Consider the following 72,089-nt stretch of genomic DNA (forward strand, 5'->3'; position numbering starts at 1 on the left):
TGCAGTAACCCACTGTCATGCTCCATTTTATATTTAAATATGATTCATGCATTGATGGTTGTTTACTATCAGATTTCTTACCTCTTTAGCTTTTAGTACAATTTTTACGCCTGTATTCTACTTTATCTTATCTTGTTTTAATGATTATTTTCTCCCACAATATCTTTCTGGTGTATTCTTTAAGATCAGATGACTGCAGTGTTCAACAGATTTTCAGCTTGGGCATGTTTTTGCCTCCAGTTTAACCTGACAAGGCTTTTAAAGATATGTGTTTTTTTTGTGTTTTTTTTTTCAATTTTCCAATTTTTCTCCCAATTTTGGAATGTCCAATTATTATTCAACCTGGCTCTGCAACCCCGGGAGCCATCGAAACGAGTGCTGTCAGCTGTCCGCTTTTTTTTTTTGCTCTGCAAGCCCTCGCAGTTCTGAATTGTGTACAGGCCAGCCACAGGGGTCGCTGGTGTGCGGTGAGCCAAGGACTCCCTAGCCGACCTAACCTCTACCCTGCCTGGACAGCGTTTGGCCAATTGTGCGCCGTCCACAGTCTGCAATGGCATAGACTGAATTCGAACCGGTGATCTCCAAGCTATAGAACGCATCCTGCACTGCGGGCGGCGTGCCTTTACCGGATGCGCCACTCTGTAGCTCTGTTGATTTCTGCTGCACTTACTATCTGCAATGTCTTTTCACTTTATTTATTCATACATGTGAAGGTGATGGCTGGAAGACTCGTGGAAATTAGTTTGTATTACACAACTCAATGATTGTAGTCCCCCTGGCTCAAGGAAGGGTGCAGCTAAAACATGTGAGCTTCAATTCCACTGGACTGACCAAGCTTAAATACACAAGACTTTTTAAGAGACATACATGATTTCAAAAAGACCAAATCTACCTGTAATGTTTATTATCATTGTGGTGCCACCCCTGACCCGCCACCCACAAAAAAAAAATAACAACAGGGACAAAAGATTATTTATCACTTTATTTTAAAACAGTAAGACAGAAGGCATTGTATATACAACAGCAGTTTTTTGGTATGATACAAGTTTGTGGTACATATTTTAATTTTCTTGGAAAAATAAAATAATAAAAGTCAATTTTTATTTGCAGACATTAAAAGCAAGAGTTCCCAAGATGAAAGAACAGCTAAGGCACACATTTCTTCTCACCTCGGCTAACAGAAGGGGGGCAGACGAGTTCGGAGAAGTTAGTGCAAAAAAAAAAAAAAAATAAGAATTTCAAGCGATAGGAACAGCAGTTTGACGTTAGATTCTCAGAATGGCAGATAATCATCCCTATAACAATTATTACCTTGTAAAATGAATCATAAAATATTTATTTACTTTTTACTTTTAAATAAATTACAAAATATCTACATCCTTTAATGTGCCAAGTTCTGTGCTGGGAATTTATCTTTATTTTGCCTTGTACTGTATTTACAATATTCATTTTTTTTAGACTTTAGATTACAAAATACTTCTGTACATTTCTTATGTATAACATTTATAACAAAATAGTTGTTTTTCTTTAATTCATCATAACATACAGTGACATTAGATTATAATTTCTTTATTTTTACAATGAAAGGGTGGTTAGTACTAGCTCGTTTTGTACATGTTTTCTTATTCTAAACAGCAGAAATTAAAACTAAAAGGTGGTGAACTGCATTTCAACAGAATAGAAACCGGGTACTGTGAACCTGAATTGTTCCACAGCTCGGGTGTTGCTGAGAAAGGCATATCTGGAGTAGCTGCCTGTACATGTTCACTTTGCCCCAATACTGCCCCACAGTTGTCAGGGCTGTAGTTGAAAGAGTATTTGTTTGATTAGGTGAGGTCAGAACTGGGCTTGAGTGCTGCTCATAGTTTTAGGTTTTTCTTTTTAAAAGGGTGCTAAAAACAGACAGTACTGCTGGTTTAATACCAGACATGAAACAGCAAATATTCACAGCTGGTAGGCGTCAGGTAATCTGGAGTTAGTATGCTATGTAACGAAATCTGTCAGGCTACAGTTCATTGATTATATTTATTTTTTAATATAAAGTAAACTTTTTTTTTTTTTTTTTTTAAGACATGGCCAAACAAAAACTGGATTGGAATTGCCGTTATCTGCCATGAAGTTTAGCAGCCCTTCTTTTTTGTATTTAAAAGCTGCATATAATAAACCATGTTGTCTCAGAACTTTGTGTTTCTTAAATCATAACATAACAAATAGCTGTAAGGGACATAGCTTGGCTTTGACGAAATCCGTACTCAGATCGCCTTGTTTAGCTCATCCTTCATATATCCGTCATCCTTCATTCCCTACCTACTAAATCACGCTGCCCCACCCACCGTCCCTTAACTCAACCTACTAGATCACGCAGCAGGCCTTCCTCCCAGTCCTTCAGCTTTAACCACTGGACCACACTGCCTCCCTCCCTTCAGCTCCAGATCCTTGGACCGCTTGTGCACTATCTGTGAAATCTGGTGGCGATTGCCATGTGCGGAGCAGCTAATCACCTCTATCAATCAGTCCCTGATCTGTGTTTACTGGCAGCTGTTATTGATGGACTGGTACAGCATGTTCACCAATAGTCTGCCTTACTGTTCGAACACGTTTGTTTATACAGTATCATACATAAAAAAATATGACACCAAAATGTTCCTATGAAGAATAGAATCTCTCATTACTGTTAAAACAGCTCCTAGACCGTACAGCACTCAGAATGAACGAATACGATCTCACTGCAACACCATTTGCACTCTAGTTTAGCACTACAACACATACGCATGTGGATCTGAATACTGTTTGGTATTTCAATTACAGTTCCATTATTTAAGGATTACCTGCTCACACAGTATCTGCTGAGGCAGAGTTACCAGCTTCTTCACGCAGAAGTAATGCCTGCCTGAGGGCAAAGCAGCAACATACATAAAATGGCAACCATGGACCAGATTCCATAGCTTGTAAAAAAACAAAAACATTATAATTATTGTGCCTTACACACTGGAAAATGGCATGAAATATAGATTATTTTACATGTATGGGCCAATAGAAGCACTCAATACTAGAATGTACTGTCATTTCCCCAGTATCCCTTCAGTACTGCATGCATGAGCACCTTCCTGTGACATGGCATGCCAAAACCATGGCCAGTCCAGACAAAGACTGGGAGGGGATGGAATGCTGTAAGTCAGGGTGAGGGCCTTTGTAAATAAAGGCAGCTTGTTAAAGATTGAAATATTCACCAAGCTGCAAATGCAGCATGTAGTCATTAGTCATTGACTAAAAATATATATTTATAAATAAATAGCTAAAACGTTACTCTCTCTCTGTGCTTCCATTTGTTTTCCCCTAAAAAAAAAAAAAAAAAAAAGCCTTAGGATATTTTCTCCCGGAATGCCAGCGCAGCTGACATCCCATAATTCAAGTTTCAGGCAGCCTGCAGTATCCAAATAAAAAATAAAAAACAAACAAAACAACAAAAGCCTGAACATTAAAAAAAAAAAATACCAGCTGTAACATCTGCAGCTGCACTGTTCAGCTTCCTGATGTGCTGACTTTACATTTTTTAGGCTTACTATTATAATTTTTTTTATTACATTTTGGGAAGCCCGCTATACTTCCTTAACAACCTATGTCACGTACCCAACCACAGTGCCGTCAACTAATGGTACAGTTATAGGTTGCCTGGTTGCCAGCCATGAACTTAAAATAAGCTTCCCCTTTCTGTGTGCTTCCATGTTTTAAATAAGGTAATGCAGAGTAGACGAAAGAGTACATCAAAATTAACAGAAAGGCAATGTTTGCACAAATTGGCACCCTAAAACATCTTTGTGTCCCCATTGTGAGGTCACTGTGTGAATACAGTGACTGGCACAATAAGAAAGTGTATATCGGTATCCCCTTGGGTCAGGATGACTACAATGTAGCTACTAGTGTGCATGTCCAGTAATACAAAATAGAAACTTAGAAAATAGTTTTGAAAGGAAGGCTTTGTCAGAGTCACAGTCGCACAATTGGGAAGGCTTCGAATTTAGGATTGAGAAACTAAGTTTAAAATAACACAAGGTAGGTACTGTATTTGACCTAAATGGCTCAAAATAGTTTGCTTCTTAAATCACAGTCTAGACTTCCCTTCCATAATAAAATCAAAAGCTGCCTGACCGAAGGCAATACCGTTACTAATATATAATATTAGCAGCCTTCACTTGTTTAAGAAGCAGTAACGCTTGAATAAAAACGGTTGCAATAAAAAATAAATAGCAAGTGAGCCTCCCGTCCAGCAGTGGGCGCTACCTGAGATGACCGTCTGCTCTGATTGGCCCAAGCTCGGCTTTGGGGTCGGGGCTGAGCGCGCTCCACGTGGTCTGGCTGCAGGCCTGCATGACCGGACAGCCGCTAGGCCCCACGGAGCACACGTCCAGTGCAGACCAGTGTGCTCCCACCAGCTCGTCCACCCAGCGCTCCAGCTCGCTGCCGGTCAGCCCTGCATTGCGCTTGGCCGCCTCCACCTGCCCCAGGTGTACCGGGATGTTCAGCACCGGATTGAGCCCGTGGAAGCTCTGCTCCATGTAGCTGTTCTTGGCCGGTCCGTTGTGCAGCCTCAAAGCATCATCTGGAAGAGGAAGAACAAACAACCAATACGGTTTAGCAGCTGAGACACGGTGAGACTGGGAAACAAGTTAGTGCAGAGGAGAGCTGGCTTCCCGTTGTCTCAGGAACAAGGTTGTGTGCAAAAAAAACCCAAAAAACAAAAAAGAATCAAATTTAAAAGAATCTGCAATTGTAGCATGAGGCCATCGTTTGTAATTCTTTGCTATGCAATGACAAAAATGTGTGTATGCATATATGTGTATGGATAGATAGATATATACATCGATCTTGGAAAACCATTGTCAAATTTGATTATTTTCAGTACTATTGTAGAATAAGGAAAGCCTTAAAACTCACAAGACAGGGTGCACTATAGGACCTGGCTGCTGACCCACGGACCTTGCAGTTGAACTGAAGTTGGATTTAGTGCCTCTGAGTCAAGGGGCCGACAGCACTGAAGACGGAAGCACTCTGTGCTTACAGAGCAGGTATAGCAGAAAGATTTAGCGCTTCAGCATTTAAATGTAAAAATTCCACCTCGCACTTAACACCTAGTTTCTAATTGTGTTGCTCACGACGGTGGTTTCATTTCCCCCAGTCTCTCTCACACACAGAACACCTGCTTCTCATTTCTGGCCAGCATCAGGTTTTTTTTTTTTCTGCTTCAGTAACCAGTAGGAAAAGTCACGCATTGCTCAGAGTGAAAGGGCACCTCACCTTGTCTGATGGGCTGGCCGTTGTGGAAGGCGAGCGGGGTGATGAGGAAGCGCGTCTCTGCGACCGGGCTCCAGTGGTGCAGCACCTTGACAGTCCAGGTGCCGGGCCGCAGCGGCAGGTTGAGCGGTGGCCGGTAGTGTGTGAACTCGGCGCTCGCCTCGATCAGGATGTCGTAGGTGGCTGCGATCACGTTGGTGGGATCCACCCAGACCACGGTCACAGTCACGTTGGCCCCCTTCCCCCACTTCTGCATCCCCACTGGCTCGTCCGTCGGGCCCATCAGCCCCCCGAAATTCCGGAAAATGCGCTCCTTGGCATCCCACTCTGTGCCAATCTGGTAATTAAATAAGCAAAATTCAGAACAACGTATGCCAGTAATCTACATAGATAGTAAAATAACACAATGCAAACACCACATTCACATCAAGTAGGTTCCCATCACCTAGACTCTAATGCCCTATGCAAGAGAAGAAATGTCCCAAATTGGTTGAACTGGGATAGACATGGCAGGCCTGGCCATTCCAGTCTAGGTGCAAACTAATTCAGAATGACAGATACTGTTAACAGGCCTCCACTCTACTGATTTTTAAAATGAATTTTTTCCATCAGTTTAACATTGTGGCTCTGGTCAGGTCTGCTTTAAAACCTCGAGTGTGTGAGAATGCGCTTCTTTTAGAGCTGGTACGGTAGATAAACAACATCAGTGCGTTGCTAGGATACATAATTTAGGCCTCTACATTCGTGCTGGATCAAATTTGTTGCTTCACTGGTGAGTATGCTTTTTTTTGCACTAAATAGTGACAAGGGTACAGCATATAGCTTTTATGTTATGCGTAATAACTTCAAAAGAATGCCAATATTGAATATACTGATTACCTTCTTTTACCTAAATTAGTCAGGATTTGTGAGATTAATTCAAATGTTTTGCTTTGGACATAAAATGTTAACAGTAATGAACAACCATAGTTGAGATAGAAATGATTTCTGTTAAAATATAGTATTTTTTATTATTATTACAATGTTAAAGGGACATCTGATGCGGACGCACGCATATTCTGTTCAGTTGTTAAACTCAAGTGCTTTGTATTTATTTTTTTATACTCGGAAGTGTTCTAATTTGAATATAAATTGTACTAATGGACAACAGTGATTTTAGTTCTTGGATCTTCTGTTAAATAATGTTTGTTCTTTATTTTGAAAAATAAAGCGTCAGTGCATCGATTTACTTATGATAAATACCTATACGATAATCGAATAAGAAATTAGGTTGCTAATTGCATCACTTCTCAATTTACAATGACAATTGTAGGTTTAGTTTAGTTCTGACACTTTTAGTTTTACCAATGCTAAATGCAAAGTATGATAACTCTGACAGCTCTGTTTCTGAATGAGCTGCAGAGTATTTTTAGGCAGCCAGCAAACACTCCCAATAGACTGGCTGCCTCCAATCAATCTGGATTGATCGTCCTGTTAGACACTACCCAGAACCTTGGGACTTCAAGGGCAGGGCTTAGGCTGCTTTGTATATTCCCAAAAAAGATCTCTTAAAAAAAAAAAAAAAAAAATGAAATCAAAATAATAAAATCATTGTCATGCACATCTGCGCTCTGGGGAAACCACTCTCAGGAGAATACCTGCTCCAGTTTTTGGTTACATCTGAATGAGAACTAGTATTTATCAGCTGGACAGCAAGAATGGCCAAGAAACAGCTTGTTCTCATTGCCCTTACCTGGCCCTAAGCGTGTGTCACTCCATGGAAAGAGGAAGGGTAAATGGCAAGCCAACAACTGTGCAAAGCATGTTATTTGTATCTAGATTATTTATGAAATATTTGCTGGTGCTCGGTGCTATTAGTACTAGAGAGAATCTGATGTGATGTTACCTGAGGTTTACATTCTAAGGTTGTTTAGAATTCTCCACCTTGGAATTTATCTAGCTCAATGTACCCTACTCCCCAGTATGAATTTAAAGATGACTAGCTGACTGACTTAATCAGTTTCAATTAAGCGGATACCAAATATCATGAATGGATGGATCACTGCAGGCAAGATTTGTTTGTGTGTGTATTGGTTATTGGAGACAGAGAAGGGAAACGGTACAGAGCTTCGCTAAGTGGTGGAAAACGATGACTTTTTAATAACAGAACTTTTGGAAGCAAGAGCAGAGAAGATGTGAGAGAAAGAGTAGATATAAGAGCCAGCTGGGAAAAAGAGGAGGTGGTTGGATCTGGTGTGATCATCATTACAGTAGCTGATTAAGTAAATACCAAGATCAATTTCTGCTTGTAAGTGTATCTATATTAAGCTGCAGAGACACGAGAGGAGTGCTATATAAATAGACAAGCAATTCCAATAAATCCAGACCAACTTGAACCTACTGATTTTTGCAAAGCCTGGGCTGGAGGCCAGAGCCTTGGCCTTCATTCCTCTACGTGGCACGGTAGCCTCCTAGCCCAGATGGCAATGCAGGGACAGAGACTCATTTAATCATTAATTCACTTGTTGGCTCCAGCCACATTCCTACGTGTTTTGACAGGGAGAAATTTAACCCCCTCCCTGTCAACCTAATATTTTCCACTTTTCACCCTGCTACGCTCTAGAATTCATGGACCATTTTAACACTAAAGTTTTACCAAAATCAAGCAACTGTCACAGCCAACTTCCATTGCTTATTAAAAAGTCTTCACAAAGACATTTATTGAAGCAAACAAATCCCAAATATCGGTCTATAATAATGTTTGCTTCTGAGGGTGTTTCTCGCTTCTATTAATCTAATAAACCTCCTGAAGAAATTAAATTCTTATTGTTCAGCATGACTGCTAAACTGATTAGCTGAGATTCCAAAGACTGCAATTATTATTTGAAAGGAACTGATGGCAAATTAAATGTAGGTGGCAATAAAACCAGTGCACAATTTCCAAACCCAATAAATACAATCCACCTGTTCAAATACTGCTACTGGATTCTGAGATTCTGACCAAGTAATATTAAAAACCACATATATACAATATGAGTGGTTTGAATACTGGAGGGTAGGTGATAGCACATTTGAATTATATTTGCTGTGTCAGACAGCATGCAGCATCTTTATGCTCTCAGCGTTTGTTTGACATTTGTCTGATCCAGCAAATATCTCTGTAAGAAATGAAAATCTCTTTCGTTAAGTATACGGAAAACTCCAAAGCGGTGTGTAATTCAATATGTTAACGTAATATTATTCAGCAGGTTTCATTCAACCTTATGAAGAAAAATTAGTTGATTCTTTAGAATGATGCAAAGCCTGCCATAGCTATATATGCCTACAACAGAGTTTTTTCAAACTTGTTTTGCACAAGTGATTGGTTACCTCTGCAAATTGGAGCCTCTCAAAGTTTTTGGGCGGGTTGGCGATCTTGAACACCTTCTTGGGCATCACCCAGGTCTCCAGCGTCTCCAGTTTGCTGGTCGCCAGGTTGGTGGCATGGTGCCTCACCAGGTAACCTTGGAAACGGTCTGACAGGAAGTACAGGTGGACTGACACAGGGTGTCCCATTGGGAAATACCTGAGAGAAACAAACAGACTTTAGTCCGATTCCCAGCCAAAATCAAGAGGAAGTTTCCCAATATATTGAAATGTATTTCAGTTTTATAGATTTAGCTTTAATCTTATTTTTCAAATAAGCAACACAACAAATTATTAAATTGAAAATTAATAAACATGAGTCCATTAGTATTGGCACGCTTATACTTTTCTCTCAGTTTTTGTACATATCATTTCATTTTATTTTATTTTATTTGGGAGACATGCGCATATTCACGCACAGATAGAGTATCTCTCGAAACTTGTACAGACGGAGCACAAACCAGTCTAACAAAGAATGACTTGCTCCTGCTGAACAGTAAACAGCCATACTGTCAGCCAAAGCAAGCAATGGCCTCATCTGTATACTGTCAGCACTTGGATCTGCTCCATCCCATCCCAGTGGTACCACCATGACAAGCAGTGCAGCAAATATTTACACCCTGGCCTCTGATCCAGCATAACCCAACAACTCCCCTCCCTCCCTCCCAGCTCGGTCCCTGGCGGGCTCCCCCGGGCACTGGTGTGCATACGGTAGAGAACAGAGGTGCCATTGTGGGCTTCCATGATGTCTACTCTCCAGAGTTGCAGAAGGCTGTTAAGGATAGAAATTCACACTTGCTGCCAAACGTTTCCTTGTGCTAGTTAGAACTCGTGACTGAGAAATGTTTGTTTCCAATTCACTGGAAAAACTCTCTTTTACTAGATTATAAGGCTCTTCATGGGCTAGCTCCGACTTATCTGTCAGATCTTTTATCTTTTTACACTCCCACTCGCAACCTCCGCTCTGCTGATCTCAGAATGCTGTGTGTCCTGTCTGTTCGCCTGCGCTCTATGGGCGACAGGGCCTTCTGTTGTTATGCCCCCAAATTATGGAACTCAATTCCACTAGAGATCAGGGACTCGGCTTCTTTGAGTGTTTTAAAAGCTAATTTAAAGACTTACTTTTTTAGAAAGGCGTTTTTATGATTGTTTTATTTCCTTGTGCTTTTTTATGTATAATCTTTTTATTTTATTTCTGTACTATTAATTGAAGCGCTCTGAGATGATTGCTTTTAAGGGCGCTATACAAAATAAAGTTTATTATTATTATTATTATTATTATTATTATTATTATTATTATTATTATTATCTACAGCAGTGGTACTCAACTCTGGCCCTCGAGAGCTATTCCAGTGCTGGTCTTTATTCCAACCAGGTTCTAAATGAGTTAATTGCCTTTTAACAACTTCAATTAACTACATTAGAACATGCTTGGAGTAAAAACCTGGACTGGATTGGATCTCGAGCACCAGAGTTGAGTAGCACTGATCTACAGGATACTTCATTTCTCCTCCATTTTGTCCTCACTCAACTCAACAGCAACGCCCGCAGGACACTTAATAACCACCAGGCTTGTCTTTCCCTTTATAAATGTTCCCCGTAGTAAAAACATAGCAAGGTGTATTAAAGCACAGTGAAAGCATGGTAAAGCGCAGGTAACCATTGTAAACAATAGCAAGGTATGGTAAAAATCTGCTGGGAAAACATGGGGAAATTGCAGAAATACTATGGTAAACTTTTATAAGGGCCAGACCTTATCAGTACTGGACCCCAGTGCTGTCCTCCCGTCTCTCAACTCAGACCACTAACCCACACGGTTTCCATCCAACTCCCTCAGCTCTCTCCACTAGTATCTCACAAGCGCTACTCACCAGTGACCACAATTTAGAAAACACACGGTATGAAGCCTTTTTTATGTTCAGAAGGCAATGTAAAGTAGTCTTTAGCGGCTTTAACACAAGCCGTGTGTGTGTGTGTGTGTGAGAGACACACTAACTAACCTGCAGCTGCTGTCGTTGGGGTCGCCCTGCAAGGAGTTGGTGGCTCTCTGCAGCCCCATCCGTGCAAAGGCGTGGTAGTAGGTGAGCTGGGAGTCGGAGAGGCTATGCGCCCCGTCCGGCTCGTCAAAGACATTCTCCCAGTATGCCTTGAGACCAGGGGTGCCGGAGGGCAGGCTGCCGAACAGTAACCCATCCAGCTGAGTCACGATCTCCTGGTTCACACTTGCCTCGAACTTCCGGGCGAAGAACGTGGGCCGAGCGGTTTGCTGTGGAGAACAGAGAGAGAGAGCGTGAGGTTCCTGTGACTAGAAGCAGAGTGAGGCAGGTGTCCATAAACAGACAGTGTGTATGTGAGAAGATTAGCAAGACTAGGGCAACTTTGAGCCATGATTCCAGTGGATAGACCTAAGGGCTTTAATATATATGCGATTAATGTCTGTGTCATAACAGCAGGACATTTTAAAACAGAGGTACTGGTATTTATATTGGAGTGAGAGCTACAGAAGTTATGTGGCAAAGAAAGCTGTAATAAATGTAACAATCTCGGTTCCCCATTGGTTAACAGCTCCCCTCACTCGAATATTTCTGCTCTCTCCACTCACTGCTGACTGAAACAAAACATAGACAGAGCCCCCCCCCCCCCCCCCCCCCCAGAGCCTGTAGGCTCCCATTCTCACTCATGATGCTGATGTGGGCTAGTGTGGCCCAGTACCTACATCAGGGGTGTCTACTCACGGTCCTGAAGGGCCAATCAACTTCAGGTTTAACAGGCAAAATTATGTAATGAACTACTCCAGGGTCTGGATGGAGGTTTAATTGGTTCAATTCAACAATTTAGAACAGGGTTGGAACAAAGACCAGGAGTAGATGGACCAACTTTGGACACCCCTGACCTACATAAAGTAACTTTTAATTATTTCTCACTATTCTGCAGTGTATATATTCGTTTCTAAACAAAATATTACATTTACACAATTAAAACAATTAAATAATGCAATTTGAACAGGAAGTTGCATCAGTCTAAACAGATTTTTAAGTTGCTAAACTAAAATATCCCTTATTATCTTTTATAGGGACACATTTCCCTTTTTGTGGCCTATTGTTTCCTCTTCGCTGCCCAACAACTTCCCACACAGAGATGTGCTGGTAAGCCTGTCTACACTGGGGAGTTTCTTGTGGACAGCACAATTTTTTAAACAAGGATCCCGAGGCAGGCAGACCTAACAAAAAAAAAAATGTTAAGATTAAGCTCTGGCGTACAGACAAGAGTTTTCTTGTTTTTTGAAAATGCCAGTCCAAGTAACAATTTACTGTGAATGATCCTCCGGCCAAGACGTTCAATACATTCTTTATTGCAGGAATAAGAAGGACCGGTCCCTGCGGTCTAGACTGGCAGCCTCCTGCAGACACCACGCTGTCTGGACATGCAGCACAGTGGAATCTCTAGGATGTACAATGACACTACAGTGTACATAAACAGCTGCATGGACACATGATGGGTAAGAGCCCAAGCCCCCTGTGCATTCTGGAAGCCCTACAGCATTAGGCTATATTGAAAGGGAGTGTACAGGTGTGGCAATTTCTTAAGAAGTTCGGTTGTCTTGTCAATAACACCTTGGTAACAGAACCAAAAGAGACGTGGTCAACTGTATAATATAGCCTGCACACGATTCTCAAGATACAGAGACTAGCACGACTATAGGTTCACCGTAAACTCCAGGAAGTTAGTGATTTTATTGCAACATCAGATTCCAATACTTGAATTCAAGGAGACACTTGTTGCCAACAGTTATGAATGGAAAGTAGCAGCTATGTTTAATGACAACAGTGAACCACATACACATTTTGTATATTAACATAAACTATAATGACTTACTGTACAAGGCACAAGGCTCCAGTAATCCAATCAAAGGGGTTTGGATAAAGTTTGCAATCCATTTCTCAATCTCTGGCCTTCGAAATTGGAAACCTTTGATTGAACTGCTGCCTTCCCTTGGATGGCCAAACCATCTCTTATAATATCTGCAGTTTCCAATGCATTCCTGCGCTAAGGGCTTGTTTGGAATCTCTTCCAGTGTGCTTCCCTGTCTTACTGTACCTCACCCTGTACTGAACTGGTAAATTGGGAGATGTGACTGCTAGACGGAGGCATTTCCTCCCAGGACAGGGCAGCAAATTGTTCTAAATCCTGCCGTCACAAACCCCAGCCTGCCAGCGGAGCAAGAACTGAGGTTATAAGAATCATATCGTCAAGTCCCGCTCGGCCAATCGGATTACTCTATTCATGAACATTCCTATGCCTTCACTGCAAATGTGTGATCAAAAGAGACCATGGCTCATTGAGAGATTTTCATAGGGATGCTGATAGGAATGCAGTGTTTTTAATTCTTCTCCGTGATTTTTTTTTTTTTTTTTTTTTTAATTACAAAGATGACGGATTGAAAATAAGTTAATATAAGCAGATTGGTTCCAGTCACAGCAAGTTCATAGATATTCACAGAGGTTTCCTCTAGGAACTGGTCCAGTGATCTTTGAACCACCCTGTATGTATAACAAAATAAAATAATTTGTGAGCTCTTGAGAACATACAAGAGCCGCTGTGGTAAAACACAGCAGCCACGGTTTGTTTTGACAGTCACAAGTAGGTTTGATCGAACAACTTAAGTTTTCGTCTAGTTTTGAACATCCCAATAGAATGAGATGGATGGATATACTCCAGCATTTTCTAACATATTTCTCTGCCACTCAAAGTTTGCTTGAGAACTGCTGCAACAAGATTATCTAGCATATAGATACTGAAGCTGCTGGGCAGATGTCTGTGGACCAGGCAGATGCTTCTTGTGCCACAAACAGTAAACCTTTTTTTTTCTTTTCAGTTTGCTTTCTAGTGCACTGCAAAGCTGATTTAATGCATTCCATTTTTCTGGCTACATTAACACTTAAGACTGGGCTGGAATATAAAGCTGTAGGTGTGTAGCACTCTGGATGCCTGTGTATCCACCTCTCTCTTGCAGGAGCTGCCTCCCGGCCTCACTCACCTGGAAGCGGTGGAAGTCCGCGGGCTTGAAGTCGTTGGGAGAGCAGCCGCACCAGTCCACGATGTGCTTGTACTGGCACTTGCAGCCCAGCTTGCGGTTCCAGTTGGTGACTCGCAGGTTGTTGTCCACCATGCTCTCGCAGTGAGGACTGTTCTCCAGAACAGTGTGGAAGAAGGACTGGAGGGAGGAAGGGAGATCGAGAGTGTGATCACTGTTAAACCAAAAGTGAAATACCGTTCTGAAATGCCAACACCTGCTGCAGATCCACTTGGTCTACAGAAGATGATCTTTGTATATAGATTGCATGTGCCGTGTTTGTACTGTGTATGGATTAAGATGTGCAGAAGATTTGACAATGCTGAAATTCCCTTTGAAGATAATGATGTATTATGTTTCACCACCAGGTGTCACCAATTCATTAGAACAACAGCTGGAAGCAGAGCTGATTTGAGGCACACGACTTTCTTTCATATCCATAATGGATAATGTTACATTGCCGGGCTATATACAAGAAGTGGCAGGAATTTACATGTAATTCCCAATATTCTTTCCAATTGCATTCCAACGAAGTAATCCTCAAATACACTTCCCTAATTAATTTACTAACTTGAACCCGTAGACCATTTCAACACTTTTATTTCAGCTGAAACTCATTAAATGATTGTTTATCCTTTCTACTGAAAATTTAAGAAATTGTATTACACCTTGACCGACTTTTAGTAGAACACAGCCGTGGAACAATTTTTAAATTGCAGTTCCTCTTTTCAATGCAAGTTTGAATCAATGAGCTGACAGGTGACGCAGCTCGTACCTCAGCGGGGAGCAGCGTGTAGGAATAGAAGCGCTTCATGTTGGTCACCAGGTCATCCTGGGAGTTGATGACGTAGTTCACAAACTTCCTGTTTAACAGGAACCAGTCCGAGCCGCCGTCCACGGTGATGCCCTCCGGAATCTTGCGATCCCCGAGACGCCACATGTGGGTGTCACACTCGAAGAAAAGCCTGTCCAGCCCCTGCTTCCGGATAAACCTGAGAGACAGAGGGAGACAGCACATTGAGAAAAGAAACAGTCCCAACATTTGTCTACCTGATTTGGGGGCTACATTCTCAAGCCCTTTACGCTCAAGCTACTGTAGGAAAAACAGTCATCAGAACTTTTATCGTCTGGTTTCACAGACCCCGATTAGCACTTAATTTAGGTAAGATGACTAGTGTTAATCTGGGTGTGTGAAACAAGCCGGAAATCGATATCTTTGTTTTTATTCATAAAGGAATTTCTCTGTAGGCGATCGCATGATAAATAATCTGTTTTCAGTACGGAAGTCAGCCAAAACTTATTTTGTTGATCAAATTATAGTTTGAAGCCCCACAAGTAAAAACAGACTGGTGCCAGCACGCCTTGTTTATCAAATTATTAATTTGCACATTTGCTAACCTGGAAAATTAATTTACAGCAATTTCCTGGACACAACAGCACCAGGCATACATCAGCCCAAACAAGGTCATCTCATTAAATCTAACCGATTCATGGTATAATTAAGAGAATACAAGTCCTTGTATTAATTAATTCAAGAATAAACGCTATGATAAAGTGAAGTAAGCTAATGGATAAATTGCCTCCTGCCTCTTTCCCAGTGTGAGGAGGCGAGAGTGTAAGTGAGGACCAAGCATGTCGCCCCACACCTAAGTTACTGGAAGGTTAATTAGCGTTGCAGTAGCAATTGGATTAAAGCTCAGAGACTCATTAAGCTAAATAAAGAATCATTATAAAACTGCCTGGTACAGAATGGAAAAATGTGCAGTGAAAAGCAATGTCATTTAGTGGTTAAAGTGGAGGGACTGGGAGGCAGTGAGGTCTAGTGGTTACAGCGGAGGGACTGGGAGGCAGTGAGGTCTAGTGGTTACAGCGGAGGGACTGGGAGGCAGTGAGGTCTAGTAGTTAGAGCGGAGGTACTGGGAGACAGTGAGGTCTAGTGGTTAAAGTGGAGGGACTGGGAGGCAGTGAGGTCTAGTGGTTAGAGCTGATGGAATGAGATGCGGTTTCTTACCTAGCGTTGTCTCTGCCATGTGACTTGAGGAAGTTCATGTCCCTGTACTTGGAAAGGAAGGTCACCAGCTGATCATTTGTCCTGCAATGGATGAGGAAGAGGAGGCACGAAAGAATAATGTGAGTCTGGTTTTGAAGCAAACTGTACTCATGACACAAGGGCGATTCAGTATTTAAGTCACCCAGTGGATTATTAAACAGACTAGATTCATTCAGACCTGCAGTCTCCACATTCAATCATGGTTTGCTGCTACAAAGACTACACAATATATAAACTATTGATTTCATTTTAGATATTCATAGGGAGCTCCCGTTCTCATGTAAAAACAGCAAGGAATTAGAGCAAGGGCTCCATTTACTCTTATTATTATTATTATTATTATTATTATTATTATTATTATTATTATTATTATATTCCTTTTTAAAAATGTAGCTTCAGCATTGGTCCCTTGTGTTTTAAAGGTATCCCACCCAAGTACTGACCAAGCCAAGCTCTCCTTAGTTTTTGAAGTCTGAGCTAAATAAAGTCTCGAGCTCCTGCAATACATTTCAGACAGTAGTTTTTGTTTTACTGTTGAGCACGTGTCAAGTTTAAATCCCTATCAAGAAAACTGCAGTCACAACATTATCCCACCAGTGACACTGTGTGCTATGAACAAAATAAAACCTCTTAGAGAGAAACATAACAAATAGGAGATCCAATATAATCATGTGGATGTATCCGATTTGAAAATATTTAAACAAAATACCAAACAGGGGCCCCTGTATAGCAAAGTATGAGCGTCCAGTAATGAGGTAGCAGGAGTCGCATCTCTTGGCAGAGGGGGCTTTAGAGGAAATCGACATGCCGTACTGCAGCCTCTGTGTCCACTGGCAGTCTGGCTTTTCAGTACCGTCTGTAAAAGCAGCTACTTTTAAAAAGGGGTGGAGGAATAGCAAGACTCAAAGCTGCCAAGAGTCTCCTCTTCATTGACAGAGCGAGTGTGTAACCAATCCACTGGCCAGTGGCTGCCTCCGACCCCCTGCTGTGCTGGGCCGGCCTGCACTGCTTTCAGAGCAATCCATGCAGAAGCGCAGATATTATCTGGGAATTAGAGGGGAAATAATGGATACTGCACGGAGACTGCAGGTGCCCCCCTCCCTCCGGCAGGGAGACAGGGGGAAACATCACAGCAGAATTAATAACCAAGTACACGCGAGGGGGACCACACAGACTCTCCGACGAAGGTCCGGTTCATGTGTCTCTCACTGGCTGAGAGGTACAGGCTGTGTGGTTGCTCACTCACTGAGACAAAGCTTACACACACACACACACACACACACACAAGCACGCAGTCCTACTGTAAATGACATATATTTGGATCGACTCATCTCATCCCACGCAAATGTACTATTCTAAACTCTATATAGTAATGGATCATCACAACCAGAAAAGTCTGCCGAATTACATCTGCATTAAAAAGTATTTATTACTGGAACAGTTATTTCAAATGTGTTTATATAATCAAGATATACATCTTATTTACAAGGGGGTCCTTTCCAATCATAATTTTCATGTCGTACTGGTGACTTCAGTCTATGCAGATACTATACACTTTACAATATGCCTCATTTTTACACTGGAGGGGGGACTCTTCCCCCCCCCCCCCATCCTGAAATGTACTTCTTTCTGTTTGGCCAGTCCTTCCTCATTCCTTTTCTCTCTCAGCAGTGTAAAATGTCTGCTGTCAGCCATTTCTCACAATATGCCACAAATGCACATTTTCTGGAATAAAGAGGACGATAGTTTGGTCTTAATGCTTTTAAGTTCCCTCCCTCTTTCTAAATACTTTCCACTCACTCATCAATTTCTGTCTGAGCTACTCTTAGGAGTGAGAACAGAAACTGTACTCTGCTTTGGCCCTGTGTCCCACACACGCACACCTACATATATATAGAGAGCTGATTGCAGATACAGTTTTTTTTTTTTTACAATTTAATCGTGGAGAAATTTTATTTTTGTATATAAAATGATAAAATAGAACCAACCAATAGAAGATAAGCATTTTCTCCACGGCAGTCCAATCAAAAGTGAGTGTAGGCGGGACAGAAATATGCTAGGCCGTAAACATTGTGAAAATAGCTGAATTCTGCTCGATATTGTTTATTATAGAGCGTTATTGAGAATTATATTGAGAACTTCAAAGAAATATTTCGATTTATTTTTTACAAAAAAAAAAAAAAATGTCATCAGACAACGGGGGCATCGTAATCGATTTGGCCACGGGTCAGTTTTCAAGAAGAACTTTCTCAGGAAGAAATGTAGAGTGTTAAAAGTGAGGTATACACCACAAATACTCCAACCAACACAGAAAGGGAAGGGATATACTCGCCACTTCCAAAATGTAAATTAGGAAAGGTATCCATGGCTTACCGGTACAGGAAAGGCGATACGGCGATATGTAGCACTGGCTACAGCAATCTAGGATGTCTAACAAAGTCAGCATAAAAACAGGAGTGCGAGTCGCTGTAACACTCAAAACTTTTGTACAAACCCGGATTGATGTTCAACTGTTTGAGCAAAAGCATAGGGATACATCACAATGAGCAAGTAAGAAAAAACGTGAGGTTCTTAAACGCTTGATTTATTCTGTTGTTTACGTTGGCAAGCAAGAACTGGCATTCAGAGGGCACCATGAAGGCACCAATTCCTCAAATAGAGGTAATTATGTGGAATTACTTTCTCTGATACTTTATTCGATAGCATGTTAAGCAATCACGTGTCAATAGCCACAGTATTCTCGGGTGCATGAAGCCAAGTACGTAGCTGTAATGGTAAACACAGCCCACATATATATATAAAGGTAATGGAACATTGAGCTCAACTGTTAGCCTGGCACATTATAATTCACTGACTTCAAATGCCCCACATGATGCCTACTCCCCAGTACAACCCCTTCCTCTTCTATGAAGTCCTAATTCCAGACCCCATGTCTCCCCTCACCTAATGGGATAGTCGGCCGCACTCAGGTTGATGAAGAAGTCCCAGTTCCAGTCGCTCATGTCCAGCAGGTCCTTCATGCTCTGCAGGTACATGGTCAGCAGGCTGGCTCCTCCCCAGATGGTGGACATGCGCCAGGGAGTGACCCGCACGTTGGGGTAGTGACTGGCCATCGCCACTACCTGTCTGTGGAGATAGTTTGAGCGCTGCAGGGGAGTGAGAAAGAGAGAGACGGGCTGATTAAGGCTGCACAGGCCCCCGCAGTTCATGGTACTGCTTATTCCAGCTACTAGACTCCCTTTGTTTAAACCGTGGGCTTAAAAGGCTAAGCAGACCTCATGGTGCCTCTATTAGTTTATCTGATGAGCTGCAGTGAGAAAGGAGGATCTCTGTGTTCTTCTCTGAATATCTTATGCCATGTACTTGTTAAACTAGATGACAAGACAGTATTACACCTGTGTGCAATACATCGACTCAATGTGATACATATTGAGTTCAAGTGCAATATATTGTATCACTGAGATTAGATTTAAAAAAAAAAAATGTATTCAGTTGAAGCAGTTCGGGAAGCCTAGCACCCCAGTGCTGGCGGCTGAGTCTGTACCTGGTCCACGTGGATATAATAGTAGTGGTCAGCGTGGTAGATGGCCTTGAACAACCTCTGCAACTGGCGGGAGGCCCGGCCATGCACCACCAGGACAAAAGCAATCCGCACCGGGTTTGGGGGCAGGGCCTCCACTGAGTCCTCGTCCCACTGCAGGTTCACATTTGCCTTACCTGGGGAACGAGAGAGTGAGGGGCTAAGACATGGGGTGTCAGATAGAGACAAGGTAGATGCATTGAGGTGAGACACAGAGGAGTATTGAGGGGCGAAAGTAGATAAGGGTAGTGGTTAGGAGTGGGAGTGAGACAGTGTGAAGATGAGAGGAGGAATAAAGTACAGCTAGGACTACTGTACATTACATTTCAAAACACAGTAGGGAGACTGGACATCAGAAAAGCAGAATAACTGAAAAATGATGAGCTGTGCATCATGTGTGTGCTCGTACAGTAATGACATCATTCAGCGTTTTCCCCATGAAAGACGAGCTGTACATTTGCTGCTTGTGCCAGATAATTAATGTAATCTGTTTTTTTATTTATTTTTTATTTATTTATTTATTTATTTTTAAGAATACCTTCTGAAAAGGCTGGTGGGATGTTATCTTTACTGTGCCCTAAGGGGGAAGCCAAACAAATTAGCCACACTGGGACTTCCTCGATGTGTTTAAATATAGAAGCCATAGCCCTATCTGTCTGCATCTTAAATCTGCAGGCAGACAGTTTTAGAATGAAGAAAATCTGCAGCAATTACTGTGATAATAGAGTGCTATTTCCCACCTAAATGTCGTTATTTATAGCCTAAAGTAAAGGGCAGTCTCTTACAATGACTTGCACACTCAAGAAAACCCTGTATTGGAAGCTGCCCCACTGTATTTGGTAAAGCTATCAATTTCATAACCCAGCCCAGCCCTGCACAGTCACAGTTACTGCTCCCAGGCCCCCCTTCTCATTAGAACCAGTTTGGTTCCTTGAAAGAGAGCTATTTCTGGAACATCATTGAACGCTTGGATAACCAGCATTCATTTCTTGATCAGATTCCACAAATGTCATCAGACCTCCAAATCCTGTATCAAAGGGAGGTTATTTCAAATGTCAATGACAATGCTAATGTTCCTAATATGAAGTTCATTAACATATATGCACATTACTTATGCATTATGAAAAGCGTTTAACAGCACTATTCCCATAACAGATGCTACAATAGTTTTGGACCATAATATTTATCCTATGACTATACTGATTGGTTTCCTTGTACAGTATGTTGCAGATATATTTGCTGTTCTAATATAGCTGTCTGCCATAACTTAACATGGAGGAACTGGAGTCTCCTACTCAAGTATTCTGTGCAACAGTCTTCAACACACCTTGGACGGTGCATGGTGGGGAAAAAAGAAATCCACGGGATCAATGCACAGCGGTAGAACAAGATGACACTGAAATCCGCAGGTTCAGAATAGGATGACACGACACCCCCAACAAAGCTGGTCTCGCAAGCATTTCTCCTGAAATAAGGTCACATTTACCCACAAAAAGGAAGCTCTGTGAAACACAGATCTCTTGCTGGCTGTCTCTGTATTCTCACTTTCTGAAAAGCCTTGGCTATAATTATAAGGAGACATCTTCAACAGCAAATATGTCCCAGAGAATGCAATTAAAACTGGTGAGGTTGACAGCTTTGTAAAGATTATCAATGGCGTGCATAAGATTAGTCGCTCGGGGGCCAGGCAGAATTGTTTGTGAGTGTATGTATGTGCATGTCAATGACATTTATATTTTATATTGGGTGAGCACAAACACACGCAGCCTTTATGAAAACACACACCAACACGCAGGAACACACACACGCAGCAGAGCCGCTATTCTGTTAAATCTGTCTGTATTTACAGATTACTTTCTTCTAATTAATAGTTTATGGTCCTTTTAAGTGTAATAGCCTAGATTAGCTCAGCTGCTTCTTCCTGCAGCTGACCTAGCATCTTCATTATTGAATATATCATTGTGAATTCTTTACAATTCCCTGCAGCTCAGAAAGAGGTCGTGGATTTGTTCAGGAACTTTGCCAATGGACCTTAGGACAGCTGTCAATCGAGTCCTTAGTCCTCTGGTAGAAATCTGGTTGTTCTCTCCGACCCTGAGCACTCATGACAAGCACATTGTGTCTGTCACTGAGGCTGCAGGAATTACCTTTCCCCGCAGCATCTCCAGGGTACGACCAGGCTTAGAGCAGAATCCAGTGTAGCACAGGATCATGTCTCTTTTCTCCTGAATTAATTACAGCAGTTTTTTGCCTGCAGGCATTCCTAAATCCTCTATTTCTAAATGACAGCATGTATACTTTAGCAGTGATACCATATCAAAGGGATAGCAGGGTTGATGGTTTGATCATTTGCTTTTTAATGTAAAGGAAAACTTTTACTTGCATGTAAGCCTAATTGCAGATGTAGAAAATGGATACGAGAATCGGATTTGTTAAACAAAGGATTCATTGATCCAGTGACTTCTGCTCAACTCTGTGTTCTTTTTCTCATCTTACTAAGGTTTGGACAGGAAGGGGTTGTCTGAGAGCTCTTTTCTATTAGGTAGCTGAGTAGTAGCACTATGCCAAGACAATCAGAACAACAACGCTATGCTGGGACTCCACAGCAGCACCAACACCAGTCTGCCTCCTGACTCATTGCTCTTTGCTAAGGGCACAACTGTGACTTGAAGTCAATGCGACTCCTCCACACACATTAAAAATGCATGAGCCTCAGCGTTAATCATTCAGCTCTGTGTTAGACACCTTGAAATGGCGTGAATTTGCTGATATATATTAGAGGGTTAGTACAGCCTGTTAGAGGTGTTACATTAATATATCTTTTTTTTCTGCCTAATTCAGCACAAATTTACAGGAAATGAATCGACACACTTGAAAACCTAAATGGAAGCACATTAACAAATTCAGAATGTTTATACTAATCATTAAAACGTTCTGTTCTCTGATCAACAGCACAGCACTGCTTTAATCCCGAAAAGAAGTGTCTGAAAACCTAAAGCCGCAAACACTCACCTTCTAAAGGACAGAAGCGGGTGACTTTCTCAGGCATGAGGAGCCTTTCTTTGTGCTGGCAGTAAACCTCTGCGATACGCTGGCGGCATTCCTTGGTCTTGGCTCGGGACAGGGCGGAGATGGCTTCCTTGCCGGTGATCTCACACTTGGGCGGCTGGTCGTATTTGATTTGGGGTGAGGCGATGGCTCCGGCCGTTCCCTTCTTGCCATGAAGCTGCTGGTGATGCGGGCGAGTGATGTGACTGGGGCTTGGCTGCAGCTTGGCTGTCCTGTGGCCCGTCTGGACCCCGGGGTTAGTCTTGCTATGGTTCCGAACCGGCGGGGTCACTGCCGCTCTGGCCTCCCTGTATTGGATCACCTCGTTGGAGTTCTTACCCAGGATCAGGGCGTTCTCTTTCCAGCGCTCCTTCGCCTGTGATTTCTCTTGAAGCGGCTCCTTGTGTTTGTTCAGCGCCTGCTTCTGCGGCTGGGAGCGCGCCCCAAAGTTGCTGTTATCAATGTTCTCAAAGTCCTTGGGTACCGAGTTTTCGTTGTTGCTGTCCACTCGCACTTTCTCCTTGGGCCGGTGAGAGTAATAGCCGTCCTGAAGAGAGAGAGAAAATAAATGAATTTAATACCGGATCACTGAATGAACAATCTCAAATTAGTGCGCTTGTTTCTGTAGATATCAGTGCTTATTAAAAAGGGACAACAGCACTGACAGCTGCCATTACAAGCTTACAGCTTCTCCCCTCACAGTGCTGCAAGAACTACCTTTGGAGAATGCTAATAAACGAGATCCTTGCATAACGGTTATTGTGAAGTTATCAGTAATCCTGTAGCTACAATGACAGACATCTGGTTTAATTCATAGTCCAAAACGAGCACTTAATTGGGTTTTACAGTCCATACTGGGTGTTCGCAGGCAGGTATTCTTTACAGTACTTTGTTAGTGCACTTTAAACAGTGCACCATAGATGCGTCAACAAGAGTGCCTAGAAATATGTTAAAACTTAAAAGGGACCCAGAAGGTCCCGCATATTGAAGAAGTTAATTACCAATAGAAGCAGTCAGGTCACACAGTTACACAGCAGTGAGATGAAAGAGGAGCTTAAAGATTTAACACACACTGAACAAGCTTCTTTCTAATAAAGTACTGTGCACAGAAGGGTGAACAATAGAAATGGGTTCTAATACAGACAACAAAGAATTACATGTAAGTGTGAGATTGAATATGATCGCAGGACACGTCCATACAATCCAGATTACGTATAGCAAACCCCACGGTCCAATAATGAACACTTTCAATGAGCTGAAGACGATCTGGTCTATGTCAGACACGGACTGGCAATGGTTGGGTTGCAGGTTTAAATATTGAAAATTTTTAACCATGATTAATAAGCGAAAAGGGGTTAGAGAGAAAGAAAAAAAAATCTTACAGAAAATGTTTTAATTTTCTAACTTTGAGCCCTAGCAGCTCTTTAATCTCCTGTCTGTTCTGTGCTCTGCAGAGAGAGAAAAGTGGCTTTTAAGAGGAAATTAGTACGCCTCTTGTTGGTGAGACTAGCCTCACTGGGAGGGGGGGGGGGGGGGGGTGTCCTCCAGTTTACCTTTTTATTTTCACATGCTCCTCCAAACCCCCCTCGTTCCCACCACCACAAGGTTGAAGCTGCGATACGGAGTCTCATTTTCAATAAGGTCCTTCAGGGCAAGCTATGATAAATTGCTCAGCTTTTGAAACATTTTTACAAAAAAAACACATTTAAAAAGGTTTAAAAAAAAGTATTGCATTGTACTGAAAATCCAATAGGTTAAAAAAAAATCTGGTTGAGTCATTGTTTGCTGTGTAATAAATATATAAAATCAAACAGAGGAAGGACTGGGAGGTAAGCAGCGCAGAATACAAATCAGGCAACCAAAGCCTAGAGATTCTGGTTTAAATCCTAGTTCAAACCCAGTCCCTTGTCAGACAGCAGGGTCTGTGCTGTGAGAAGAAAGACCCATTCACTACCTCCTGCCCCCTCAAGGGGGGGGGGCAGTTTACTTTGGCCCATTTCCCAGGATTCCATTTGCTGTCATCCTGTCTACCTCACTTGTTTAGTGTACTTGAAGCTGATTTGAAGATTATTTCAGGTCAACAGGACCACTAATCTAAGTGTTTTTTTTTTTTTTAAAACATTTAGCCTTAATATTATTTCCCCCCCCGAGAAGAAACGTATTGTAGTTCTCTCGAACAATCATCCAGATTCAAGAACTACATTCCCCAGCCAACCCTATAGTTTCTGAACAAGGATGGTGGTTTCACGAAAATTTCCTGACAAAAACCGTAAGCCGAGCTGCATTCGAAACGAGGATCACTATGTAGCTATAGTGCTGTTGTGCATAACAATGAGCGCCAATTAAAACACCCTCTCAGCTTCTCTGCATCTTTATATTGAGCACTAAGACAGTCAGGGTTCAAGTGCATTTACTAGCGTTATTATCTGTGATCGGCAATTCCAAAGGTACTGCAGCAATCCTAAAGGTTTTTAAAAAATAAATTATATACAGTAAAAAGCCTGGTGAGTTTCTTTCACTCACGGCACATTAAAAGCTGCTTGGCAGAGCCTGTAGAGAAGCGCAGCCAAAACAAACAGATGCACACAGGAGAACAGATGGGAAAGCTGTTTGGATCTCCCATATGCCTCTTCTCACTTGCTTTCTATGAGTATATATATATATATATATATATATATATATATATATATATATATATATATAAATATATATATTTTTTTTTTTAAATGCACACTAAAGGCAAGTTTACAAGTTTAGTTCCTTGTAGGCAGTTAACCATACTGTACAGTACCTCCTGCTGCTAATTGGACTTGGACTGCAGTACCTGTGAAGTATCAAGAGGTAAAGTATCCAGTCTAACACAACTACTGTACTTGTTTGTGAGTGCATGGATGTGTCAGTATAATTTTGTACTGACGTGTGTTTTCTCCATAAAAACTAAACTATATACAAATAAATGTCCTTACAGTGTGATGTTCCACTGTTTTGTTTTCCGTTTCTTTTTCTGGGAATGAGAATGTGTCTAGATGATACAGTAAAAGCAGCAGTAACTGGGGATTAGGTTGGGTTCGTGTTTCTGGTTACGATGCTCTGTGTGTTCATGGGTGTGTGTTTGTCAGCTCCCAGACATGCAGGCCCACCTTTCAGGAAGCCAAAAACTGAGGCATATAAATGAAATCCCAATGGACTCCATCAGTACAGCGCCAACAATACGCCTTTATGGGCAATGGAAATATGCAGTCACAAGTCAACTAAAAAAAAACAATATTGTTGTATGGTTTGCCTGTCCGCCCCAGAATGTGGCAATATATTCCCATGCAGTAACGGGCACCTGTTTAAAGCACCACTTCAGCTCCTATATTTTGACACCTTGTAAGAAGAAAATCTGACAAATTGACTTGTTTTCTTCCCGTAAGCTTTGCTGAATAAAATTGAGCATTGAAACACACACACTGTCATTGTGTTGGTTTTTCTGCCATGATGGCAGTGCTCAATGCCAAGGCAACGTTACCCCTGACTGACTCAATCACTACGATCTAGAACACGATAATCACATTGTCACCAGAAGTGGGTGCCGCTTGAGAATCAAAGAGTCAGTAAGGGGGCGCGACTATGACTAAAGGGGCAGTTCTGGAATTTTATTTATTTATTTATTTACTTTTTTTAAGGATTGAACATAAATTTATACCTAGATAACAGCTAATTAGTCCAAGTTTTTACCATTCAAAATGAGCCAAAGACGATCACTCTAGGACTTGTAGAACTGGATAAATGATGCTTGAAGTGGCGAGTGTCAGTGAAACTACAGTGAACAGAGCCAAAATGGCGGCTTCCATGTATGGTGTGCCAAGTATACAGAAAAGCACTAATATTTTAATATTTGACCAGGTATTTTTTTCCTGGATTTAATTTAAATTGCAAATGTGTTCTAGATTTAACCAAAAAAACAAAACAAAACATCTTAAACACATTCTTAAAAGTTTTGAAATGCGTACATTGTTTTTGGCATTGTATGTAGAGGAGGTGGGGAAGCGGAGACTGGCTCTCGGGTAAGGGCAGCTCTGTAGCATACAATGCCAAATTAAATGCTTCAATGGAAGGGGGCTCATTTGCATGTTAGCTTCTGATTTAGCTGACAAAATAAATATTAATCTTTTATGAAAACCCCAATTTATTTTTTCAGATTTAATTGCTGAACGATGATTTTCAGATTTATCTGTTATGAAATCAGTAAGTGTAACAAAATATTTAAGTTACATGTATTTTTTCACAGATTTATTTGTTAGTTGACTCGCCAAATGTAAAAAAAAAAAAAAAAAAAAAATTATTTAAATTCACAGATTTATTTGTTAAAAACCCAGATTTAACGTGTCAGGTAAATACGGACTCTCCAAAGATTTATAGATTTATAGATTTTAAATGTGTTATATGCATTTTAAACAATCTGGACTTTTTGTGGTTAAATCTTGGGAAAAAAAAGCAATTGTCATTAAATCTGGAAAAAAAAAACTGTTAAAATCGAAAGTTAGGATCTAACGTTTTAATGTGAGTGTCGGGGGGAGTGGGGGCACAGCTGTATGCTAAGAAAAGTTTGTGCACCACTGACCTGAGACAGACGAACCACAAGAGCTGCACAAACACAAGCAAAAATACTCAAATTAGACTCCCCACCACCACATTACTCCCCTCCCTCCCCACCTGCCTCCCAGCCTTTAACCTAACTATTGTGCACAAACATACACAAAATACATTTCCAGCTCTCCACAGGCTGCATTTGTTTACTGTGCTAATGTAGTTCTCTATAAACGGGCTGTACAGCAGCTACCCCTTTCCTATCAGTTTGTTCTCTGTGTCACAATTTGGTTACCAATACCAATACTGAATGTTCTACACCTCAATTTCTATTCTCAGCTCCTTTCTACTATCAAATATATCAAAAGACATATCAAACACAGTTTGAACTGAGGGCAAAGTTTAAAGGAGTATAATGCATGTCATAAATGTATCATTCCGCTAGGCTACACTGCCACCCAGTCCATGCATGAGCAGCTTCAACCATTAGACCACACTTTCCAGTCCCTATTCTTTAACATCTACTCCACACTGCATCCCTGCCCCTCAGCTCTATTCAGAAGGAAAGGAGGCAGTAGTGGGCATTAATATAATATGCAAGTCACACTCAGGCTTCAGTATGTGGAGTTTGTCTGAGAAAAACAAGGTGTTTCTGGCGGCGGTGAATGGACAGCCTCGTTAGGTATGCAAGACAGACTCTCTCGGCTTGGTTTCTCGCTGCTCCAGTGAAAGGGAGCTGTCTGTCAGCGAGCCCCTGCTCCCCTGCTCTCCCACAAACCTCTCCACTCCAGCTCAGCCCAGCTCAAGAATGACACTCCCAACCAGGGCAACACAAGAACTCTCTGGGAGGACAACTTTGAGATGAAGTCATCTGGACAGGGAGGGAAGTCAGATTTTCATTTTAGACTGTTGCTGTGGTCTTGATTACATATTTAGTTTTTTTTTTTTTCTCCAGCAATAAAATACAGCAATTAAAAATACTAAGATTACATGCATTTGTGTACCCCCCAAATCTCAGAAATGTCATATTTAGTTTTTCTCGTTCATAATAAGAAATTTTTGTTTAGAAACCTCACGAAGACACAGCAGCTATACAAGTGATACCTTCCACACAATGTACAACTAAGATCGAGAAAGCGCAGTACACACTTAGGTACTGACAACGTTAAGCCTGTTTTTATACAAGCTTGCGATAGGATTTAATTACTTTATGTAAACACTGTATAAAAAGTACAACAAAAAGATTCCCACAATGCTATAGTTAATCTTACAATACATTTACAGCAAGTAAATCGGGATGCACATGCTTTGCAAAGTAAAACCAAAACAAATCTTTAAAAAAACAGTACTTACTGTACCAAACACTACCCTTTTTCCATAGTAAAAGCTTAGCAATGTGTAATAAAGCACAGTGAAAGCATGGTAAAGCACAGGGAGGTATGGTAAAGCACATTAAAAAAACATGGTAAACTATAGTAAATATGGTGCAAAAATACATAAATAAGATTACTAGGAGAATACTGGATTTGAGACTTAAAATAATGAATACTATAAAGTTAAACCAACACAAATCATTACATAAAAACCTTTCTGGATGTGTAACACACTCACACACACATATACAATGTCATGTGTATATTCAGTACCTTGTGCAGGAAACAGACTTCCTGGACCTTTATGTTACAAATATGCTGTACTGCACTGTAGCATATTTTGAGGTACACTTAATAGTAATACAGAGATAAAATATTCAAACAAGCAGAACAGCGTTTCAGCTTATATTTCATCTGTATAAATGCTTATCATGGTATTTACCACACTTTATCCTGGTTTGCCATGTTTATTAATATGCTTTACCATACCTCGCTGTTCTTTACAATGCATATCTATGCTTTACCATGCTTTCATTGTGCATTATTATACTTTGCTATGCTTTTACTGTGAGAAACTTTCATAAGGGATAACATTTGCCGGAAACGGTTTGTCTATTTTACCTCAAGAATGTATGATTGGATGCTAATATTAATATAGCATGGGTTAACTAGAAATAACACACTTCCAGTAAACAGTCATGTGAAAATGGTTTCATTAGGGAAGTTGCAAGAACAAAAACAAAGTATTGTGTAATGTACCTTATTTAAATACCAAGTACTTATACAAAATGTGCTTGTTTATTTTTAATAACCAATATATCCAATCATTACAGTACAGTGGTTCAGAAGAGTCTTTCATGTGCCATTAAATATTCAGGTACTGTTCAATGTTTAATGTATACTACAGATAGAGAATGTTGAAGTTCATTTAAAATAAAATAATTTAAGGTTTGAGAAACATTTCTCAAGTGTTTGATACAGAACGGTATTTGTCAGTGCATTAAAAAACCCATTACAAAAAAGTTTGTCTTTGTAATGGTGGATCGGCATTGACATATTAAAATAGCAAGGGCCATATTTTCAAAGTGTTAAAACCAGTCTTTAACTTCCATTAAACGCCTGTTCATTTTACAAAACCAGAACCAAACACCTCTCTGGGGGCTTTTCATTTGGTCACATTAGCATGAATCAAGTATATGAATTCATTAAAGAATGGAGTAAACCCTTTGTAAATATGGCCCTAAATATCTCATTGAGCATACAGAAGATGTTCACAAAAGAGGCATTTAATACAAGTCTACACTTTTACTGTGTGTGGGTGGGTGTATCCGTCGGGGTATAGTAATTAGGTGTACAGAGAACACACTGTATGCTTTTCTACTCTGATTTTTCCAGGATTCATCTAAGAATCCATTCATATGCCTTGATCACAGGGGCGCCTTGTTGACAAGATACAGTGGAGGTTTCAATAACACAAACAGACAACATGACAATCACACATTAAAACAGCAGTTTAAGGGCGTAGAGACAAGTGAACTTGGGTTCATAAGAGTCCTTTTAACCCTTGGTAAGCTGGGTTTAATGATCTTGTCACAGGAGTGTTGGAGCTGACAGTTTATAATGAATCTTGCAGCAGGTTTCATTCCCACACATGTTTACTATATTGGTAACAGCCAGGAGAGAGAAGGAAGGGGGGTATGCAGGGATGGAAAGAAGACTCCCGTTGCATAACAGTGAGGCATATGAGTTTAATAAGACACACCTGAGTTTGTTACCAATACACTGTGGCTAATCAAGCTTGTATTAAAACCTGGCATGGGTGAAACTGCTATGTAATAGAAGTCTTGTTTTCAGCCGTGGTATGGATAATATACAGCCAAATCTGTATTAAAGACCCACTTGTCTATTAGATGGTCTGTATAGAGTGGACATTATCATCCAGCTTCACATAAATAATTTAGCCTTGTTCTTTACAGATTCCCTTTGTTGCATTTAGTATTTATTTATTTAAGTATTTATTTGCTGTTGCTGGGGAGGGATCTGTTTACAAATTCATTGTGTGTTTTGGTTTGTTAAATGCAATGGGCTATGTGGCTGGATTTCTCTTTCTTTGGAAATGGTTTGGTGTTGTTTTGCTTGCTGGTGTGGATTATTTATTATTTCTGGTCTGGATTATTTAACGTAGTCGGATTTTATGTTGCTGTACTCCGTTGTATTATTGGGCTGTGTAACTGGGTGTATTACATCCACAACCAGATCCGTGTAAATATAGGTTGTTCATCATGTAATCGGTAATCGTCACTTTAATGCATACTGTACAAAAAACAGGACTGTGGTCTTTGTTAAAACATTAATACTGAATTGTGACTGCTTTTTCTCCTCCATTTATTTATTTCAATATTTCAGTGAAAATCAAAGCCAGTTGAAGGCATTTTTGACATGGAAGTGGATGCGTTTCCTTTATAAGTTTTATAATTGCCTTGCCACATTCTCTTTCACATTCTTTCAAAGGCTTAAAAAGGGAAGGGAATTGTAGAACAGGACCAAGAGGAGATTTGGTCGTTAGATTTCATTATTGTCAGCCTTTGACACACATTCAGTAAAGTGCTCACTCTTCCAGTAAGTGTGGCAAACATATTGATGGAATTCCTGGACTTGAGGCTCAGAGCCTGACCTCAGGTGGACATGGACAGAGGTCACAACAACGATGTGAATTAACACCATTCCGATAGGCTGACCTGGGATCGACTGTAATTCTGTGTTTCTGGAGGTTAAACTGAGGAGTTTAACCTTTTATCAATATAAACTGTCCAGGGTATCATTTTTAAATAACTGTTGTTGTGTTGGACTCATCCAGTATGCTAAGTCTTTTGCTTTCCTGTGTTTTGTAAATTGTATTGTAGTACACAGGCTGGCATAAAGTATACCTGTGTGGCAGGGTTGGGTCCCCCCAAATGTAAATAATGGGTCTTGGCTGATTAATTGGCAGTCAAATCAAGCCCCAGCCACATAATATAAAAAGGGAGCAAGATCCTTTGTTTGGGGCAGGATGGTTCAGTGAAGGCCAGTGCCCAGCCTGAACAGTGGGAGAAAGGTACAGGTTAATCGATACACTGCGACAGCTGAAGCTTGTGGGTTTGATTTATATGGTGTTAGTAATGTTTTATTTGTTCCTGCGTTTTGTTTTGTTTGTTAATTTGTCATAAAAGCGCGCAACAGCGCTAAAACTGCAGCTTTCTGTCTCTGGGTCTACTTCCTGCCGGTAACCAGCCTTGGCCGTGACGATATCCTTTCACAGTCTGGTACTAGGAAAGTTGTTCCTGCCATAAAGATTAAACCTTATATACCTGACAGAAGTCTATTGGTTAAGTGACAAGTTTGTGGACTTTTGAACAGAAGGGCCAAGTAACAGTATGATAAGCAGTGTGTGGATTCATAGATAAACAAACCAATGTCATAGATCATTAGAAGTTTAGGCACTGGTTGATTGAATCCCCCTACCACCACCACACACACAAAGCACAAAGTACATTTCCCAGATTACCACCAGAACGACAAAGCAGAAGGACTTCTATAAATAACAAAACAGGCAGGAGTTTGTCAACATCAATTCCAGTCAACGGTCGAATCCAATGACATCTGTTTGTGCCACAGAAACATGCCCTGATAAACCATCCTGAAGCCATGAAGACAAGCACATCCGAATCAAGTGCGTCCTTCCCTCACACCTCCACCTCCTCTTAAGTAGAAGCTTGGATTTCGCCCAGGAATTATTGATACTCCCTTTGCAGTTGAATGATTCTCTAATACTTATGAATAGCACATCTGCAATGTGGCTGCATTGTTTAGGTACTACAATAAGCAGAACGAGTAGAATCCTATGGCTCTTTACAGACTCGTAATTACAGCAGTCTTTCAGAACAGGTGATTTAACAAGAGACCTACAGTACACACAGTATTGTTTACACAGGGATTCAATGATTTTCAAGAGACCAGCCTGTCAGAAGCATGCAATAAATTATGTAGGATGATACACTGAAGATATTGAAATGACCTTTTCAGAAGTAGTAATGCAAGTAATTAGTATAATGTGATTAAGCAGATCTTGCAAGAAGTGCAAATCTGAACTCAGTCTCTCGTCTGATGGGACTTGCTCAATAGTCTGACACAGATTTTCTCAGTGCTGGGATACGTGCGCACAGCAATGCTGAACGGCATGGCACTACAAGGCTGTATGCAAAATGCTAAGCTTTTGATGAATTTAACATTTTTAAAAAGAAAAATGACAAGTGAAATTACAGAACGTGTGATTACGCCATCAAATAAACTAAGGCAAGCATTCAGTGACAGAAAAAATAGGTAATGACTTTTAAAAAGAATTCAGCAACTTCCTATTCAAGACAGCACTAATGGTTTAAGGCTATAATATATATATATATATTGTAATACTTTAAAATGAACTGTTGGTAACCAACATCTGGTTTATGGCCAGCCAGCACCCAATACAGAGTGGATCAGATTTCTCTGCGATTACACGTCCCATGAAATACAAGCACTCTTTCAATGTATTAAATCACAGCTGTCAGGAACACTGTCACAGGTGGAGCTGGAAGATTGTCTGGCTTATTTGAATCATCTGCAGGCTTTTGCGCACAATGGGGAGCAGATGTTTGAGTAGGAAATCTGACTCTTGTAAACACAAACATCACTCAACCTTCCCTACCTACTCTGCCAGCAGCAGTGTAGATACACGGCAGCCACAGTCAAGCTGCCATTTGGGATCAACGTTCCAATGACAGGTATACTGCAATCTAATACACTCCATTGCAATTGATACAGATTTGGGCTGCGGTGTAGCGGAATTGGTAAGGTTGCTTAGTGGTTCGAGTGCCTGGCTGCATTTTATATTAAAACTACCAGGTGCTCTAAAGTAAGACAGAATAAAGCTGAAGCACAGTGTATAATATGATCAGGAGATAAAGGAGTATTATTACCCCAAGTCTCCAGCTGGCAGTACTGGAGGACAGACATCGAGAGGTTAACCTTGACCTGCCCAACAGAAAGGTAATCTCTTGGCTCAGACTGTGCTTCAGCACATACATAATGATGGATTTTCATGCTGACCAAGTGTCTTCTTGATAAAGCAAAGCTCTTATGAGTTAGTAGATTTTCCCAAGAAACCACAGAAAAAGTGGATTCCAGCAATGTCACCTACTAACTCCCCCCCACCCCCAATCCTCCAAAGTCACGCGAATGCTCGTGGATTAATTCCAGTCCTGCTCTTTGCTGGTCTCTGTAATCCTGGCCAGCACAGCTTGTACAGGCAGCCGGGATCGTGCTTGCTGACCTGCACTATCATCCATCTGATCCTCCACTCCCAACCAACAGCCAACCAAGAGCTACCAAACATCTGGGGACAGAGTTTGTAGTATGTACAGAGATGTCTTTTTATTGACTTTTTCTACATTTCATTTTAACCCCATCCACATGGGTCTTAGAAGATCGATAAACTCTACTCAGAAAGGCTTATATCTTAAGAAGGATGTCAATGGACCAAAAGGTCAAATCTGGTCTGCGATTCTTCATCGACTCAAGTATGGCTTTATTCCATCTTCACTTGAAGGCTACCCTAAAATAATCTTTTCAACTCTGTGTCGGGCCAATCTAAGGATTCCAGCACAGCTCAATCTGGGTGGTGTCACTAACTGCAGGTTTGTTTCAATGTGGGTGCGCTCAGTAAAAATAAACCAGGTTTCAAATTGAGTACTAATTTCCTATGTGGCCGATAACAACAAGATAGGACCTGGGAGCAACCCTGTCAGATCCCTTTCTTCAGGAATCTTGCCCTGTAATTTCTTTTTAACAAGCTGTGAATGGGTGACAGCAGAACATTTCAGCAACTTCAAAAGTAGCTCAGTTTACTGTGTACTGTAATTAGCAGCTTTCTGTCAATGAGAAAGTCAGTGATTTTCAAGACCCTGGGTACACGGCACACCCCTTAACAGAAACGGCAATGCACTATTCTCCCTGCCACAAAAAAAAAGCTGCAGCTGCAGATCCCACAAAATTTGGCATGGCTTGCATAGCCACACTGACAGACTGATGTGCACTATTTGGCAGAAACAAACACTCACTCACTGCTCTCCACATGAGAGAAATGGTTCTGCCTTTAATATAACAAGTTCCTATATAATAATTATTATTATTTTTTTTTAAATGTACCACCACCTGGAAAGTTTATGTTTGTTTATTGATTTACGGGATGGTTCCAGTGAGATTATTCTTTTTTTTTTATCTCCACCATATAGTGACAGAAGATACATGGATGGCATTGGAGACTGAAACCTTCCATTTCTCTCAGTCTTTACTCCAGCACTCCCCTAAGGGATTGTGAGAAAGAGACTATTTCTTCAACTCATTTCCAGACATCCTCAAGCTCAATCTCTACAACATTCAAGAAGTGAGCATGACCATCACAGACAGGGAGAGTCTCCAAGGAGCACAGAATATACCTTTCAACCCAGACCGAAGATCACACTGCCTGTCACTCCTCAGATCAGTCGCTGACAGCCCATTACAGGACAGCGACTGGCAGTTAAAAAGAACAGAGCAGCATGACTGAAGTCTAAGAACTTCATTAAGTTTACTGCACTCAACCGGTAATTCTCAGGTAAAAACACCAGATGCTGTAGTACATGTAGGGCTGTGGTAGCACTAAGTACTGACCAACGCCAGTGCAGCGGTCACTGTACTGTTGGAGGTCCGTCCTTTAAATTCAAGCTTAAACACTTAGTTTGGGTTGAAATCAAATGTTCTACAGTGCTTCATTGAGTGAGGGGGATGTCTTGTCCTTTGACTTGGTTGTTTATTCATGCAGGATGGAATTCTCTCATATACTTCATCTAATTATTGCACACGCAGGAACTGGAAATCACAAGTTGTGGACAGTTTCATTCAAAAGCAAACTTTTAATTCCCCTTAAACTAGATGTTCGCTCTCAGCATTTCATTTAGTTCACAGCTTGTCTTTTCTCAAGTTGAAATAGCCTTGTCTCCGATTTAAATCCCGGTAGATCCAGTCTTCTCGCCTGCCACCGAGTGCTGCTGTATTATTTATCCATCTAGATTTATTCATGCACAGTTGTGCATCTATTTCTCTTAAAACACACCCACAGTCCTGAGTGTTGCAGATTAAAAGCAACTCTGCTGCACACTGAAGCCTCGAGTGATGGAAGCAAATTGCAGTGTTTTGGTTGAATCAATACAGAAAAACAGGAGTCTTTAGCCACAAATAAATCAATGTTGTACCCAGCACTGCTGCACAGGAATCTGTGCCTGGGAGCTAGGAGGTGTTGGGGGCTCAGTCAGTAAACACAACTTTTAATTCCAGATTTCTGGGGTAGTCAGCCTGTATTAAATAAAAGGATACTTGAATTAGGTTGTACTGCCAAGACCCCCATTCCTTCCATTAGCCAATCACATCCCTCAGGTAGTAGGGTAGCCCAAAACGCCTAATGGTTCACCTGAACTGTCCTCTTGGTTATTTTTGCTCATATGCTGCACTCCATGTTCATTACTTACTGCACCAAAGTAAAACACCCAATCAGATACACAAACTGAAGCAGAGAAAAACTCCCCATTGGTAAGCAACTTAAATATGCCTAGCAACACATGTTAGAAATGTGGAGGAGAAGACCCACTTGTTTGTTTAAAAAAAAAAAAACTAAGAAAACCAAATGGGCTATAAAAATACTGAAACTAAGTGAAAGCTATAAAATATTAAAAGGAAAAAAATAATTACTTCACAAAATGTGCTGGCATGATGCGTAACTGGCAGTAAGTCAATGCACTGGAGAGCTGGCCTACATGGGGTAAGTGGCAGTAACTGACTGCCACACACAGTACTATTTATACAACTTTTACACAGAAGCTATTTTTAAAAAGGACAGTACAGCATTTTCAACATAATGGAAAGCAAATGCATTGTTTAAACATCATGAACTGATCAATACGTTTCACTAATTCGCCATTTTCAAAAGTTGGATCAATACAGGCATTTAATTGGAAATAATGATCTGATACTGGCTCTCACAGAGGTTTTAAAAATGAGCAGAACCTTTGACCTCTAGACCTTCAGAGACTCTCCAAAATGAAGACATGAAACTGTATTACAAATGAGAAGTTGGGCTGCACAACAATGTGGGGAAAATGTTACTGAAAGTAATAAAGGGTAGAAAAAAAAACATTTTAGTCATTCAGGAACTGGATTGGCATTAAGCAGGTAATGTTGGCTACTGAATATGTATTAACAGTTTACAAAAATGATATTGGTTGATACTGTATTACAGTTTGTATTTGGATCGGAGATTAGCTGAAGGGGATCCCCTCTAAAACTAGCACACACATGTCCAGGACTGAGAAATAAATTGTTCTTTTATACAGTAAGCATTACTGTACAAATCCACGCAGTTTTATGGGTGTAGGGAGACTGTGGTTTGCTTGCTAGGAATGGAAACAGAGCAGAAAAAAATGAAACTGGAGACGTAAGTTTCAGTAGCAATTCAACTGGAAAAATCCAGGCACTAATCTATACAATACGACGTAAACTATCACTGGTATTTTAATGTATATAATGTACATGTGGCTTGAGACAAGAGACTGACTTATGTGTAAACCAGAGACTGTTTGTGGATGTACTGGTTAGTGGCCTCTTCTACAGCATGCAATCAAAAGACCCATTCAAACAATTTCTTAAAACAGTTTTTTACAGTCAAGGGAACCGTTGCAGCATTGCGCCGGCTTTTCCTGTATTAGAACCGCACACGCCGAACAGGAAAGCAATATGATCCGACTTCCTTTCCAGCAGAAAAAAAACAGGTCTGTTTTATTTCTTTATTGTCAAAAAGCAGTGGCTTGCTACCAGGTACCTTTCTACACTGGTTCCCAGTGCACTGTGTTACTGAAATCCACTACATTCTACACTGCAGCCCAGCACTAACCACTGAACTACTGAAAAGCCACTACCTCCATACTGCAGCCCAGCAGTCAATTGAGCTACTTGAATCCACTAACCCACCAAAGTCCTCCATTATGATTATTGGCTCCAGATCTCCTTCCCCCTGCAGTGTGGTCTCAGACAGGGAGTGGAATTTCTCAGTCTGTTTCACACCATTCTCTCTGCCTTGGTCCAGAGTTACCACTGAATATACAGGATACCATTTCTTCTCAACAAAGCAACAAATCATAATGATATCCCAGAATACCCCACTCCTACAGAAGCAGCAGCCACTCTGTTTCCCAGCTGTGTAAATGCTGTGTTCATCTGCGCTGGTATATGCAAAGAGATCAAGCTGTTTTCTTTCTGGGTTTAATTATAGAATGTGCACACATTTACCCTAAATATCCAGGCAGAGGCCTGTCCATCTATACACCCAGTCCCTCAGCTTTACCCACTAAGCCACAGTGCCTCCCAGTTTCTCAGCTACAACCATGTGGCCATAATTTCAGTGCTCACTGTGAAGACAAGCCTTAATCACAGCTAACAATAACAAAAAGTAATTAAAGCCATCTCAGACACGGAAAACCAGGAGCAGCAAGAGGTGTAGATTCAGCTATCAGCGTTGAAACACCCATTTAACAGGAAGTCGAGTGACTTAATTATATCTGAAACAAGATATGGATAGTTCAATTTCCATTTTTTTTTAATATATTATTAAACAATTCCAAACTGGTCTGTGGTGGGTGATTAACCAGGCATCCCAGATATTAATGAAAAGCTACTCTTGGGTAATGCCAGAACACACATCAATACATTTCTCACACCCAGGGAGAGGGGTCTGGACTGAAATAAAGAGCTGACGAATAGCTGTGGAAAAACTAAATTAGACTTCAGCCAAGACAAACCCCAGCACCCCCTCCCCGATCGTCAATGAGCCAATGGAACACTGACAACTTGGCAGAGCCATGCGGTCAGGAGTGTTCCTCCAGCTCCTGAGTCATTCATGAAATTATATAAAACAAGAGGCTGTGGGGTGGTGAAGAACATCCTTCCGGCAAAAATAAATAGATAGATTATTTTTAAAAAAGAAATACCATCACAGGGATTCGAGTCTCTAGCTCTAACAACATTAACCAGATTTGCTCCATGTCCCTCAGGTGCTATCCTCAGGGCTACATTCTCACTTGGTGGTTTAAAACTAAGAAATATATGTAGAGAACTGAGAGCTACAAAAAATGCTATAATAGAAGAAGTTGAGAATATACAGTAGACACACAATTATCCCAATGCACTTGTCGTCATTTGCTGTGTTTTGTTCTGATTAGTGAGCATTTCACATAATTAAAGCGTCATGGAAAATATAGAAGCACTATGTAGAATGTAGCAACATGATCACAGGGCTATAAGTGTTGGTTCACTTTGCATGTAGTGATTTTTTTCGATTTGATTACAACTTGAAACTGAAAGGGACACACACAAGCGACTGAAAAAGCCCCCTTTACTTTCAAAATGAACAGGGTAGAGATGAGGGAAATTAAAGTCATTTCTTTGTCTTCTCTGAAAATGGGAAGAAGTAACCACAGCTGTTTCGGTCCTCAACTGCTCAACACATGATCCGTAAAAGAAATTCCGATTTCAGGTCTGAGTTGTCAGGACTTGCTGCATAGGTTGTGTGGGCTGTGCTTGTGCAATAGTGCAATGAAACTTGGCAGGCAGAAAATGGGGTGGCCCTGTGCGTATTTTGTGTTTTATGTTGTATGTTATAAGTGATTTAAAATATATAATTGTATTTAGGCACAGGGATTGCACAATCACTCCACGTGCAAATTAAAGTGGGTATTAGTATGGAAGCACGGGGAGCACAATTAGTTCACGTGCAGATGTACCGAGATTCCAATTGAATGATTGATTAGCAATTGAGTCTCGGTACAGCTGCATAAAAGATGCAGTGTTTCACTCACTCGGGGTTGTGTGTACAGAGTGAAGAATGGGAGTAGAAAGAGGAGGTCAATCAAAAGAAAACAATTGCTTCGTGTGAAAGGATGTTGCTTTGCTTCTGACAATCCTAACAATTCTTTGCAGCTTTTTATTACAAAAAAAAAAAAACCGATGAGAATATTAAAGCACAGAGAAACCTGCTCATCCCGGACGTGGATTAAATGTTTATGCCCACTCATCACTTGTTGGTCTGTGTCCAAATCAGGGACAGCTCGCATTGGCAGGAAATTGGGTCGGCTAAATTAACATGGAAACGCAGTATCATGGTCAGCAGGGTTTTCAACCTGGGTTGAGTGGTGCATGGAAGCTCTCTCAAAGGAGTTTCCGTGGTTAAATAATTTTTCAAAAGCACCACAGATTGAATATCTTTTTCCCCTCTGTGGTAGAAGGCTAAACCAAGACACGCCAGCCAGAAACAGTGTCAGCTTGATCAATGAACTTTGCCTTTGTTTAACGCTGGTGTCTGTTACTTAAAAACACAATTTCAATGGCTGACTTTAGAAACCACAAGATATCGCTAGCATTCAATACATGTTAAACACAAAAAAGGCCACTGGACATTAAAAGCATTGAACAGGAGGTGGAAGCCCTTTCAAAATACCCACACACACCCTCTCTAATATTGGTATAATTTTACTTATAACGGAATCTTCCATTGAGACCTACATTGTCAGGCTCTCAAAGCAACATCCTTGCTAAAAACGGAATCTGACCTTTAAACTAAAAGCATGCATTTCAGTTAAACTGCTTAAGTTAAATTTTCCATAGAAAACTTTTTCCAACCATAAAATGTCAGGTTTGAAGGGTAACCTCTGATTAAAATCTGTGCTCAATTACTAGGTTTCTTTTTCGTCTCAAGTAACTTTACAGAAAGCCTCTAGGAGAACTAATTTATTTAACTCAAATATCGTACAATGAAAGCTAAATGAAAATGGGACACAGATATGCATATTATTATTTTAGCTTACTGGTGTGCTGTTAGTAGAATGGTCTTTCCTAAACTGCTAGAGAGGTCTGTAGTTTTGTGTGAATCTGTCTGATCTGCTGTGTTGAGAAAAGGCTTATTGTACAGAATGTAATGAAAATATTTTCATACCAAGGAAATGTAGACATGCAATACATCAGTTGTTTAGGGTTCTCTGCTGTTTAGGGCTCTCGAGTGTACAGTGAACCCAGCACACAAACACAGTCTCCCTCTCACACAGCCCCTCTCTCACTGTGCTGCTCAGAGGCTGACAGACTCCCTCAATGGGCTCTGTTCATGAAGAGCGGTAAATCTGGTGGGAGGGGGTCAGCAGCAGTAAGATTTCAGAGATCTTCAGTCCTCGCTCTATAAACTAGGTCCCAAGGGGGGCGTGGAGACAGGACCTCACTGGCAAATATGTTTAGGAATGCCTGCCTGCCTGGCTGTCCATTACAACACTGCAGACTCTCTCACTCTCCCTGGGTCTGCTTTTTCTACCCTGAGCCCCGGTCTCTCTCCTCTTATCTCCCTATCTCAATCTCAAGCTCAATGTCAACTCCTAACAGTGTTTTTTTATTATTATTGTTGGAATGCACATGGATTTTCCCTGTTCAGCTACTCAAATATTCGTTCATGTTTAATTAGCTGACAATATGGTGCTGTAAAAATAAAATGTAAAATTGTGAATTGCAGTATATGGCAAACACAAATACATCTGGTTTCACAAACCCCGATTAGCACTTAGCTTGGACTACCTAATGTTATATCAGGTAAAGTTAGCGCTAATCAGGGCCTATAAAAACAACATAGCTGTTTTGCTCTAAATAATGAATTATTTGTATAACTAAGTTTAATTTCAATGTAAAGTACAGTATAAGGATGCAAAGACGCATGCCTAATTTGGCCCAGAAAAAGATATACAAATCTAAAGTGCTCCTTAGAAATCGATCCACATGGCAAAAATGTTACTTAAAAACGTAAATGTTTGTTCAGATTGCTCATTTAATGTATATTGCTTGAGTATAACATTAAACTGACTTACTACAGGAAGTGGCACTGCAGTTTCCAGGCCTTTACAATCAGGCTATTGTCTCAGCCTCTCTTTGTCTCGAACTCACTTCCTCGTTCTCCACACAGTCCTGGATTGTGTGCTGCCTGTCGAGCTGCTTGCTTGCACCCTGAGCAACTTAATGTTCACGAAAACACCTCTTTCATGAAGCTCAAGCTCGAATTTGTCGTGGGCAGACAGGCAGGCTAGCAGGCCCTGTGAATGAGTTTCACTTTCAAATATTTGTGGCATTTGATATAGCTTGTGTAAAAAAATGAAATCAAGATTAAAGGCAGGAAAAGACTTGACTGCACTTCAGTGATGTTAATGGCAAAAATCCTGCCTGTTCTGTGAACAAAGGGCTTTAGACATTTAGTTTTTACATGGTTACAAGTTGCAGTGCAGGTAAGCTGCAGTCTGCCTATACCATGTGCTGGTGTCAGTAAGCAAGGCGGACAGTCAAGCTGGCAGGGAATGAAGGCCTGTCTGCGAAGGGCAACCTGGGGCCCGGCCCCAGCTCTGGAGCGCCAGTGTGAGGCAGCAGTGCCACGGTTCACATGAATGACGCAGTGTCTAAATAACAGCACCTTTGTAGCCAGGGAGCATCAGGGTTGAAATTACATTAGCCTGCAATCCAAGTTTAAATAAATCAAACTGAGCAAGAGTTGTATTCACAGAGTAGAGTACAGAGGCTGTGTGTCTGAGCTCTCAGGCAGCAGAGAGACAGACAGTCTGGCCTAGGGGTTAGAGCCCAGGGGCTGAGGAGCAGTGTGGCTAAGCTGTTAGAGCCGAGGGGCTGGGGATCAGTGTGGCTAAGGGGTTAGAGCCGAGGGGCTGGGGAGCAGTGTTGCTAAGTGGTTAGAGCTGAGGGGCTGGGAGTATTGATGGTGAGGAGCCAACTGCAGTCTTTCAATTTTAGCATGGTACATTATTGTGTAGTTACTGTCTGGGTACATTTATATATATTGTGATAATGTGTATGTACCAGACAGTAATTTGGAGGCTTTAGGACCATGGGGGGTAGCCACACACTTTGTTGAAACAAATGTAACAAGTGATTAATTGTATAATTAATCGGCAAATGCTGATCAGATGGAAGTGATCAGGTCGAGGTTAAAAGGGTTTCAGTTTGTGTGTTCGGGGAAGAGGGTTGAAGTGGTGAAACAAGCGTGTTGGACAAAAGGTTTTTCTGTTAACAAAATAAAGGTACGGCTATCCTTGACAACGAAGTTCTGGACGGTGATTTGGCATTAGTTGGTGATTCTTGGAATTAGTTTAAACAGGGGAACAGGCTTACCCTGCCCTGCATTAGTTAACCTTTCTGTTACTCAGTTTAGTTAGCGCCTGAAGAAAGGCTAGGTTTTGTTTTGTGTGTTTATTTTTGTTTGAAATAACAGTTTGCTAAATAAACGTACGCCACGGCGTTTAAAGAGCACTACCCTTGTTTCGTGTATAATTAAAGTGACAGACACCTGTTGGAAAGAACAAAGTACTTTGCAATATATATATATACAGTATATATAGTAGATGCCGGTTATTAGCAACCCTGGTAAAGACAGCTTTCAGTTATTAACAACATTTTCCCACGAACCAATCCCGTCCCATAGACGTTAATGTCAATGGAATTCTGATATTAGCAACTGCACGCCGCTTATTGACAACTTTATTACTAGTTGCCAGTGCTACAGAATGCACTTGCATGATTTATGCACATACTTCATGCAGCTTTTATAACACACTGACTTCGTAACTGTGTATTTCTGGTGGACTGAGATGGATTTATAGCAGGAGGTGGTACATTGTAAAAAGCAGACAATGTTGGACAATTTCTTATTTTAAAAGTGTCTTTAGAATTGACTGTAAGTAAAACACATATTTTTTTATGTTTGCTTTACTCATTGTAAGGACAATTATAGTACAACGTTGTGTAGTACTATTTAAGCCTACTCCCTTTTTTATGTTTTACACACACTTGAAGTAAGCAGTTCTATGTTTGAGCATTTCGTGTTTCTCACATTAATTTTTTAACACTGTAACATTTATAAACACATTTATTTCACTGCCATATTTGTACAACTACAATATATATCATTCCATATAAATACACTTGAAAACAGCGGCTTTTCGCTTATTGGCAACTTTCGGTTAATGACAGCTTTTTGCCTGGAACCGAGAGGTTGTTAATAAGCGGCATCTACTGTATATGTATATACTGTATATGTATATACTGTATATGTATATACTGTATATGTATATATTGTCTTTGCTTGTATTTTATACATTTTATATGCAGATATTTCAAAGACAACACTACAGATCACTTCATGTGTTGCAGTTCAAACTGCATTCAGGATGCTACTGTGTAAGCACAGCAACTGCAGTTACTGAAGTCTTCCCGTTCTGATGTTACAGTTTCTGTTTTTCATACATTTTAGACGCTTTTACAGCAGCTTTATTATGTACTGTATTCGGCACCTTAAATTTATTAACCTTACAAAAGGAGGTCAGCAGTCAATGTATAGTTAAATCTCGCCAAGCCGATGCTGCACTAAGTAGCCTGGAAACCTGTGCGATTGAAAGGGATTACGCTGGGGATTTGAGTAGATTTAGGATTTAGGTCTGGAAAAATCACTGCTTCCCTCTCACTCCACTCCAATCACAGAAGATGAAGGCAATAGCACTGGTCGATTACCATTTAATGCCTGAACTCAAATTGAAAACGTTTCCTGCAGTTACTGCTCTCTTTGCCTTCTATTGAGAGGTACTGACTCTGCAACGGAGCATCTACCCTGAAGCTTTGGAAAATAGGAGCGGGATGGAATGCACTTAGAGTACCCAGTCATTTTGCACATTTTCAGTGCTACAGCACAGTATCTATGTAGCATTTGGTTACAGATATTGTTTTTAAAACTGTTTATATAGTAAACAATTTGTTAATGGTACCAGCTGTGTAAATGTACAACTCCAAAATGTTGAAATATAAAATAAAAATTAAAAAATTATAAAAATCAGCAGACGTTTACACATTTTAATAGGAACTAATACTGAGTGTGCTAATGTTCTGTGTCAGTATTGAGTAAATATTGCATTACCACTTAGATTAGTAGGAGCTTAGGTCTGTTAAGCAATCTAATACAAATCACAAATAGAACGTTTTTTGCAAAATATTGCTGTGCAGTTCGGAGTTCTTTAAAAGAAACATTTAATAATTAATAACTTTATGTGTGGTTTACTCTTTGAATGATTAAATGCAAGATCCTCTACCAATGATGTTAAGAAAGATAAAAAAAAAAATATGTATCCTGGAACTGCTTTATGAGAGCTTGTGCACACAGTCTATTTTAATTACAGAAGTGTGGAAACCATATGAATCTCAAGGCAATGGATTGCACTGCATAAGAGAAGTGAGACAAAGCAAGCAGGTTTACAGTTTGTAAGTATTGCATCAACCCTGCTGCTGTCTCCATGGCCACCCTGAGGATGTTAGATCTAAACAAGATTTTTAAATGAACTCAACAAACAATGAACGGTTACGAATGATGTGGAGGTTTTGTGAGCAGAGGCAAGACCCATTTCTCCAGACCCCAGCCTCCCGAGATTAAAGGCTGCAGTGCACACTAAGCCTCCTCAGACTAGCCTTTCTTCAGACTAGCGTCAACTGCAGTACCACAAGAGATGGCCAAAAGTTTTGCATCACCTTACAGAATAACTAAAGTCAAATTAAACCTACTGAATTACATATCGCTTTTTACTTTTTCAATACACTTAACGAAAAACTGACACATTTCAAAATCGAACATGAAATATTGTACTACTATTATGGCTTCCGGTAGACTTTTGAGATATCATTTTGTAGCTTCTTTGATTACATGATGTTAAATAAAAGATCTAAATTATGTTCATATCATTTATTTTTTTATTTTCTATTATGTCTAAATCCTGAAATGCTAGGTGATACAAAACCTTTGGCCACAGCTGTAGATCAACACTTATTACTTTACCACATTTGCTCTTACATGGTAAGAGACTGCGTGTGACCTTAATCTTGACTTTGCTGTAGGCCATCACTGCTGTTGACACACTTGTGTGCTGCAGGGACTTGTACATGTATGTTGAAACACTTGCAGTTCTCAAAACGACTCAAGCTTTTCTTATTGGGCAATGCTGAATGCCTCCATAAACTGTAGGATATACTGTATATAACTGAGCACTTTAATTTATTAGGAATATAAGAATTATCTGTTTTGGGAAGGAAGTTAAATTGCTTGGTAGAATGCATCACTTATTATAAAGGGCACAAAGCATTGAACTAGAAAAGACCAAACTCCAGTATCCATGAGGCCTTGCTCCTATTAAAACTGCATTTTTCTTTTTCTTTAAATATTATTTTTAGGACATTTTAAAAACAGCTTGGATTTTAAAACCTACATATCAGCAGCGGAGGAGAATGTTTTTTTTATGGTATATACTAGTGCTGGGACAAATTAGAATATTCAAACAAATATTTTTTGACATATATTTGGATACAAAATTCAGATGTTCGTATTCGCTAGAAATGACAAAAATACCTTGCTATCTCTAAGTTAATTTAAATGTTGAGTGAATGCATACACATTTTGTAGCAGTTAATGAAAGTGAAGTATATACAGGTTTAAACTTGACACCTCTAGTCAAGAGATGTTGAAAGCTGCAGAATAAAAATAATGTCACAGTATCAATCTCCTCTGCACAGGAGCATGGACAGACCCTCAGGTACAATATGTTTTCAATTAAATTTACCAATGAAATTGTGGAACAAAAAAAGTTTCCTTTTGGTGAATGGTAGGTTGAACTGGGAAAGTGCAACATACCAGCAAAATAAAGATAAATATGTTATTCAGATATTTTAATAAAACCTCTATTTGGTACCGTGAGGTTTTTACAGCAGCCAGTTCCAGCCCTGCAGCTGAACAGAATGTATCAATTGCCGTCAAACCTGTTTATAAATGATAAATGATTAAAGAGGCTGTGTGGTCCAGTGGTTAAAGAAAAGGGCTTGTAACCAGGAGGTCCCCGGTTCAAATCCCACCTCAGCCACTGACTCATTGTGTGACCCTGAGCAAGTCACTTGTGCTCCGTCTTTCGGGTGAGACGTAATTGTAAGTGACTCTGCAGCTGATGCATAGTTCACACACCCTAGACTCTGTAAGTCGCCTTGGATAAAGGCGTCTGCTAAATAAACAAATAAGAGAGATGGATTAAGGATTCAAGGCCGTGTGTGTCTGGCATGGAGAGGGGTAGTGGGGCTCACTGTCTAGAGCATGGTTGGTTATGGTACACCTACACTCTGAAATGCAAGGGGGGGAATGGGATGATTCCAGGACAGCCATAAATAGGTGGTTGTAATCCATGGTGATTTCCCCAGTACTATAAAATGCTCCAATGAAATCCAGTTTTAGCTTATCCCGGTGGGATATCGTTGAATCAAAACTGACCCCATACTGTAACATACAATAAATAAACCAGTATGGTGGCATCAAATATATTTGAGGTTAACAAAATGTTATTATCTTTCTGTTTTTTTTTTTGAAATATATAAAAATACAAATAAAACTTTCATCAAACAGCTCACAGGTAAAGCTTGTGAAAAGGGCCCATTGCAGCAGTATATATTCCTGGTTTCTGACGGACATCACCGTACATCTAATTTTTGAGCCTTTATATGCTAAATGAATGGGATCTTATATATGGACAGGGTGTACTCCATTAGACAGGAGTTAACTGCAAGCAAGGATGAAACTATGAAACAAATCTGATTAATTTAGCAATACATTATGACAAAACCTCATCCGAATTAGGTAACCCTAATCAGATTGTGTTTGATAATGTGATAATCTGCAAACACAAGCAGCTAAAATGCGGTCTATCTAACCTCTTTCATTTATGTTTTACACTTTTGTTGAAAGCGTGTTTGCTGCAGTAACACTGTCTGGACCACCTTAGACAGGGAGAGCCTCGTACCCGCCTCCACTGCCGAGATGCATGCTTACTGTAAGCCTTTAAGCACTCTGCTTGGTCTCCACTACCCACACCATGGACTACTGCCAAGAGAGGGACATGATTCAGCTAAGGCTGGCTGATGCTGCTGTTTCATAAGAGGCTGACTGGTCCAGGGATGACCAGTGCACAATAAAATGGTTTTTAAATATAGAATATGTATCCTACATAAACAAATGTACAGTAGTAGAGTTGACACAGTTATGTACTACTTGCATATATTTCCGTTACAGGCAGATTGTATTGCAAACTCTGCAATGACACATTGGATGCAAATATGCAAATTAATTTTGAGGTGTTCACAAATAAATTGGGTCTCCAGCAGACGGCTAGAAAAAATATTCCTACAGGAAAAAAAGTCTACTATTGTAAAAATGTTGGCATTTGCATGCATGTTAAACCAAACGCTTGCTGGCATTATGCAAATGTTTTCTCCTTTATGTTTCAGGTTTAATATATTACACTTTCCTGGAAGAAAGTGGATGTGCACGTTGTTTCTTTGAGTGTAGAAATGGAAATGGGATGGGGTTGAAAGTTGCTTTAATCTTTTAAATATGGTTTTATTTTAGTGATCAATAAAAATGACATTCTGTTATTCCTTCGGTCTTGACCTTCCAGGATACAACAACTGGAATAAATAAAGAACGCCAGTGTCTGGAGCGAGTGAAAAGACAAGACAAGCGAGAGAGAAGGCAGGCAAGCATGGCTGCTGAAGAAGACAGCAGACAGTTTCATAATTCCACGTACCCATACTGAATAAGTACAGTCCCTGGGACGTTATCCATTTAGTTTAGGGGAAGCTGGGAAACCCCGTTACAGTATACTGAGGGTATAACAAAGCGTCATTCACAATTGCACCTCACAGAGTAGCGCAGGTAGCGAGACAATGCATAAAGCAGCAATTTCTTTGTAGTTTTGTTTATAGTGTTTGTTTTCTCTTTTTATTTCCAGTTTTGATTATAGACTATAATTTCTGTGAATAAATGTGTATCAGGAGCTCAGGGTGATACCATTGCTGGCAGCAACACTGAGTATATCTCTGGTACCACCTTGCCGAGGTATAAATAAATCCTGTGCGCCTGTGCAGCGTTTTCAAACACACGTTCCAACTCCTGTGCGTGCTGTGAATCACCCACACCCTCTCTGCTCTCTGTTTCTGCACAGGAATAGCCGAAGCTCGGGTGCTGTTTTGAAGTGTTTTGTTTAAACCTTTTGCTTTGTTATTAATAAAAGTGTGCGAAGAAGCGTTAAACTGCAATTTCTGTGTCTGGGCCTACTGTTTCAAGGGCAAAGAACAGCCTTGACTGGGACGTTATACCACAAGCAGTTTACAAACCCAATGGGAGCTTTGGCTTGTGCGCTGCGAGGCTGTGAAACAAAGCAGGACACTAAATCAGTAAACGGCTTTGAAAGCCAAGCAAAAGCTTTACTTTGTAATCAGATGTTTGGCATATTTTGACATATCTTTTTATATAATCATAGATTTATAATATGTATAATTATATATAGGCCAATACATTTTAAACGTAACCACAAATGAACGTATGATGCATCTTACCGCCTTTTCATTAAAATAAATAAACTGCTTGTAATAAAAATCTTTACATTAATATTTTTCTTTGCTATTAAAACTTTGCAGCCACACTGTAACAAAGAGCTGTAATCACTGACCTGCTCCAACACACCGCAGTCAAGCGCCTCAATCGCCAAGCTTCTTGATATGAAATCTAATTAAATGAAAGGCTTGGTAAGATGTTTAACAAACAGGAGCTAAAAAGGATTCAGAGGCAGCTCAAGTGCTTAGAGGGTTAAAGAAATGATTGAGCTATCAGGGGCTTTGAGATAAGCGCCTCGCTTTTATTACTGCATATTTGAAAACGCCTTTGCAAAATGTCACACAAGCCTGTGCCTTCCTATAAGGGCCTGAACGAATGTCAGCTTGCTGCCAGTGTAACAGGGTGGAGGCTGGGAGCAAACTGGTGAGCCGGGCTCGTCTGCATCCGTGAGTTTTTAACCTCATCTTATCGAGGGAGATAATTTATAACACCAGTGCACCACACGACACCTAATCATTCATACAGGTACAGATACACAGATCATTCATGAACATACATGAGCTGTCAATTCAGATTTCATTTTCCCTTGAACAGCAACATTGAAAATGACCTGAATTTCAGCAAGTGGTTCTAAATGACTGGGGGTTTAAGGATGCCCTAGTGATTTACCATCTTCCTTTACATATCACATTGTAATGTGTGTGTGTGTGTGTGTCGTTTGTAGTCCATCAAACAGTTCTCTAATGAGGAATACTGATTTAGAGGTTTTGCCCTAAAAAAGCAATCCATCATTAATTATTATTTTTATACATCACACAAAGTAGCCAATCAGGACCATCACATGAATAGGTATACTGTATAGATTGCGGACTGTATATTGAGATATGTACAAGCAACTACAAGCAACAACTAAAAATATAAAAATCCAACGCAGGGACAAATTCCCAATGTTTGCCCCTTTTTTCCTTTCTATTGAAAGGGGGAATGATATTAAAAAGGTGCTAGCAAAAAGGTAGGATTAGAGGTGAAGCAGGTTTGTGCTATTTTGCGTTAATGGGAGCTGCTCTGAGAAAACCCAGCCACAGTAATGGTGGGACCCTGCACCCAGTCCTGTTTGTTATAAGCTTTTCACACCTAACATTCACAGAAGCTACCCATTCCACATGTCTGCCACTTTGTCCGATTATCTTTGCAAAGTCGTTTCCCTTTAATACACAATTCTAGACTTTTACAGCAATATTTGCAGTGTCCCTAGTCTTTACCGCTGATGTGTCGGAGGAAACAGGGACAGGCATTGTAAACAGAGACAAGCACAACCAGCAATACATTTAGAGATGCGGATTATAGAACAGCAGAGGACGTACCTGATTAAAACATATTAAAATCAATAAACTGGGAGTACAAGATGAGCACAATTGAACTCAAGTGGAGTAAAATAAAAAAATAACAAATAAGCAGACTTTGCCATTGATGGTGATCAAACTCTTGTAAGTAAGCCACGATAAGACAAACACTCACACACACACAAATGTACATACATGCACAAAAGCACAATCACCTAATTGTCGTTCAGACAGGAAAAGCATTAAAATGACCATTTAATCTGCAAAATCTCAGTGAAAACACAAAGATATGGGCGATAAAGGAAATCTACCTGTGAGCTGCAGGAGCGGAACTCTATTTATATTCTCTCTAATGCAGAATTCAGGGCTTTTTCCTGCAGTCTCTGACTCATGTCCCCAGTGTGTGGAAGTGTGCATGCTTATTTTAGTTTTTGCCCGTTCATTACTATGGGGGGGTGGAGGGGGTCACAGGTCACTCAAGATAGATGCAATATAACACCTTAAACTGGCATATAAAATACAATGGGACAGATGAACTTGCTTTTACTCCGAAAACCAAAGGGAAGAAAGTTGTCTCACACTAGCTTTGTAACAGTAACAGTTTTGTGTTACAGTAGGCTATGGTTGTGCCTCTGCCTGTCTTGTACTTTGCATCAATGTGTGTGTGTATGTACCTTGAGCTTCTATAAGTCTGCCACTGTCTAATTGACAATGAGTCAGTGTCTGTGTATGTGGGTCAGAAATAGTGTCATGGAAGAAGTGCAGTTTCTGTGGATTTCTATCGCAAGTCTTCTTAAGTATAGTATAATCACAGCTGTACTGGTGTCTGTGTGCGATTTTCCTGGACCAAGAGGGTGAGTGGGGAGACTGATGATTCATCATCGTGGCAATGTTCACAATCCCTGTGTTGACTGCACCGTCACATGACCTCTCCCAACACTCAGAAAAAGATGCCTTCAGTTTCTGCTTTATGGCAACTTTTATTGCCCTTGTTTAGTTTACTACTCCTGTAGTAAAAGGTTTCGTCGTTCACTAACATTGTAAATGCCGAATCCCCACCGTCAAGCGTGCTCACTTACTCTTTGTGAATAAAACACACAATATTAAATAATGAGAGAATATCGGTCTGAATATATGATACCAAACTACATAAATCACTGTATTAAAAAAAAAAAAAAAAAAAAAAGTTGAAGACAACATGGACAGATCCAATACTTCCCTAAAAATGGCTTTGGTTTCTACACTGAAGACTACACTCATGAAACACAATACTACTATCGTTTGGGTATTGGTACTGTGCAGACTATGTTATACAGCCATGTGCACAACACAGGTCGAACACTGTGCCTAAGACCTTATTGCACGGCTGTGATGAATTCACAATGACATCTTGGCTTCTGTAGTGCTCTGGTACAATAGCAAGGATGATGAGATAAATGAATGGATGGAGAAATGGATAGAAGTTATTTAAATCTATGCACACAAGTCACAAACACAGACCCAATTACATTTTAGCTGATGATGGCTAAGTTGGGTTATACAATAATTGTATACCTCCAAATAAGGGCTGTACTTATTTTTCAAATGTAGTACCCCCATTTCATAAAGTATTTTGCAGATATTTCTGTTTGATAAATTAAGGACACAAACAGGTACACACTCAGTTAGCTTTCAAAACCACTTCATTAGATTTAACTCCAGAGTTGACTGACTGCTGATCACATTAAGCCCCTGAAAGTAGGACAGTATCCAAATCAGGCTGCATGTGTGTGTGTGTTTGTGCGTGTTTGTGTGTGTCAGCAGGGTAATGATGACAAAATTGCATGAATCACAGCACAGGAGGCATGCGGACAGAGAAGCGAGCGGGGGCCTAAAGATGTATTCAAACATTCCCTGTCACGCTCATCAGCATATCTTATCTGAACCACTACGAGGGGGCTGGCAACAATTACACAGGCAGGCAAAGCGTGAGGCACTCTTACTCTACCACACAGCGGGGCAACACTTACTGCTCCATACAGGCGGCAGCAGGACCGAGACTGGGTAAGGAGTGGGTGGATGCTACCACGTCTGCAGAAACGAGCCAGGGGAATTCGAGGGGGAATTTGCCAGTGAGATTAAAACATTCCCTGGGCTCTAGTTGAAATTCCACCAAAAAATCATCACTTCCCTAATCAATATATCTCTCTCTCTCTCTCTCTCTCTCTCTCTCTCTCTCTCTCTCTCTCTCTCTCTCTCTCTCTCTCTCTCTCTCTCCAGCAGTTTCGTTTTCATCAAAAATTTGCATGGAGGAAAAACTGTGCCTCTGCAAGTTTATTAACAAACAGTGCTCACTTTCCACCTAACCAGTAGTACCTAGTACCTTTGCTTTAGTAAAGAAAAGGCCTCTGCAGTTGTACAGTATACACGTCCTGATGGTTATAATTCCTGTGAAATTAAACTGGTGCAAATGAAACAACACTGCGGTCCTATGAACCAATGGCTAAGCAATTTCACAGCACAGCCCAGCAAAATAAACAGCAAAAGTGTACAAACTTTATTCTCACACTCTCTGCAGCCCCCTACTGAAGTACTCATGCGCACACTACGGCCCAGCACTATCAATACTGAGCAAATCAGAACCGACTAGTTCACTGCTGAACTTACATGCATTCACCATCTTCCACACTGAGCCCAGTGCTGTAACTAGGGAGATGTTCAATGCTACTAACTCCCAGATGTATCCATTAGGGCAGCAGTGTGGAGTAGTGGTTAGGGCTCTGGACTCTTGACCGGAGGGTCGTGGGTTCAATCCCCAGTGGGGGACACTGCTGCTGTACCCTTGAGCAAGGTACTTTACCTAGATTGCTCCAGTAAAAACCCAACTGTATAAAAGGGTAATTGTATGTAAAAATAATGTGATATCTGTATAATGTAAAATAATGTATAATGTGATACCTTGTAACAATTGTAAGTCGCCCTGGATAAGGGCGTCTGCTAAGAAATAAATAATAATAATAATAATAATAATAATAATCCCTGTCATCATGGAAAAAATCCATACAGCAACATGTGGTCGCAAGCGCCTAGTCTCATCTGCTGACACATACCCTAAAGATGCAGGGAACTTGCAGGGCTAGAGGGGGGACAAAAACAGACTAAAAGAAAGAGTGCAGAACTTTAGGCTTCAATATTTCAGTGACATAACCAATCTCATATATGGTTACAAGTAATACTCACAGTCCTACAGTTGAAATATTTGCCTTCAGTGTGAAATTGAATTTGACACTTTGAATATGTTGAAGACTGTGTGTCATATCTCATTTCCTACTATCGCTAAGATATAACTACATTCCCTGCCGGAATTATACATGAGTTGATAGAATGACACAATCTTCGAAATTATTATGTGGCTTCATTGCTATAATACAGCTACTGTATAATGTTATCCTTGAAATGTCTGCCAGTGTTCGATCAATTGTTTTCAGCATTTCAGTCATCAGCAATTACCACCAAGAGACACCACTATTATTTGCATTGTAATTACTGTGTTTATAAACTGATTATTACTGTACAATTATTTAGAATAACAGCAGAAACTCTTATTTTCTGAATTTCTATGGCAACATGCTCTCAGTGCTGAAAAGCAGGAGATTTGGGTAATTGAAGTTGCATTGAATATTATTGGACTGCATTTACATGCTGTATAAGCAGAGAACATGAAATGTGTTTGGATAGTCAGGGTTCAGACACTTCAGCTGCAGTGGAACTTGAGTGTTTTGAGCTCTGTTAACACATTAATGTCGAATACTTGTCTGTCCACAACCAATTAGTGACAATTCACGCTCTTTGTCTCAAGTGAATGGAGGCACACTTTGAAAACTAGAGGATTACCTGAGAACATATTCAGATGTAAAAAATGCAAAATCCTGGAGGGGCTGAGCAATGCAACTGCACGACTGAAATCAATGAATTATCTTTGTGTTAGAGAGCCCCTGAAACAATCTGTGCAGACTGTTTAAACTGGCTTTAAACGGACGGTCTGCAGTAGAGGAGCAGAGTGGAGAGATGTGGAAAAGGGGTTAAGTTTGAATACTGCCTATCATATTTAAAAAAAGAAAAAAAAAGTTTATTGGGGTCCTGTGTAAAACACTCAGTTTTATTCTACAATATCAGATGCCCTGCCACAGTAAGCTTTTAGTGTTGGCTCCCTCTCTTCCTGGCCTCCTCCCAGGTTAGCTATAAGCAGCCAACAGTGAGTAATACTAGATCTTCAATCCAGACACCAGAGCTTTCTTGGTGGTTAGTTTGGATTTAAAATATAAGCAAGGGACTCAATCACTCTTGTTTCATGACTCAGTTCTGACTCAGCCCAAGGTTTAGAAAATTGATTTTACTACTGTATCACTAGGCAGGTATCAAGGATTTTTTTTTTCCAAAAATAACCCCTATTGCTTAAATGAGCTAAATGCATTCCAAATTACTAAACAAAGATTCTCATGTGTTTTCAGTATTCTATTCCATCAATTTGTCCTAAGAGAAAAATATACTGTAGCATTTACTTGTTTGGTAGGCTACTTGTTTTGTGTGTGTGTGTGTGTGTGTGTGTGTGTGTGTGTGTGTGTGTGTGTGTGTTATTTCTACAGAAAAAAAAAAACAGAACGCTCACAGCTTGCATTAGACCTTTGAAGTCCGGTTGTAAAATGAACATGTAACTATTCTGAAAATGCCTGTGGTTTACAGCTGTATTTCGGTGTGAGAACCATGTTAAAGGGTTTCTGTTTTGGACTAGACATCCTTATCTTTTACAGCCTGTTGTATTTTAAAACAGATGTCCCGGGAGCTAGTACACCCTGTAATAAAGAGACATGTCTGTGATGTTAGCTGATCGGCGATAATTATACTGTACATTTGTATTACATTTTTGTTAGAATATATATATATATATATATATATATATATATATACACATGGCTGTTAAATGTATGATTATCAACGTTATTTTTTCTACAGTTTTTAATAGAGTTTTTAAGTCACAGGTTCAAGTGCGAGTTTAGACAGCCTCTTAAAACGGACACCGTATTTATTGGCTTGTTTTCACATGTCAGTTACACACAAGTGCCTCTCACATTTGATTGTAATACTAAAAAAATCTTCGGCTTTAACACTACACCAGTCGATAAGGAATACTGTGGGCCACCCTACCCCAAACCCCAAACTACAACATCTATCCCGTTTTCAAGCTAAAAACTTTATAGAACTACACTTTTCAATACGACCTCGCTGGTTCAACAGCTACATACAGTTAAAAACGACTACGTTAAATTCAAGCCAGTCTCATACTGTAATACCGAGAGGCATGTCTCAGACAAAAGGCAACCGGTCTGCTTTAGAACACAAACTTCGGAAGTGACTGGAGGGTACAGAATAGAATAAATGTATCGTATGCGTTTAGAATCCTGCCTATACTATGACTGTGTACGGACGGGCTGATGCATTCGGATTTACTACTACTCGAAGTACACAACGTATCCCCAAACAAACTCTAATTCATTGCAAACATCACACAGCAGTTGCACGCATATAGTACGATGTGGTGTGCTTTTGAACACATTGTGATCAGTTATGCATACACCGTATCTTCTTTTGAGTGGGTTAAAAGATCGTCTTTCTTTAAAACAAAAAGGACAGAAGCAATGCATGACCTATGAAACTATTTGCATCGTCTCCAAAAATCTTTAAAATCTCCACCTCTGTCCGATGCATGACAACCTATTAATACAAAAATGCAGATTCCTAGAACCAGTGTGTACAGTATTTCATTTTTTTTTCGCTTGTTTTTTGCCATTGTTGTATTTGGTACCATACAGCCATACAGTACGACTACTACCAATGACACTTTCACTGGAATGCAGCAAACACCCCTTACACAGTCTACAATTCTCGGTTTCTTGGGAAATGCAAGTCTTAAAAAAAATGCACAGTTTACAGCCATTTCGCTAACAGAAATATACGTTAATATCCAAAGCAAGGATGCATTCTCAGAATATCCCTGCCTCTAATTATAAACCCCAAATTACTTATTGCAAACTAAAAAGAACGCACTGGAAATACCCCTCGGCGTTATACTACTACTTCCCTTCTAATAAAGCATTTCTCGGTCAAGTAAATACATACATTAAATGCACCCAGAATAGAGATTAATGGTTCAAAGAAAAGGAGAAAAAATGCATCGCCTCCCAACACAAAAAGGCCTTTTTATTACTTAAAATCTCAAGCTTGCATTGACTAAAACAAGGGCTTACCGGCTGCTGCTTGTGCACAGCGTGTCCCTTTCTCAGCGGAGCCTGATGATGTTGTTGCTTATCCCCGCGGTTAAGGTACTCGCTGCCGGCTCGGTTATTGTTTCTGGTGCTCCCGACCCCGACCCCGTCCCGCTTTTCCAGACTGTTGGAGCCGCCGTTCTCTCGGTCTTCGCCCGAGTCTAAGCTGCTGAAGTTCCAAACGATCAGCGTTTGCACAAGCAAGACGGTGAGCGCGGCTATCAAGGCGGACCGTGAGCGGCGAGCCAACCTACGAGCGCACGGACCGCCGACCATCTTCACTCTGAACGGGCGATGTGCCGACAGCAGGATTTTGTGGCTCTGTGTAGCCCGATCAGTGAAAGAAGGGGGGTAGGCTGGCGAGGGTTGGTAAGGAGGTAAGAAAGAGGGAGGAAAGGGAGCCCCCCCGTGGTTGATGAGAGACGTCAGAGTACAGAGAGGATGAAAGATGGGGACATTGGTAAATGATATTGGACGGACAGGCGTTGGGTTGTAACATTGCAGTGGGGCCGGTGTAGAATGAGAAGGAATTTCTTACAGTCTACACGTTATGACTCAAATTCTACAAGTCCTAAACTGCTGTCTATTTCGTCAATCTGAGGACTGCCCTTCACTTTCATCCAGCTGTGCCCTTCAGACGCCAGCTATATGCTCCTCAGCTTCGAGCTGTGCAGAGACAGCTAGCTCCTGTTCTGCTGCCTTTTGTCTGTGCTATGATGCTAGCTCCATTTAAAAAAAAAGAAAAAAAAAGAACTGTGACTATTTTAATGGAATAAAAAGTGGCGTAGTCTGGTTGTACAGAAAACAGTGTGGCTTTGTTGCTTTACAAGGACACTTTGAGGCAAGTAGTACACTGCAGTGCTGTGCTACTGCTAAACTAGCTTGAAGTGTAATAAAACACGATGAAGGTGTGCTAAAGCATAGGTAAGCATTGTAAAGAATAGCAAGGTATGGTAAAGCATATTAATAAACATGGCAAACCAGGGTAAACTACGATAAAGGTGTAGTATAACCATGGGAATAGCATGGTAAAACTGCAAAGATACAGTGTCAAAATACCACGGTAAACTCTTATAAGGGTAGATAATGCAATTCAAATGCAGTGTGCCTCCTCGATGTTTAAAATTGAACTGTAGTGATCTCCACTAGCATTTCCTGTATGTATAGCCAGATCATCTGCAGCTGCAATATACTCAAGCTGCAGTCTAGTCACACAATTTTGCAATTGCTCGTATCAGTTTACTACACTTTCACTGTATGCTAGTTTTCCAGAGAAGCTAAACCTCAATAAGCACAGAACTGTTCTTGTTACGCATGGATGCTTATACATATCATATCACTTTCAGTACAGAACCAACTAAATCAGGTGACAAAACACAACTGAATACAACCCAGGGACTACTGAACATCGTTTTTATAAACTAACTGCCTCCCGTTGTTCATAGACAAAACAAGCCGCTATAACTGCAATCTTGTTAGTGATTATTTCCAGGAAACGTCATTGGTTCGAGCCACATAGGATAAGGAAATAGTCATTTAATATACCAGTGATCCAAGTTAGGGTCTGAAATTCACTATCGGACTCATCATGTGTTGCTAAAATGTATGGATATACTTCATATCAGGTTCATAGATACTGTATGAGTTATGTGTTGTCTGCATACTCATGCATTCGTGGTAATGGAGCTTGGTAATCATATTTTTTACTAGCTCTCTATCAGCCCAGTACAATAATCTCAGTACTGTCTATCAATGGTGTAGCCAGCCAGGGTTTTTTTTGGGGGGGTTGGAGATTTTTGCAGATGGGTAATAATTACGGCTGTCAATAAAATCGCAGTTAAAGTCTGTGATTAACGCGTTCATTTTTTGGGAGATTAATTTTTTAACGCACATTAATCGCACTCCTGTCTTGTCCCTCTTAGCAATATTCTTTATTTCCTTGGCACAGGGTTGCTGCTTTTAGTTACATAATCAGAATACAGAGCTGAAACTTGCTCAAATTTTCAAGGAGACGCCAATTATGTTTTGTATTTTCGCCGTCCCCCCGAGGCCATCATTTCTATATTAATTTTTGACTTGGACGTCTCATTGCACGTCAGTTTGAACAGTATGTGCACATGCGTTGTCCAATCAAAGGCGTCGAAGGCTGAATCTGGCGTAAAAATGACAGGACTCTGCCTAATCACAACTAGATATGTATTTGAATGCTTTTTTGGACGTGTGCTCAGGCAGGCAGCGAAGGGGGCTGACTTTTTATTCTCCCACATCGTTGAATAATGAATTTCGGGGGGGTTCAAAACCCTAAAACTACCCCCTTAACTATGCCACTGCTATCAATGACAAAAGCAATAGGGTTCTGTATATACTCACTGTTATCGACATATGCAAGTCACAGCTTCTGCGGAAATAAGCCCATGTTAAAATCTTGTTTAGGGTAATAAACAAAGGTACTATTGTGGTTTCAATAATCATAATGCAAAACATGTTATTTCTCTTCACTTGTTTTGCATCCAAATTGTTTCACGGTTTTCAAATTACGGGAATTAATTAGTTCGGGTCTGTAGCACCAAGAATTTGATTTGGAGAGAGTGGTTATTTGGGGAAAACAAATAAAAATGATGTCTAAACTTGCTTCCTGTTTTCTCGGCACCACTGATATTCTTAAATCACGCAATTGAAGCAGAACTGATTTCTAAACGTGCTTTGTACCTGTCACATTCTGTACCACAGTGCCACTTACAGCCAGGAATTTACAACACAGCTTTTGGGGCAAATGGGACATTACCTCCGAGAACTGCTCACTCCCTATGTCCTTGCTCATACTTTGAGATCTTATCATACTGGTCTCCTTGTAGTCCCCAGGTTAGGACTGAAGTTGACTGGAGCAAGGGCTTTCAGTTGTAATGCCCCTTACCTTTGGAATTATATACCTCAGAGTGTTAGGGATGCAGATTTAATGTTGTTAAATCTAGGCTTTTTTTATCCAGCTTGTGCTCATTAGTTGGTATTAGACTGATAGATCTAGCCTGGAGCAAATATTCAAGCATGGCTTGAAATGTATTAGCAGACAAAAAAGACCATGTTCATGTTAAGGCAGAAATATTAAATACATTATTACTGCTTTTATGTAAAGCGCTCTTTGATAACATTTGAAATCCCTGCCTTAACACAAATATAATATTTTTTGTCTGCTAATACATTTCAAGCCATGCTGGTATATTTGCCTCTAGCAGATATATCAGAAATATGTATTATGCATTGTGTAACACCAAAAATAGAACATTTCTATAATTCAAAGCTTATGAAGCATAATATTCCTACAATATTTAGTTCCCATTTGGTTTCATATTGCATTCATTATATATATATATATATATATATATATATATATATATATATATATATATATATATATATATATATATATAGTAAGATAGCGGGTGGTGTGAGACAGCAGGGAGGGTGTTAAAAACCTCCCTGAAGAAAAATGGCACCTTTTTGTATTGCTTTTCTGTTAATTAGTTTTTGGTTAATTGTTTTATTATGTATTATCCCCTGCACCCGGGGGTGATTAAAAATTAGAACCGGGTGCAGGGTATTTAAGACGTGCAGCCAGGCTCCACGAGGCTGCTGAGTAGAAGGAGGCAGAAGGAAGGTGTTCTGCTTCCGAGCAGTCCTGAGAGTAAGTGCTTTGTTAAGCGTGATAGTGTGTTTGTGGTGTTGGCAGGTAAACGGCTTAGCCGTCCTGCAAGTTAGTGAGGGAAATACCTGTATAAGCGCTCCAAACGGAGTTAGGTTTTGTTTTGTTTTGTATTTTGTTTAATTTTTGTGTTTATTAAAAATAGCGCAACCGCGCTTTGAAACTCCATTTCTGTGTGTCGGGTCGAATTTTAAAGGGGCAACGAACCCGAGTGGGTCGAATCGTTGACTAATATATATATATATATATATATATATATATATATATATAATATATATATATATCCCACTCTGTTGTGCTTTAGAATGATTCTTTATAGAATCTAAACAAAATATGTGTTCAAGAGAAAGCCCACATGTCCTGCAGTCTCAGATCTGACAATGAACATTACACAATTCGGCATCTGCTGCAGAGCTCAGACTACGTGAAAATGCTGAAGAATTTAATTAGAGTGGATTTATCTGTCAGTCAAGATTTATCTGTCAGGCATGCTGTCTACACTTCTATTCCTGGTACTCGGAGGTCGAGGGATACATGCATGACCACAGCATGCTATGTTTTTGTATCTCTTCTGTTCACAGAGTACATTATATTGCAACAGGTCAGAATCCTTTGGTTTTGCCTTAGGAGGTCTAGGATAGAGCAGTCTGATTATTACATTATAGATTGCTATCCTCATCTGGAAAATATATTTTTTTTAGCAGCATATGTCTTATGGTCTTATAAGGTAAAAACTTTATTTTCTAAATACAGCATTGTACTTTTCCCATGTCAGAGCAGGTTCATGTTTGCAATCACCAAATTTTGAGTTTTGCTGCCCCCATATCTCCTATAGGTGTGTTTAATTTCTTTGATTTCCACATACCATAAAAAAAGAAAGTTAAGTGTTGTAAATCTGTTTACAATTAAACTCATGCTGTGCCATTCTTCTGGATTTACAGAAGTATTTATTAATATACAGTCTCATCAAATGTGAAAATATAAAGGCTTAGTGATTTTGTTATGCGCATGCTTAGCGGTTTTGAAAGTCTTATATAAACGCTAAAATAGCCCAGGCGAATAATATCAATATAGCACGTCTCGCTGGCATGTTTATTTTGGACTTGCAGGACTCTTGGCTAACACTGAGCTGCTTAGCTAAACACTGCTTAGATATGAACACATGCATCTTATGAGAAGGGTTGACTGTATTCATCAATCACTACTCTGCTTCCTCTTAATATAAAATTGCCATTGTTTCTTAACTTTTCCTGAATGTGTTGTCCATTTAGATAAACACACATAAACACCCACACGCATTAGCATCCTACTGCATAATTTGCTTATGAGGGCTTTGCCTTTGATTTCCATTAAATATAGATGTATTATTTCAAAACTCCACTCCGTGATAATGGTTCAACACTCATGTGAAAGTTGGGGTAAGCTAAGTACTGCTGAATTAAGTCTTTTTTTAAAGTTGAAACAAATGCAGTCCAAACCTGATGAGGACATAGCCCAAGTGAGGACTGATGAAAACTAACCAAATGGATGTCCAATGAAACACACACACACACACAAATTCACTCATCCTTTACAATTGTACTGTATGCAGTTATATAAATCAATGGCATCATATCTGAATAACTGGCTATGCCTGTATAAGTAACAAACTATTTTGAGATTTGACTATTTTAATTTATATATATATATATATATATATATATATATATATATATATAGTAAATATGGACTGGCGAGGAAAGCTATAGTGGAAAATGATTGGCATTTAATTTTCCACTATGCAGTCTGCAGTACATATTTAATATATGAGTCAGTCAAGAAAAAAAAAAATATATATATATATATATATATATATATATATATTATATATTTTGTTTAAATATAGCTGATACAGCATAAGTAAATACAAAACAGAAATAAATAACAAAATGTTTTTGAAGTTCATACCGTATAGTTAGCAAAGTTTTTCTCTGTTTCCGTCTGGTTTGCTGACTGCTGCATAATCCAGTTTATGTCTCGCCCGTCATATTTGTTTTCGTCGAGTTGAATTTGTTTGAATTTCAGAAAGTCAGAAAAGGGTGACAGTGACGTTTTAATCACTATTTTAGTGTTTGGAGCATCTTTCTTTTGTAGTATGTTTTGTAATTAATTTTCTGTTAACTCACAGAATCGGTGTTCAGCCATTTTCTCTTGTGAAGAGTACAGGGGAGAAAGGCGTTGCTTTGAAAAGGTACTGTGAAAACTGTAAAGGTGTTTGTTTGGTTATCGGTAAACTGCTTAGCTGTCCGGTGAAAGTTAGAACTTAATAAAGTTTAGTTAGTACTCCTGAAAGGAGTTAGGCTTTTATTTGTTTATTTTGTGTATAAATAAATGTACAGACACTTCCTTGTTTTGAAAACTATCTGTGGTCCAGTGTTCATTTACACTAGAAGACAGCGTGAACGGTCCCACAATATATATTACACACACACATACATACATGCTGAATAGTACAGCGAGAACCTTTCTAAAGGCTGCACAGGTGTTGAGCAATAGGTTTCCAGGTGCAGCATTCCCCCAGTGCCTGTTTCAAATACTACAGTACCTGTCTGCACAATGGTGGGGTTTGTCTCAAAATCAGCAGCAATCTCTCAGCCACCTGCACTTCTGATTTGCAAAAATAAAATAAAAAATATTGACAGTAAAGTAATTTAAGTCAAAATACATCTATATTAAATCTGTATTGCAAAAGGAACTCGGTCCAGTACATTCCTTAAGGTCTAAAAGTTAGCAGAGCCTTGGTGTTACCACTAGGTGTGTAATAGTAATGTGAGAGATATTGGATAAACAAGGCCCTAACTTAAGAGAGATATATATATATTTTCAAATACATTATTAATACAGGAGTCACTCTCATCTTCTGTTTCCTTTAGTGTTAAGACAGCAAATTCTTTTGTCATAATAAATAATTCCACCCTGGTTTTCAGCTGCTTTAATTAAATGTGACACTCAGGGTGGGCAGAAAATGATTATTGACTTTCTTTTAAAATAAAAGTAACAGTTGCAGTGTTTGACCACCAGGGGTGCTATGCACAATGTATTAATTTAAGTAGCAAGGACAATAACTGCACCAGCTTTGATTCAACCAATAAAGGAGGCTATTAACTGACCCATTCCAAACGCTATTCAATGGAAAACCAGTGACACTGCTTTGGCATTGCATACTGCCTGATGTACGACTGGAACACTTTTCCTGAAGTTGCTTAGTAACCAGGGGAGCCACGCAGTTTGCGTGTGGTTCGCAACGTGCTTGATAAGACAATGAGACACAGAGCAAGAAGGAGTCTTGAAGGCCTCAGACTACTGTAGCTGTGCTCAGATTCCACCTGTGTTCATTTTAACACTTTCTGAATGTTGAGAGTTCTCTCAAAAACAAGTACATTTTAGATGCTTTTTATAGCTGCCATTTGAGGGCAGGTATACATTTCTGTATGAAAATTTCACACATTAGTATGGCTGGCATTTATAGTTCCTATACAAGCAAACCTCACCAGTTTTTCTAGTATGGACCCAATTAATTTTCCTCAATAGAAAAATGCAGAGATTACTTAACAGGCGTGTTTTAGGCATACAGTTTTATATTGGTTGGAGAGGCCACTTATCTGTTGCTGTCATTAATTTCCTGTCTACTCCAGAGTTGTCCTATAACAGGTCCCTGCTCTAACATTGCTTATTGGAGACATGGGATGAAATTATATTCATGTGTCAATGAATTCCCAGGAAAGTAAAGGTTAATTAAATTATGCCGATTTTGTTTGCTGGAATATAATTAATTTGCTAATTCGCAGCACTGCTGATTAGATTAGACTTAGGCATCATATTAAACAATAGCAGTGTATGTTAAGAGAACAGTATGGCAGTGCTGATGTGCAGATTTCCTTTCCTGCACTCCTCAGCGTTTTTGTACATCTTTTAGGGAAAATAAATCCCAGGTGCTTTGTTCTAGTGCACCCCAAAACAGCTCATCGTGCAAAAGGTTATGCAAATTCTGAGGGTATGAAGCATTCCTTTTAATATCAGTTTTCTTCTAAAAAAAAAAAAAGAAAACAGAATGTTGTTGATGTTAAGAGATTCCAGGAGGTTCATTTAAGAGTTCCTACAGCACAGGGACATCCGTTGCTTCCTGTTAGTTATTTTTTTTTTGTTTTGTTTGTTTGCTTTGTTTTACATGTGATGGTAAAGCTTAGGTAAGAATAGTAAATCCCTTGAGAGGTATAGTAAAGCATACGAAAAAAAAAACATGGCACACCATGGTAAACTTTAGGGGGAAAAAACATAGGAAAACTGTTAAATTAATGTGCAAAATTGCAGTGATAAACTAAAGGTTAGCACAGTGGTTTGTAAATCAGGAAAGTTCCCTTTCTACTTCTATTTAAAACTGGGTCCTAAAAGAGGTCATTTTACTCTCCTTATTTTCTTCATGTGTGACAAGAATCAGGACCCCATCTGAGCCTCACGCTCTCATTCTGTGCTACACGTTGGAATCTGTATGGGCTCAGGTGGGGTCCTATTGCACTTCGCTTAGGGTTAAACAGACACCACCTGACTGAGTGCCATATTCCACTAGTCTCTTCTCCTCCAGCCCCAGTCCCAGTGATTGAAGTTCTGAGTTTACTGACGTCATTAAGTGGTAATTTTAGCTTACACTTGATGAGTCATTCATATTTGCATTTTACAAAGACGCTTTGATAGAAAAAGCTACACAGAAAATGAGATGGCCTGGATGCAATTAAGAAATCTATTGAATACTGGGTTATACAATTGACAAAACAAGACCACAGGGATATCGTCTTTTGGATAGTAACCAAAACAACGTCTCATAACTGGGAAGTATTGTAATAGTAAAACCTATTTGCTGAACATCAATGTAAATATGGACTGTGCAGTCCGGCACAGTGTCATGTGGTTTTTTCTTTTCTAAATGTATAATCAAGTATGTTGTGTAACTGTCACTACTGTATTTACTGTAGTATCATTTTTTTTAAGTGTTCAAATAGTTTGTCAAGTATACCTTTTTTTTTTGTCCAATAACAGATCTCAGTAACTCTGTAATCCAGCACACTGGATAAAATTTTCTGGTCCCTAAGCAATGCCAAATTACACAGGTTTTACTTAGGTATATTTGCTTAAGTATTTATTATGTTACAATTGCAGATACAGTTAAAGGATTTAGCTCAATGTCTAATATATATATATGTGTGTGTGTGTGTGCGTGACTGGCAAAGCACCTAGACATTTGGATGAAAAAAGCTCCATATTGATAAAAATATAATAATAAAGAATTCCATTAATATAGTGTTTTTAATTATAATGTATAATCAAATACTATGTCATTAGAATACCAGTGCATTAACCTTAAACAATAATAATTTAAAAGAAATACTAAAAACCAGATATTGTATAAGCAATATCCCCAGAGAAATATTACATTACATTATAAAACTAAGTGACCTTGAGCGATTTTCTCCTGTGGTTTAATTGTATTTGGAAAGCATGTGCTCTACCAAGCAAAAAAAAAATAATAGGTCACGAATGCTACTCATAAAAACCTGCGCTGATGAATGACCATGTGTAATAGGGATGGAGGCCGGACGCAAAGCACCATGGTTAGCTCTTAACCTCATTTCACCTACAGGGGACAGAATCTGTAAAAACTTTAGAGTCGGCCAGGCTGGCAGGAAGGCAGAGCCAGTCTTCAGCTAATGAGCAGCTGAAATGCAGCGGCAGGGCTGTCTTTGTGCTTCAAGTAGTGTGGTACAAACACCAGAGCCACCGCCATGGTGAGACAGACAGGAATGTAATCCTGCCATAATAGTAGGGCTGAGTCACACGACCAGACATTTACATAATTCCATACATCAGTTATTCTGTGTGAATAAGCCTCAAAATAGCGAAAGACTTAATTACCTGCATGCCGAGATTTGTGACAGTATGAATTACAGCAGCGCTTTGCAGGCAGACAAGGTGCCGGGCAGTGTAGCCCATAGCCCCCCTCCCTCCTCCATTGTTTTTTCTCTATGTTAATAAAAAAGTTGTGCTAAAGTGCCAATTGTAGCATGAGGAAAGCAGCCCTTGTAGTTTGAAAAATACCTGAAGAAACACTAACTGACCATTGGCATACCACAGGCATGGTGACACAATGCATTTGTGAGTCACGGTGGTCCTCCTAAGATAATAAGAACACTAGTACTGAAATGGTCTAAACAGGTTCCAGTTCCAGCTCATTCGAATTCTCAAGAATCTGCTGTATATATATATTTTAAGCTAAACAGAAAAAAAGTGTAACAGTCAAAGCAATATAAGATAGTACTAAACAAGTATTAGTATGGGGAAAACATTCTTCTGTGTAAGGAGGAATAAATATTTAGATTAAATCAATCTCCTTATCCAAACATTTTTTTAGTGTAAAGTTTTTGATTGAACATGCTAAACTGGAAACTGGAAACATCCATTTACATTTCTACAGGCACCTTTCTAGCAGGTGTTCAGTGTCAGAATAAAAGACGAGAGTTGTTTCAGTCATCATGAACAGAACACGGCTGGATTATATGAGATTGCTCTTGCTGTCCTCTGCGATTCAGCCAGGCCTTTGAACCAGACAAATACAAAGTAAAATAAAAAAAACGGTGACATCGGTTGTTACAATATGCAACCTTCACCATTCCCTCAAGCCTGTGCTGCTCTTGAGTTATTGCGTTATTCCTTCATGGTGGAATAAAGTCATATCCCATGACTAACCTTTGTGCGTGGCTTTATTGGAATCACCACACATCCGTCTCCACTCTTCATCTGTCGACATCTATCAATATTGATTATATGTACTTCCCAGTCTGCTTCTCAATCTGTGTCAATCTCTTCTCTTGAATATATTGACATGCAATGTTGTGTAACTGATGAGAAGACTGGGGGCAGGACGTGGGACAGGTGGCAGACCTGCTGACGTGAGTGTATGGAAACATGTTTTACGAATGGCTAATCCAGTTGGTAGAGGTACAGTATGAGGCTGGATCAAGTGGAGACATGGCTCTTCCTACATTCAATTCGCTTGGGGATGGGTTTCATTTCATGCCTCATTGAAATTGGTGGAAAGAGATAAGGAAAATCAATACACATGGTACATGTGAAATGAAGGTATGTGACTTTGGTGCGTGACTGAAGGTATATCAGGGGATGTGGCCGAGTGATCTGTTCCTTGTGTTATAGTTACGCAAAGGGTACTGGATAGAAAACCGTGAGTTTGTGTGTGTGTTATTTGCCAGTCTTATAGCCTGTGTTATTTGTCATTTGTTGATGGCTAACTAATCTGGGAGCTGTCGCTAAATGCCAGCACCCACCCTGGATCACTCTACACTATTGTTGTAATGAATAAACAATATTGAATCACCACTTGCACTTGGAGCCAGGTATTATTATTTATCAGCAAATAAAGAGCTGCTTTTTAACCGTAAACTGTCTTGTGTCTATCATTACTGAGCACTGCATCACCACTGCATCTGTGCACTACAAACCACTTTGCCACAGGCACGTATACTCATTCCATAGGAGTGTCTTTGGTAAAGCTCTGGTTATTTAGGTCAAGCTATAAGTTTATTTTCCATAAATCAATGATGTGTGCATGGGAAGAAAATATCATCCCAAGTAGCTAGCCAGTCAAGCAGGGTTTCTCTAGTTTCAATGGGTAAATCGAATCAAAACATAGCAGCGCGCATCTAAAGCAGAAAGGATCCGTTTTAAAAATACAGGTATTGATTTCTGAGTAGCGCAGATAGCAAATGTAATCATTCTGCATTGGTAACGCAAAAATAACCAATTCGAGAGGAGAATATTTCCAGCTCAAGACGCATTCCGTTGATTTGGTTTGATTTGAGAACTCGGGGGGAATATTGTTGCATTACCCACTCAACCATTATGCCTCCTCTGATTATTAAAAAGTCAATTGTCATCCTAATACTGTATTTGCTTGAAATAGCGCCTGGGCGCTTATTTTCTCTTTACCTGGGCGATTATTTGGATAAGAGCGTCTATTTGAGAGTAGGTGCTAATTGGCCTCTGTGAAATCATTGATGCAGCACCACTTGGGTTTTTATATATATGTGGTTGAATTCTGATCTCCACATTGTAATTTCTGAAGTTCAACACTTTGTCCAGCAGCTCAGACAAGCCTCACACACAGGTTTCGCATTTGACCTCAATACCGTCAAACGCTGTGAATGTTTCATTTTCAACAAGCTACACCAGGTTATAAATATAGATTTATAGTATTGACTTAAAATACAGTAACAGTAATACAGAACAGTGACAGAATGAGCTTAGGGAGTCACCTATCTGCAGTTCAGTCTCAAATAATGCTACTTGATATCAAAATGAATGCTGAATTTTATTACAACATGCAGTCAGAAACAGTAGTCATCAAAGCCAATACGTGTTATCTTAAGTTGTCTTGTGAGTAAATGGAATAGAACTGGAGTTTCATATGCCAAATTTAGACCTCTCTGAACAATATATATAGAACAAACTACATTTGACTATGGGCAGGGGGAGAGGCAGAAGCCAACACAGAGCACACTGGATAAGCCAGAATTACATTAGAATAGACCCACCACCACAAAATACTCTTATCCTTAGTCTGAGGTCAATGACTCACCATGTAACAGACATTTCCATGGAATGAACCTACTGCATTTAATTCATTCATTATATTAATATGATCATATGAACTACCATTTATGTCACCATAAAAAAAGCAATCTATCTCAATCTTTCCTTCAGAAAATGGCAGCGATGGGGGGCTCCCGAGTGGCGCTTCCATTAAAGACACTCCACCCTATAGCTTGGAGATCACCAGTTCGAATCCAGGCGATGCCACTGCCAACCGTGGCCGGGAATTCCCAGTGGGCAGCGCACAATTGGCCAAGCGCTGCCCGGGCAGGGTAGGGGTTAGGTTGGCTGGAGAATCCTTGGCTCACCGTGCACCTGCGACCCCTGTGGCTGCAGGCCTGCCTGTGTGCAATTCAGAACTGAGTGGTCCTCTGGAGTTCTGTAATGTCTTCATTTCGAAGGACACGAGTGCTCGTCTTCGTCTCCTGAGTTAGCGTCGGGGTTGCAGCGGTGAGCTGGGTTGAATAATTGGGCATTCCAAATTGGGAGAAAATCAGGTGATTCCAACAAAGTATTGACCAGGCCTTCTGAGAACTGCATCACAACCTGGGGTGGTACGTAAACACAAGCCAATCACATTTCTCAAAGTGTGGAAAGTGCTCCTGTGTGTCCAGCAGCCTTGTGTGAGAGCAGCAATTCACAGGATCTGCGGTAGGCCTCTCCTGCCAGTTATGACAGATGATGACTAATTGAAACCACTGCAGAGATGCTGGTTATTATTCAAACCATATGTTCGCACTTTGTCATCTTCTACGCAGAGCAGAGCAAATTCTTTTCTCTCGAACAGCATCTGTGAGGGGACAGGCCCGAGAGAACTGGTAACAACTGCTACAGGGGAAGCCACAGCTCACTCTTAACTCATTTTATTCTGTGCCATTCTTTCATTCAGTTAATGTGCAGGGCAGTTCATGTACAAATACACGAAACCACAGCACTGAAGCACATGCAGTGTGGTTAAGGTGGCCAGTTCACCTTCTGTTGTTGAAAAGTTGAAAGCGATCAAAGAAAGCGATCGTTAGCCATCCCAACGAAACATTGACACAATTTAAAATGTAATCCTGGCCAGACATAGCAGCAAGCCATCAGACAGAAGGGGCACGGTGCTGTGTTTCCAAATGCAAACAGCTGATGTCCAAGCAGGAGAAATTTCATTTTTGCTGTTGTGTGTAAATAAATCTGCATGTAGTCTGACAAGCATTATGAATCATACCATTTCGGAAATAAAAATTAATAATTACAGGGCTATAATTATTAATGTAATATAATGCTCCTTGTTAAAAGAGCGCTTTAGTCTATCACACTGATATTAAAGAATCCGTTTTTTGCAGGAGCTCAGCAGACTGGAGCCAGTCCAGTGGCACAGGAAGCATGTGCCAGCCTCAGCAGTGCAGGTAAAGTGTGGCTTTTAACGCTAATAAACGAACTGCAGGGGCCAAGCTCCTTGGCAAGAGGAGAGGCCATTCCACTGGCAGCCTTCCCAGGGCTAACATAGAGGGCTCTGTTAACACTGCAGCTCAATTCCAGTCTCTCTCACACACTGATGCTATAACAGAACAGCAGTCTGGAAATGCTTACTGCCTGGGTTTGCCTGCCAAGCTGTTAGCCAACGTCTCCCCGAGACCCAGAGATCCAGTCCCTTGGGCCAGGCAGGGCTGAGATTAGTAGTCAGCTAGGAGTTGATAGAGCAGGTAGTTACCACTTTTATCTTTTAGTAAGTCAAGATCCCATACCCAAATGAACTTTTGAAAAGCAGTGGCCTTACTATTGCAATGCAGTTGTTCTGTAAGGAATTCCAAACCCACAATCTGAAGTGTACTACTAGAATAGCCAGACTCTAATGGTGAGTATATTCACCAACTCCGCCTACTGAATGCAGAATGCGTAACAGCTTACTGAAATGAATGAAAAATGTAAACTAAAACAAGTTCACATACAGTAAAACATATACTGTTCATTTAGGTTCAATAATAACCATCAATAAATAATCTAAATGAGTGCAGTTGTTACATGCTGTATTTATTATTATTATTATTATTATTATTATTATTATTATTATTATTATTATTATAGTTTTGTGTTTACCTTCAGTGAATTACACACATGTATAGCTGCATCTTTAATTACTGTATTAATGTCCTACCAGTTACCAATGTATTTAATTTCTTTCCATGTGGTGTAGCTGCAGGTTTTGTTGATGCAGATTTACTGAACGCAGGGTAGTGCCAGAGAACCAAGCTGCTCTGATGACGTCGGCAATCCTCGGTTCAGCAGCACATTAGAGTAGAAGTTAAATCTATCTATTTAATATGTTGTTGTTGCTGACTTTGAAGCTTCGTAATGACACACACATCGCTCAAAATCAAATTACCAGCCAGTGCAGAACACACTCTCCTAGACTCAATAGCGTGTTAAACGATTGAGAGGAAATGTCCTGTGAAACCAATGGAGCAGCTTCGAAAGCTAATGCAGTCCTCGAATAGGCGAAAAAGGAGTGAGTCGAAAGGAGGGAGTCGTGTTCTCAAAGGGCTATTAAAAAAAAGAAAGAAAGATAGTACGTTACAGACGCTGTGGTGGCAGAGGAAAATGGGAGATGTCTGTTTCGCTGTGGATGATGAGTGCTGTTAATTTAATCTTTGTAGGTTGCAAAGCAGGTGTGGGGCTCTTAGATTTTCTTTTAACTGCATGGTGTTGAGTTGTAGGAGACACCAGAATTGTCTTTTTTTTTTTTTCCATTGTTATTGTAAGGAATACAAAAATTAAATACAGTACATAGATTATATAATTAATTCTTGTTAGTTTATCTCGTTAGTTTTCAGCTGGCAATGCACTCGTGGCTACTCACGGATCAAAACTAATATATATATATATATATATATATATATATATATATATACAGCTCTGGAAAAAATTAAGAGACCACTGCAAAATTATCATTTTCTCTGGTTTTACTATTTATAGGTATGTGTTTGGGTAAAATTAACATTTTTGTTTTATTCTATAAACTACTGACAACATTTCTCCCAAATTCCAAATAAAAATATTGTCATTTAGAGTATTTATTTGCAGAAAATGACA

General features: G+C 40.1%; 1 protein-coding gene across 1 annotated transcript; it reads right to left on the bottom strand.

Annotated features, from left to right (window-relative positions):
- Positions 1 to 967: 967 nt before the first annotated feature.
- Positions 968 to 56,967, bottom strand: LOC117418263 (xylosyltransferase 1-like). Its single transcript, XM_034031124.3, has 11 exons — positions 56,600 to 56,967; positions 22,393 to 22,975; positions 19,345 to 19,517; positions 18,744 to 18,946; positions 15,762 to 15,842; positions 14,526 to 14,742; positions 13,715 to 13,891; positions 10,677 to 10,942; positions 8,641 to 8,836; positions 5,296 to 5,629; positions 968 to 4,600 (listed from the first exon to the last, which is right to left on the bottom strand). The coding sequence occupies exons 1-11, from the start codon at positions 56,891 to 56,893 to the stop codon at positions 4,278 to 4,280; spliced, it is 2,847 nt and encodes a 948-aa protein (XP_033887015.1). The 5' UTR covers positions 56,894 to 56,967; the 3' UTR covers positions 968 to 4,277.
- Between the last annotated feature and the right edge of the window lie 15,122 nt (positions 56,968 to 72,089).

The sequence above is a fragment of the Acipenser ruthenus genome, chromosome 13 (genome assembly GCF_902713425.1).
Source record: "Acipenser ruthenus chromosome 13, fAciRut3.2 maternal haplotype, whole genome shotgun sequence".
Classification (NCBI taxonomy): domain Eukaryota; kingdom Metazoa; phylum Chordata; class Actinopteri; order Acipenseriformes; family Acipenseridae; genus Acipenser; species Acipenser ruthenus.

Excerpts from the sequence above, each read along its gene's own strand:
- LOC117418263 (XM_034031124.3), bottom strand. The coding sequence starts at position 56,893 with ATGGTCGGCGGTCCGTGCGCTCGTAGGTTGGCTCGCCGCTCACGGTCC. Across the intron at positions 13,892-14,525 it reads ACACGCTGCTCCCCGCTGAG|TCCTTCTTCCACACTGTTCT; the intron begins GTACGAGCTGCG and ends TCCTCCCTCCAG. Across the intron at positions 5,630-8,640 it reads AGAGGCTCCAATTTGCAGAG|ATTGGCACAGAGTGGGATGC; the intron begins GTAACCAATCAC and ends TTTAATTACCAG.